This window comes from Chenopodium quinoa, unplaced genomic scaffold (assembly GCF_001683475.1).
Source record: "Chenopodium quinoa cultivar QQ74 unplaced genomic scaffold, ASM168347v1, whole genome shotgun sequence".
In the NCBI taxonomy this organism is placed as follows: Eukaryota; Viridiplantae; Streptophyta; class Magnoliopsida; order Caryophyllales; family Amaranthaceae; genus Chenopodium; species Chenopodium quinoa.
This window is the reverse complement of record NW_018744582.1, coordinates 499379-569950: the sequence shown is the minus strand read 5'-3', so window position 1 is coordinate 569950 and position 70572 is coordinate 499379. Positions and strand designations below refer to the sequence as shown.

General features: G+C 33.6%; 6 protein-coding genes across 6 annotated transcripts; 5 read left to right on the top strand and 1 right to left on the bottom strand.

Annotated features, from left to right (window-relative positions):
* The first annotated feature begins 10154 nt into the window (after nt 1-10154).
* On the top strand, nt 10155-12499 carry LOC110699399. Its single transcript, XM_021876919.1, has 3 exons — nt 10155-11019; nt 11123-12020; nt 12319-12499. The coding sequence occupies exons 1-3, from the start codon at nt 10155-10157 to the stop codon at nt 12497-12499; spliced, it is 1944 nt and encodes a 647-aa protein (XP_021732611.1).
* Nucleotides 12500-12508: 9 nt separating this feature from the next.
* LOC110699397 (ATP-dependent DNA helicase PIF1-like) lies at nt 12509-14536 on the top strand. Its single transcript, XM_021876918.1, has 2 exons — nt 12509-13157; nt 13266-14536. Exons 1-2 carry the CDS (start codon nt 12509-12511, stop codon nt 14534-14536), a joined length of 1920 nt encoding a protein of 639 aa, XP_021732610.1.
* A 3743-nt stretch (nt 14537-18279) lies between these two features.
* On the top strand, nt 18280-20304 carry LOC110699443. Its single transcript, XM_021876952.1, has 2 exons — nt 18280-18821; nt 18950-20304. Exons 1-2 carry the CDS (start codon nt 18306-18308, stop codon nt 19895-19897), a joined length of 1464 nt encoding a protein of 487 aa, XP_021732644.1. The 5' UTR covers nt 18280-18305; the 3' UTR covers nt 19898-20304.
* A 1660-nt stretch (nt 20305-21964) lies between these two features.
* LOC110699396 (trigger factor-like) lies at nt 21965-22479 on the bottom strand. The gene is made up of 2 exons (XM_021876917.1): nt 22390-22479; nt 21965-22300 (listed from the first exon to the last, which is right to left on the bottom strand). Exons 1-2 carry the CDS (start codon nt 22477-22479, stop codon nt 21965-21967), a joined length of 426 nt encoding a protein of 141 aa, XP_021732609.1.
* A 17813-nt stretch (nt 22480-40292) lies between these two features.
* Nucleotides 40293-47563, top strand: LOC110699175. Its single transcript, XM_021876668.1, has 14 exons — nt 40293-40638; nt 40730-40838; nt 41018-41113; nt 42498-42602; nt 43256-43339; nt 43426-43541; nt 44285-44386; nt 44469-44582; nt 44665-44721; nt 45228-45294; nt 45502-45555; nt 45695-45769; nt 46829-46864; nt 47088-47563. Exons 1-14 carry the CDS (start codon nt 40607-40609, stop codon nt 47178-47180), a joined length of 1140 nt encoding a protein of 379 aa, XP_021732360.1. The 5' UTR covers nt 40293-40606; the 3' UTR covers nt 47181-47563.
* A 15404-nt stretch (nt 47564-62967) lies between these two features.
* Nucleotides 62968-67286, top strand: LOC110699174 (glucan endo-1,3-beta-glucosidase 12-like). Its single transcript, XM_021876667.1, has 3 exons — nt 62968-63122; nt 63213-64547; nt 66909-67286. Exons 1-3 carry the CDS (start codon nt 63059-63061, stop codon nt 66941-66943), a joined length of 1434 nt encoding a protein of 477 aa, XP_021732359.1. The 5' UTR covers nt 62968-63058; the 3' UTR covers nt 66944-67286.
* The last annotated feature ends 3286 nt before the right edge of the window (nt 67287-70572 follow it).

Here is a 70572-nt window from a genome sequence, read left to right as displayed (position 1 = left end):
GCAAGTTCGAGTGGACTCCGAAGTGTGAGAAGGCTTTTCAGACGTTAAAAGAAAAGTCGACTATGGCACCTGTGTTAGCCCTGCCTGATGGAAGTGAGCAGTATGAGGTGTATAGTGATGCGTCAAAGTTTGGGTTAGGTTGTGTGTTAATGCAAAATAGAAAGGTGATTGCTTACGCCTCGAGACAGTTGAAGCCTTATGAGGTGAATTACCCAACCCATGACCTGGAGTTAGCTGCAATTGTGTTTGCCTTAAAAATTTGGAGACACTATGTGTACGGAGTGACATGTAGGATCTTCACCGATCACAAGAGTTTGAAGTACATATTCACTCAAAAGGAGTTGAACATGAGACAACGAAGATGGTTGGAGTTGATTAAGGATTACGACTTGGAAATCCAGTATCATGAAGGGAAATCGAATGTTGTAGCTGATGCATTAAGTAGGAAGTAAAATCATACAGTTAACACGATGATTCTCCCAAACCAATTATGTGTGGAATTCCAAAAGATGAATTTGGAGGTATTGGAATAAGGAGAGGTAAAGAGGATTTTAAGTGCCTTGCTGAGTGAGCCGTCGATTTATGACGAGATTCGAGAAAGTCAGCCTAAGGACGAGAAGTTGAACAAGATTAAGGAGAAGATCGAGGAAGGGCAAATTATTGGACTTTTCGATAGCCGATGATGGAAGATGGGGTTTAAAGGCAGATGGTGTGTTCCCCATAACCAAAGTGATCTTAAGCAGAAGTTGATGGAGGAAGCTCATACTTCTCCTTATTCAATGCATCCCGAAGGGGATAAGTTGTATAAGGACATGAAGAAGACATTCTGGTTGCCGAATATGAAAAGGGAAGTGGGAGAATTTGTGGCTAGGTGTTTGACTTGTCAAAAAGTCAAAATTGAGCATAAGAGGCCACAAGGAACAGTTCAATCCTTGGAGGTACCTAGTTGGAAGTAAGACTCGATATCTATGGATTTCGTGGGAGCTTTACCAAAGACGCGATCAGGAAATGATATAATTTGATTCATAGTGGATCGATTAACTAAGTCTGCAACGTTCATACCCATGAGGTATACATGGTTAATGGATCAATTGGGAAGAGCGTATGTGAAATTTGTAGTGAAATATCATGGTGTGCCAAAGGACATCATATCGGATAGGGATCAAGGTTCTTATCCAACTTCTGGCAAAGTTTACAAAAGGCTATGGGGACTAAGTTATTGATGAGCACTGCATTCCACCCCGCAACCGATGGTCAAACAGAGAGAACAATGCAAACATTAGAGGATATGTTGAGATCATGTGTTATAGAGTATCAAGGTTCGTGGGAAGATCGTTTGGACTTGATAGAGTTTTCCTACAACAACAGTTATCATGTAAGCATTGGGATGTCGCCATTCGAGGCTTTGTATGGGCGGAAGTGTAGAAGCCCGATATGTTGGAATGACATAAGTGAGACAGTTACACTCGGGCCAAAAATGATCGAAGAGACAGTGAAACATGTAAAGATGATTCAAGAGATAATAAAAGCCGCACAAGATCGTCAAAAGAGCTATGCAGATTTGAAAAGAAGGGATGAAGAATACGAAGTAGGCGAGAAAGTTTTATTGAAAACCTCTCCGATGAAGGGAGTGATGAGGTTCGGAAAAAGAGGAAAGTTAATCCCAAAGTACATTGGACCCTACGAGATCATACAAAAGGTAGGAAAGGTAGCATACAAGTTGGATTTGCCTAACGAGCTAAAAAGAGTTCACAACGTGTTCCATGTGAGCCAAATCCGAAAGTACATACCAAATGTTTCCCATGTCTTACAGCCTGAAACCATCAAGATGGACGAGAACTTGACTTATAAGGAAAGACCCGTGAAGATTTTGGATAGTAAAGTGAGAAGCACTAGAAACAAGGATGTTAAGATAGTCAAGGTGTTATGGTCAAACCATTAAACTGAGGAAGCTACTTGGGAAGCCAAAGAAGATTTGAGGAAAAGATACCCAAAGTTGTTTTTTGAGGTTAGTGATCGAGTTACGGAGGCGTAACTCCTTTCAAGGGGGGTAGAATGCGATAGAGTTTCGCGCTTTTGCCCTTTTTAGCTAGTTTTTAAGTCATTTTGAGTTGTTATAGACTGTGCATGAGTCATAGTGTGAGCCATTCCGAGTCGTTATAGGTTGTGCATGAGTCAATTTGTAATAACATGGATTATTTAACCAACTTTTTACTCAAGTTTCGAGGTCGAAACTTCTTTTAAGGGGGGTAGATTGTAATACCCCGTACTTTCAAGCCACTTACTTATTATTAACTATGGATTTTTCCGAAATATTTTATTACTATGCAAAAATATTTATATGCTTTTACGAAGATAAATTTATAATTATACTTTGTAAAGGTTTTAATTACACAAGTTAAGTTAAAATTTTGTCGTAACCAAAAATCGGATTTTTAACCTTTAACACTATGACCAAAATCCCAAGTCGAACACTTATTTCCGAGTCAAATTTACCCAACTACCACCCATCTACTTCTTACTCCATACTCAAAGTCCATAGTCAAAGTCCAAGTAATACTACCCAACCACCATCCATCTCCTCCTTCATGGTCAAACTACATTGATGATGGGAGTTGAAATAGTGCCATTTGGAGGCTATAATAGCAATAGAAGTAAGGCATTCTTACTCCATATTCCTTCTCATTCTTTCTTTCCTCTTCATCTCCTTCTTTCTTTCGTTTCCCCTTTTGGTCGTAAGCCACCACGACATCACCACCTTGCCGCCACCTCCCTCCTTGTTGTTGCTGCCGTAAGTACTACTAAATTACTACTACTATTACACCACTTCAACTACTACTACTATCATTATTATTAAGATTATTACTACTACCTTGTCATGTTGCTACTACTACTACTACGTACCACATACTGGCTACTACTACATATCACTACTACTACTATATACTACCCGTACTACATACTACTTTAAGCCACTAAAACTATCATTAGTGGCTTGAATTTCTATTCTTAAGTGGTTTGAATAAATTATGATAGTTAGAGTCGGATCTTTCAAAAGCATGTTTAATTAACTAAATTGATTTTACATGTCTAGCATTTGTACGTGCTTAACATTTTAGCTAATACATATTTCTCTTTTGTTTTGGCTTGGCCCTACTTATCATTGATGATGAGTAGATAGGTGATGGTGATCAGACAACGTGAATTATATGCTACATTGGGAACGATGGACGGTAATCACCTAGTTTAATTTAGTAAACATAGTATCAGTGTTTTAGTTACTTCGGAAGTGTTTCAAAACTATTATTATTATAATTAATAAATAATAAGTACTTTTTTTCTGCTGCAAGTCTCTGTTAAGCCTTACGTAATCACGTGGCGGTAATATTCCTAAGTTACTCTTTAAATCATGTCTTATAATAATTATTATTGGAGAGTAAGTTGGGAGTGTTATAGTGGTGTTACAGTTTTTATGATTTCTAGTATCATGTTAGAATATTTTGTTGATTTCTAGTATCATGTTAGTTTGTTTTTATGATTTTTAGTATCATTTTAGAATATTATATTGATCCCTAGTATCATGTTTAGGATAAAGTTTTGATCTTTATCTAGTGACATGCTAGGATTTGTTATTAATCTGTTAGTATCATGCCTAGGATCTTGCTAATATTATTTTGAGGATATTAGTATGATGATAATTGTTGTGTCAATAATTATATGTTGCTTGATTATTCATGATATTATTGTTATTGTTCGATGACGCCCTCTCTTGCAGGTTTAAGGGGAATTTGTACTTGAAATCACGCCTAATAAGATAATTAATAAATTGATTTAGGCTTAATATGATTTTAATTCAAGTGATTACCAATAATAGAATTATTTGTGCATTAAAGATCAACCAACGTAGATTAAATATGCTTAGGATTACTTTACTGATTGTATGTTGATCGAAAAGCGCACATGAATATCAGAAGAATAAAGTAGAGGCCTACTTAGGGCGGGTTCAACATCTTGTAGGTTGGAATCGTACCATCATCCCCGAATATCCAGTCATGGTTCCGGACCACTATGGAGTTAGCGATCTCTGTGATCGTGAATGGGGTGTAACCTTCACACCCGTGGACGGTTTACAAGTTCCTAAAACTTGTTGGCAACTCTTTTGCTCTAGCTTTCTTCCCTTTGGACGCCACCATGCTTGAATGCATGATCACAATGGGGCTCAAAGTTGATGTTTGAAATATTCCCTACACACACCAACAATATTAATTCTCATTAGTGTGCACCCGCCTTAATGAAGACTTTGTAGTACGTAGAAAAGATAAACAACGAATCGATCCTTGCTTTAGAAGACATGGTTATTGTCAAATGTAGATGATGATGATTATTGGACGAAATTAAAATAATAGCCATTTAGTAGAGGGTATAGCATCTTTATTATCCGCCATTTTTGTTAATTCAATTTTCCCTCTCCTCATCATTCCAGTTGCGCGGTTGTTTATCGAGCATTGGTGTAAGAAAATTTCTCTCCCCCATTCTCTTTTTAAAAAGGTCCAAATGACAATACAAATTCAAAGACGCATTTAGCAAAATCCAAGTTATTGAACCCTATGATCAAATCCATCAATACTAAAAAAGAAAAGCAATATACATCAATAAGTTTTTCACATTTTTCAAAATTAAGAAATTATAATTTTGATTAGTGCAAAATTTTATTACTAATTGACTCGTCTTGATTTGATTTATGAGACTTGATCACTATCCCAAATAAAATTTAAGTTATAAATGTTATTAAGTGAACTTATTACACTTGGAATAAGTGAAAATAAAGTAAGGAGAATAAAGGTAATTCTTTTTTGAAAAATTGTTGCATACATAAATTTTCATTATTCATTCAAGTTGAAATAGATTTTTATTTTTGTATTTATATGCTTTAAAAGATAAAATTTGGTGAGATATTGTTAAATTTCCCTTGATAAATTCTTTTAAAATATTAATTTTATTTAATTTTTTACTAATTAAGAATTGAAAATATTAATAGTCAAAGTTGTGCATGAGAAACATAAATTCATATATGCAACAATCTTTTAAGAACATGTATTAGTATAAAAATATCACTGAAGTTAATTTGACAACTTTTTACTAGGTAACACTTGATTTCAATCAATTAGTAAGAAAATAGGCTGGTGGTTTTCGTTAACTACAACTACACGAGCAATTACATACCTCATGAAATCTGTTCAACAAGTTCTGATTAAGGTTCCCATTTTGAGGAATCTGTTGCAATATATTTCGATTTTGTAATACTCACTTGTTATCGTCTCCCTGATGGCTAATATACGTCTTGCCAAAGTAAAACAAATTAATAGGAATTTTTCACTGTTGCTACAACCCAAATATCCCTATTTCACTTTTGCTACCCATCTAAAATTTTATTTTATTTTTCTACCACCCAAAAGCAAAAAACATATGTTTTGCTACCACTTAATAGAATTGGTTACTATTTTAGGTAGTGGGGCCCAGCCACCTTCTAACCACTCTTCCCTGCCGCTGCCTCACTGTCAGTCACCCCCCCTCCCCATGCCGGCTGCCGGCGGCCAAACGATCCTCCAGCGTCGGCGACCCCACCCCCCTCAAACCACGCCAACACCACCTTTCATAGAAACTCTAGTCGTACCTCAAACCACCAGGCCACCAGCCAACCAACAAAGCAGTGCAAGAGCAGCGACCAGCCAAACCACGCCAACACCACCACTCAAACCACGGCAACACCACCTTTCATAGCACACAACCAACAACGTAATAGCTGCCCCAACCACCGTCGTTCACAACACCTCAAGCCACCACCATCCAATACCACCTTTCATAGCAGCCCGCTCAATCAGTTATCCCCAGCCACCTCACGCAAAAAGCAAGTAATTACAAAGAAAGAAAGGGAGAAGGGGTGGTGTCGGGGGCAGCCAAGAGTGGGAAAGGGGAGGGAGATCGGCACCATGGGTGGGGGAAAAGGAGGGGGTGAGTTTGTCGGCGCCGGGGGATCAGTTGGCCGCCGGCAGCCGGAACTGGGAGGGGTGGCTGACAGCGAGGCAGTGTAGCTGTTTTTTTTTTTTTAAGTTTTTTCTTTTTTCTTAAATAAATTAAATCATTATTTGATAAAATTATGGGCCCCACTTAACGGAACCCAAACGATTTTTGTTAAGTGGTAGCAAAAATTATATGTTGTAACTTTTGCTAGCAAAAGTGAATTAGGGGTGTTTGAGTGGTAGCAAAAGTGAAAATTTTCAAACAAAAAACAATACATAAAAACCCTTCTTAAAAAAAAAAAAGTGTTTGCTCATAATAGCAAGTTGTATGTCAATTTTGTAGGTGGAGCAACTTTTTTAAAAAAAAAAATTCATTAATCTACAACTCTTAAAATGTAAGAGATTCACCGTTAGACCTATTATGAACAGTAGCACATTCCAATTTTCAATTTTGAACAGTGGCAACTTTGGACACTAGCAATGTGAACGGCACCAATTCCGAACATTTGCTTTTCCCTTTCGGCATTTCGCCGACGCAGTTTCCTTCCTATATATTTATATAGTATATATAGGAAGCAGCAATGTGAACCGCACCAATTCCGAACATTTGCTTTTCCTTTCGGACTTCCGCCGAATCATTTACCTTCGTATATATAGGCGGTTTTTTTTTGTGTTTTCTCTTGGTTATTTCTTTTCCATTTACCGTGTCTCTCTTCTTCATTTTTTTTTTCTATTCCTTCTTTTCATTTGAGAACAGCACCAATTCCGAACATTTGCTTTCCCCTTTCGGCCTTCCGCCGAAGCATTTTTCTTCCTATATATAGGCGGTTCTTTTGGTGTTTTCTCTTGGTTATTTTCCATTTACTGTCTCTCTCTTCTTCATTCCTTTTTTTTTCCTATTCCTTCTTTTCGTTTGAGTTATATACAGGTTTGTTTTGTGATTTATTTTTGTTTACATATTTTGATTTCAAATTGTTTGTTTTTTCTTTGTATTGTTTACGGTCTTTACGTTTGCGTTGTTTTTGTTTGTTTGATGTTGGGGTTTGTCTTTGTATTGTTTACGGTCTTTGCGTTTGCTTTGTTTTTGTTTCTTTGATGTTGAGGTTTATTTCTTTGTTTTTATATTCTCTCTGTTTCCTGTTTGTCTATATTTTCCAGTTCCGTGTTTTCGTTTTTCTTTTGTGCTACGGCTCGAGTTGTCTTTATTTTTTTTTTGGTTTTTTTCTGGTTCTGTGGATTTATAATTTGTGTTGTGTTTTTGTTTCAAATTCTGAATTGGTTTTGTCGTTTTTAATATTTTTTCTTTTCATTTGAGTTATATACAGGTTTGTTTTGTGATTTATTTTTGTTTACGGATTTTGATTTCATTGTTTTATATTTTTTTCTGTTTGTTTGAGTCTTGTGGGATTGGAGGTTTTGGTGATTTGTATTTTTTCCTTTGCATTCAGCTGGACTGAATTTGTTTGTTTTTTTGTATTGTTTGCGTTGTTTTTGTTTGTTTGATGTTGGGGTTTATTTCCTTTTCTTTATGTTCTCTCTGTTTCCTGTTTGTCTATATTTTCCAGTTCCGTGTTTTCGTTTTTCTTTTGTGCTGTGGCTGGAGTTGTCTTTTTTTTTTTTGGTGGTGACTTTTTCTGTATATCAAATGTGATTTGCAATTTCATTAATTTTTTCCTTTTTTAAGGATACTTTGTAGATCTTTGATTAGTCAGGGAAATTGTAGATGTTTGGTTTGTTCTACCATGCAATTACATATTTTAGTTAATTATGGGTCTGCCTGTTTAGTTATGTGTTTTGCACGTCTACAGATTGTCGGTGTTTTATTTTGATATCGTGTTTATACGTGCTTTATTAGTCTTTACCTGGTTGTGGGATTATGCTGAAACACGAATTGAGGAAATTATGCGTCAATTTATATTCTGATTGAAATTTGTTTTCGTGGAATGTTTTATCTGGTTGTGGGATTATGCTGAAACACGAATTTCCTGAATTATGCGTAAATTTATATTCTGATTAAAATTTGTTTTCGTGGAATGTTGTACAGATGGTGAGAAAAATACAATCTAGAGCTGTTGTTAATCCAGGGCAATTTCCTGAAAGTCAGTCAGTTCGATCGTTGACAGAGCAAAGGCGAGATGTAACACCTTCCGTTTCAGTGACGGGGATAAATGTTGACTTGGGACTGAGTACGGATAGTAATGACCAACCGAATGTTGGAGTTTCTAGCACATCTGGTGAGGATAATGTTCGAATTGTTACAAATGTCGAAAATCTAAATGAAGAGTTTATTCAAACTCAATCGACAAATTTGCCTCCTCTGGGAAATATGGGACGCATGGGATCTAAAAAAAGGAGTAGACCTGTCATTGACTTACGCCCGCTTTCGTCCGAGGAGTTATCCATTCCGCCGAAAAACAAACAAGTTGTGAGAACGAGTGGTTTCGGCGGCGGGGGCATTTCGGATCCGTTAAATGGTCATGGCCAAGGAGATGAAATTAAACGTAATGTCGTACAAATTTCGGGAGGCAGTGTTACCGGTACAAGGCAAATTGAAGAACGGTGGAAACTTATTGCAGGTGCCGAGAATATGATTGATAATATTCTGGAAGCACCTTCGGCCATAACATTGCCTGTGCAAACTGTGGAACAGAAAGGGTCGAAAAAAAGAAGAATACAATCTAGAGCTGTTGTTAATCCAGGGCAATTTATGGAACGGAAAGGGTCGAAGAAAAGTAAGGTCAGGCCTGCCGTCGATTTACGTGCACTTACGACAGAAACGGTGACGCCGTTGGCGATAAATTTTCGGCCTCCCAGTCGACCGGTTGGATTCAGAGGTGGGCGAACTTCAGTTTCCTTCGATGGTCGTAAGGATGGGGGAGAAGTTATATGTAATGGTCCTCGACTTCCGGTAGACGATGTCGCAACAAAAGGTCAACCGGGTATAGATGTATTGGTTATGCCTGCTGAGAAAAACGTTGTGTCTATTATGGAAGTTAATCCGATAAATATAAATCCCCCTTCAGTTAGTTGTTTTGAAGTGCCTATTGAAGACTGTGAAGAGGTGTAAGTCTTCATGTTTGTCACCGGAATTCTGGATATACTCTGTTCTAGATTATGATTGTAGTATTTATTTATATTTATTGGTATTTTTTTTTTTTAGAAAAAAAACTAGAAGTGGTTGGAAATCGTGTACTGCAGGTATTATTGTTTAATATCGTGTCTATCACTATTTCGGATAACTTTGTGTTATGAACGTGTTCATATGATGTATGGAATTTATATCGCATTCTATTTTTTTTATTTTTCTATTACGAGCACAATCTTTTTCGGCACCGTTATATTCTGGCGCGACATGGCATACTATACCAGTAGAAGTCTGTGAGGCGCCGTAAGTTTTTGGTGTTTTATCATTTTATGTTGTATATTTTTTGAAATTCATATATATTATTGCTTTTTTTTGTAGACATGCATCCAAAAAACGGAAAAAATCGTGGTACTGTAGGTAATATTCTATAATATTAACGCTCACTTCGTGCAGATTTAATAGTTCATTTTCATACCTATAGTGATTTTAGTAAGTTCATCGTCCATTAACTGAAATAAAAATGTTGTAAAACTATATAGTATTTTAAAATGTTTGATTATTTTATATTATGTAAGATGTGATTTCCACTGGAAATAATTATGTTTTTAATTAAAATTGTTGATACCCTGATATTAAGTTGTGAAGGGTACAATGGTTTCATTCTTGGTTTCGGCTATTTTGAATATTTTATTTAATGGTTTCCCAAGAAGTCGTGTCACAATATGTAATCATAAACTATCTTTTGTTGTTATCGTCGGTACCTTTGTTTATTTATTATTATTCTGGAAAACGTTTATTGTGATTGCTAGGTAATTTGGGGAGTCTTTCAGAAATATGAGCACAACGTAAAAGTAAAAGATCTCTGTTTTTTGCACAATCTTCATCTTCTAAAGACATCGGCTCGGAAGGTACTGTATTGGTTAGTTTTACGTTGTAAAAAAAACTATTATATGTGTTATTTGTAATGTACCATAATTTATTTTGTTTTTTATTTTTTTTTCCCCTAAAAATGTTTGTCGCATGTTTCGGCAGTGAGGCCGCTTGCAACGATGGGCGAAAATCTTCCAGTTAGCCCTCTGGTGCTCGAGAGTGTTCCATCTTGTTTGTATTGTAATGCGAAGAAATTCATGTATGAAACTCCGGGTTTCTGTTGTTGTAGTGGGCAGGTTGTGATTGCAGCTAATCAATTTCCTGATGAGTTATGCCGGTTGTATTTATCAGAGGAGGAAGATGCTAAACATTTCAAACAATACAGTCGAATGTATAACAATCTGTTTGCTTATAGTTCTATTCGCGGCAAAACGGAGTCGACAACGTATAAGGGGATATATGTGTTTAAAATGCATGGCCAGGTATATCATTCTGTTCCGGATCTTCTGCCTGATGATGGTAGTCCTAAATTTTTGCAGCTCTATTTTTATGATGGCCAGCACGAAGTTCAGAATAGAGTAAATTGTTTTCCTGAAGTACGGGAGGATATTATTCGTCTGTTAATGAAGATTACTGAACTGAATCCATATGCAAGATTTTTCAGATCGTTGAGGGAGATAGAGATAGATGAAAACACGCAAGTAGTATTATCTCAGAATACTGTTTTGGACCAACGTGTTTATAACGTGCCTGTTTCTGATGAAGTTGCCGTAGTATGGCCAGATGCTGGGCCTTCAAGTCAAATAACCACTCCACATATTATTGTGCACGAAAAGTCTGCCCAAACTCTTCGAATTTGTCATTATTATGGGTGTTATGATCCATTACAATACCCGTTGTTGTTTCCTTTTGGTGAATGTGGATGGACTCAGAATCTTCAGAAGCGAAATGTTGGTGGGAAAAATCGTATCAAGCTGGTTCCAGATCCTATTAATTCCTGTGCAGTTCATACTGTGCAAAATTTTTTAGATGAAGAAGAATCACGTAAGTGTTTGCTGTTTATGCATAATAGTCTATATTCATTTTACATTATTTATTGTGCTTGGTTGTTTATTGTGTTATTCTATTTATTTGTGCCATACTATAGGGACCGTTAAACATAGGACAAGAGCTGATAGGTATATTTCTCCGAGAGAATATTATGCTTACAAATTTCAAATTAGGCTTACAAATATGCTCCTTAGAAGTGGAAGAAGTTTTCAACAATTTGTTGTGGACATGTATGTGAAGATTGAGAATTCAAGGCTTGATTATTTGCGGAACAATCAAGACATCATTAGGGCTGATCTTTACCAGGGTATTCTTGATAGTCTGACAGATGGGGAGACAGATGCTTCGAAGATTGGACATCTTGTTGTTTTACCTCCGTCGTTCATTGGGTGTCCAAGAGATCTAAAACGTCGGTATTTAAATGCAATGGCATTAGTTCAGAGATATGGGAAACTGGATTTGTTTAAAACTGTGACATGTAACGCAAATTGGCCCGAGATAAAGTGTGAATTACAACCTGGAGAAAAGGCTCAGGATAGGCCAGACATTGTGACCCGTATCTTTCGTGCAAAATTGTTGACGTTGAAAAAACAAATTAAAAAAGAAAGAATATTTGGGGAAGTGGTAGCTATGATTTATGTCGTTGAATTTCAGAAAAGGGGATTACCACATGCGCATTTGTTAATAATACTGAAACATGATTTCAAGATAAGAGGGCCATCGAAGTATGATAAGTTTGTTTGTGCTGAAATTCCATCGTCCGATAATCCTCGTCTTCGTAAAGTTGTTTTGACTCATATGATGCATGGGCCTTGCGGGAGGCTAAATCCTAAGTGTCCTTGTATGAAAATGGATGGGAAAAAAATGGTCTGCAAAAGTGGATATCCAAAAGATTACAATTCAGAAACGGCAAATAACAAAGATGGGTATCCTGTATATAGGAGAAGACAAACGGGTGACAAAGTAAAGGTTCGAAGGGCTAAGTTAGATAATCGGTGGGTAGTACCTTATAATCCATATTTATTGCTTCTATTTGATTGTCATATAAATGTTGAAGTTTGTTCAACTATCAAAGCTGTGAAATATTTATATAAATACGTTTATAAAGGGCATGACCGAATATCATTCAAGATATCTGCTACAAATGATAAAAAAAAATTGATGAAATTGAACAATTTCAATCTGGCAGGTTAGTATTCAGTGTCTTATTTTCGTATTTGATTTAAATTTCTTTACATTATAGTTATATTAGTTACAAATATTACAGTTCACTTGTGTGATTTGAAATTGTAGATGGGTTTCTCCGTGTGAAGGAATATGGCGAATATTTGGTTTTGATTTGTATGAAATTTTTCCTCCTGTTATGCCATTACTAGTGCATCTTCCAAACATGCAATCTATTACTGTGAGACCGTATGAAAATCTTACACGAGTTGTTAGAGATCCTAGGTGCGCACGTACACCTTTGACATAATTCTTTACAATGAATGCGGTAATCGACGGTGGTGTTAATCTTTTATACAGCGATTTCCCAGAACACTACACGTGGGATTCGAGAGTGAAAGAATGGAAGGGCCGAAAAAACACACTTATTGTTGTTGGTAGGATATCGTTTGTTTTGCCTGCCGAAGGTGAACGTTATTATCTTCGGCTATTACTGCTTAATGTACGAAACTCAACTTCGTTCACAGAATTACGTACAGTTGATAATTATGTTTGTGCTACGTTTCAAGAGACTGCTAAACGGCTTGGTCTTTTGGAAGATGATGATGCTGCATCTATTTGCTTAACTGAAGCTGCAGAGATACAGTTACCATGTGCTTTGAGACGACTGTTTGCAACAATATTGATATTTTGCCAGCCGAGTGATCCATCTTCTTTATGGGAAAAATATTACACATCATTCTCGGAAGATTACAGGTATCAATTTCAAGATTGTCCCGGAAAAGTAAAACAGTTAACTGTTAGTTTATTAGAGCAACATCTTGAATCAATGGGTAAATCACTGAAGACATTTGGGTTGGATCATCTGAGTTATGATGTCAGTGATGAGTTTAGGAAGACGAGAGATATAGCAGATGCTTTAAATGTGCCTATTCCTGAAGAGTATGTTAACTCAAGAGCACGACTGAGTATTTGATGTCATAATGAATCACGTTATTGAGGGGAAAGGAGGTGCTTTTTTTATTGATGGACCAGGTGGTACGGTAAGACTTTTTTATACAATTGTTTATATGTAGAAATTCGAATGATGAATAAAATTGTGCTGCCCACTGCGTCATCTAGAATAGCCGCGTCGAATCTACCTTCTGGCAGAACAACTCATTCAAGGTTTAAAATTCCTGTTGATCATGAGAGTTGTTTTACGTGTGATGTTCCAAAACAAGGTAGTTTAGCACAGTTATTAAAAGAGACGACCTTGATTATTTGGGATGAGGCTTCTACGGCGAATAAGGCAAATTTACAGGCACTTGATTTGCTGCTGCAGAATATATGTGAAAATACAACACTTTTTGGTGGTAAGCTTATTATCTTCGGCGGTGATTTTTGGCAGGTTCTACCAGTTATACCTCAGAAGTCCTTAAGACAGGCTGTTGAATCCAGTATTGTTGCTTCATATATATGGCCATCTTTGAAAAGGTTCAAGTTAACGGAAAATCAACGAGCTCGTGAAGATACAACATTTTGTGCGTTTTTGTTGTTTCTTGGTAATAGTGAATTACAGACGACTGAGTGTGGATATGTACAACTCCCTGATGGAATGATACATCATTTGGAGGTTGAAAAGGACCCCATTTTGGAGATTGTACGAGCTACTTTTCCAGAAGTTGAGAAAGGAACGATTACGTCAGATATCTTTGCAGATAGAGCAATTTTAACTCCGATGAATGATGATGTGGATATGGTAAATTCAGTTTTGATTGACCAGTTCCCAGGAAATAAAGTGATTTACAAGAGTTTTGATACGATGCTCAATGATAGTTGCAATATCTATCCATCAGAGTTTATTAATAAGCTTTGTCCAGGGGGGATGAGTCCCCATGAGCTTGTTCTTAAAGAAGATTGTCCTGTTATTTTGTTACGTAATATAATGCCTTCGGATGGTCTCTGTAACGGGACGAGATTGATTTGCAAGCTTTTCCAGCCGAACGTTATTGTTTGTGAAATATCTGCTGGGCAATATAAAGGGAATACTGTTTTTTTGCATCGGGCAACTTTACGTCCTCCAACAAATGGTAGATATCCATTTATCTTTGAAAGGAAACAGTTCCCAATTAAATTGTGTTTTGCTATGACGATTAATAAGTCACAAGGACAAACACTGAATCAGGTTTCAGTTTATCTTCCTCGACCGTGTTTTTCACATGGTCAATTATATGTGGCTTTATCTCGAGCAACAAAGGCTAAGAATGTTGTTGTTTATACAATGAAACCGCCTGATGGGTATCACATCAACTCGGTTAGAAATGTTGTGTCTTTTGATATTTTGAAGTATTCAAAAGTTGTTTAACAGTAAACATGTTTGTTGCTGTATGGTAAAATTGTTATAATTATTATGATCTTTTTTTTTTACTGAAAAAATATTATAATGATTACAACAACCTTTTATATGTTATAAAAAAAAATATAGTTACAAACATTGCTATACAGTTGTATTTTTTTGGTACAATGGTTAACAAGATATGTTTCATTTAAAGCATTTTTTATGTTAATATCGTTCATATTGATTTGGTTAAATTAATATTGAAAATATTTTATACTGTGATCCATAAATTATGTACATTTATCACAGATCGACATTTAATGTTTCGGAAATTATGTACACTTTTTGGAAATGAATTTGTAAAAATATCTTTATTTCCTGTATATATTTAACTCTTTTTTTTCCTTTTTTTTTATTAGTTGGTGATCAAAATATTATTTGTGTGACTAACAAATATTATAGATGATTACAAGTTTAAATTAGTGAAATGTAGATATACTAATAGCAATTTTGTATTTGTTTAGTAGTATCTATGGTGTATATAATATCTATTATTATTATTTTAAGTATTTAACAACTTGAACGTGAATTGATCTAAGGAAAGATATTTGTAATATGATGGATATTTTAATTTGTATGAATTATTTTTAGAAATTGTTTATTAAACAAAAAAATCTTTCTGTAATTTACAGGCATTGTGTAATAAATGATTGCATTTCAAAATTGGTGAAATTTGGATAATCTAAATGGTTATTATAACTACCATTAGTGAGTATAATTAAAATGTTGTGATGTTTTGTCGGTACTCGAATTTTAAATAATATAGTTTATTAATAGTATAATGGGAGATGTGACAATACAGTTAACTGAAATTTGGATAATTTAAATGGTTATTGTAACTACCATTAGTGAGTATAATTAAAACGTTGTGACGTTTAGTCGGTACTGAAATTTTAGATAATATAGTTTATTAATAGTATAATGGGAGATATGACAATACGGTTAACTATTAAACTTCTGTAGATTTAAATATAAAAGCCTTTAAATTTTAAAGTTCCAGTTACATTCTATCTTCGTCGTTCACTAATCAATTTTCTGCGAACGGAACCCTAGAAATACCAAATTTCTTTTGAAACACTTAATTTTCATTCCAAATATTTATTCGTCTTATTTGTACTCCAAATTCCGGTGTGTCGGCGTGCAAGTCCGCCGATTTTCGACTCAGGAACAGGTAATTATTTCCGATTTCGTTTGAATTTATTTGCATTTTTTAAATTTCCATTGCCGTATATTTGTTTTTCAAATTATTATGGTTAGACCTCGGAATTTGGGTAAAGCGCCTGTTGTTGGCGAAGGAGAAGAGGCTGAAAGGCAACAGGTTGTGTCGTCGGGTCCTCGGCGTAGACAACCACTTGGACGGATGCCACCTCTTAGTCACGCTACTAATTGTTCTGATATGGCGGAAAGAGAACTTACGGCTAATGTTCCGATACCGGCAGTACCATTAGTTTCTGCTAGATCATTTTCCCCTGTGACATTCAGGGAGTGGGAAGAACCCACTTCATCTGACAGCGGTGCTGTTCACGGGCCTCACTGTTTGCCAGAAGGTGTTGAAGAATGGTACAATCCAACTGAAAATTCGGGCCTTAGAACTGCTGCTCCGTACAGATGGTGGGTTACACAGAATGCTCAATACCGTTTCGCTGAGCAGATTGAAATCTTTTACGGTATTTATGAACGGGATGGATACTGGTGTCGAATGCCAGTTATAGAGGATAGAATCCACAGACCGCCGCCTGGGTATATTGGAGTATATACTAGGCAATTACAATCAGGGCTGAGGTTTCCTCTTCATCCCTTTGTAATTAAAGTGTTGAATGGGTATAACATTGCGTTATGCCAGTTGACTCCGGCCAGTATTCGAAGAGTTATGACGTTCTTATGGGTATCCCTTTTTCTAGGGTTTGATCCCAGTGTCAACGTTTTCCGACAATTACATACTTTGGTACCGAATAAACAATCTTCTGAACCAAATGGTCTTGGATGGTGGCGTATTGAAGCAAAACGGGGTTATTTGACTACTTGGCCTCACGATACTTCAGACAAAGAATGGAGGGGTCAATGGATCTGGATCAGGGCTCCGCCCGAAGAGGAACATTTAAACTACTTTGGAGCGCCGAGATATCTAAGGATGCCTGATCCGAAAATGTCAGCTGTTGGTCCTGATGAATTTTCTGCTGAAGATAAACAGTTGCTGACGCTCTTCGGAAAGGTGGCTTCCGGAAAAGGGGGACGCGAGAAACATACTCCAGCCACTTGGCTGCCTTGTTATCACTATATTTTCCAAGAGAAGATATTAGCTGCTGTAGGCCTCAGCCGAAAGTATCAAGAGGATAAGCTACTCGGTTGGGGCCGAAGGCTCGTTTTTTTTTTTTTTTTCACTGTCGATATTATTGTTATTTGTTTCGGGTTTATTGAATCGTTTTCATTTTCTGTTAATTTCAGTGTTGCATGAATCGAATTGCGGTTTGAATTATGAACGACTTGGAATCAACGTCAAAAGAAAAGTGATCAAAAAAGACCCTGCGATTACTCCTACTTCCAAAAGAGCCCCTGCATTGCGAGCAAATTGCCTTGAGATAGTCAGTTCGTCTCAATATTCTAAGCAGAAGCCGTGGTACCTGAAACGTGATCCATTATTTCGTTTAGGTCCTGAAGAGGAAATTCTAGCTACTGCTGCCGCTGTAGAAGCTGGTGTTTCTGGGTCTAATCCTGTAACTGAGAACGAAGACAGTTATGAGGACGAATTGCTGGATAATTTGGTCAGTATAGATTTGATTTTTACTTTGTTTTGCTTAAATGTTTTCGGAAGTACGAAATGTTAATGCACATATTCTATATAGTATGCAGTCTATGTTTCAATTTTAGGTTTCTTAACATATGTTGCATGTCATTCTGTTAATTGAATAGGATATTATTGAGAACACTGTTTCGAGTATAGTTTAGTTATTGGATGTTATGTTTTTGAAAAGTTCAATAAATACAAAATTTGGTTAGTCTTTTTACTATTAATTGGTTGATTTATATAATTTTAATATAATTTCTTGTTTCAGTGTAAAATTACAGTTTCCTCTGTTTCCCATATGTACGTGGAGTAATTCGTTTGGAATACATACTGCATTTAGTACTGTTTGTTTTACGTATATTTCGGCTACTATATGCATTCGACATGAATTACTGCTATAGAACTTCATTATTTATAATGTTTCACAACATATTGTTTGTTAACTGCTAAATATATTTCTACTTAATCAACTATAGAATTCCTGTTGCTTTTCTTTTGTGGTTCCCTTAGTTTGCTTATGGAATTTCAATGAAAATGTTCTTTAAATTTAGCATTTCAAAATGTAACATGATAAATGTATATTGTTATTATCTGCTCAACTTATGGGAGCTGAATTAAGTATGAAGTATTAGTTTCTTTTCTCTTATTCATTAGTTGATTTTGCATAATTTAAATAGTATTATTATTTATATGTTTGCAGTTTATTTCCAATAACTCGAATTCTGTTGATACTTATTTCTGCAGCCTCTTAATCATTTTTTGCGGAGGAGGAAAACAGCAGTAGCAGCTCAGCCGAAAAATATTTCGGCAGATATCTCTTTATCGGATCAAGAAATTCAAGATATGGGTAGAAAAAGAAAGTGTAGGGCTGTTTTTAATCCAGCTCAGTTCCCTTTAGAATGTGTCACTCCATTGTCTAAAAAAACAAAGGCAAACGATGGTCCAAAAGAAATGTCTAAGGAGAGAGATCCTGAACCTTTAACTTCTAAAAAACAAATTGAAAACGATCAGCAGGAAGTTCTTTCTGGAGCGGCTCTTCTTTCTGGACTTGCGGCAAATCCTTTTGCTGAAGAAAGTCAAAGACAAGCTGATGTCTTTATTACACATATAGAGGATATTGATGTGATAGTTGGAGACGACAGGCGTTTACATTTCAATGAAATCGACGAACATGTTGATGAACCTCGACAGGATGATGTTCCATCGGTTTCTGGTGTAGATTCAATCAGAACTTTCCGGTCAAATGAGATGGGGTACGAGTCTACCCCACATGTGATACTTCCTGATGTTGTGCGGGATAAATTGAAGGAAAACCAGGACGCCGCTGTTGAGACCTATGGGGATTTATCTGGCTTCTCCGAAGTGGAGAAAGCTAAAATATGTTTAACACAAGCTGTTGCAAGAGCGTCTGAAATTTTGTTCAGAGTACCAGACCCCATTACAGAGAACTTCAAATTGTTGTTGCAGGTAATTTGTCTATATAAGTTTCGTCTGAATTGTTTTTTTTGTTCTATCATTTCAACTATTTTTTATTTATAAAATGTAATTTTTTTTACTTATTTGTTTTAATTGTTTTTTATACTCTAAATGTGCAGGTTGTTCAAAATCATGTGATTACTGCTGGTTTAAATGACGAGTTGAAGAGAACTGCTGACACAGCAGAGCATCAGATTCGGATAGCAAAGGCTGCGCAGAAGCGAGCTGAAGATGCTGCTTCAGACAGCAAATTTCAAATGGAAGATATGATAGAAAAATTCCACACATTCTTACGCGAAATGGAACATTCAATCACTCCTTATGTTGAACAAGGTCAGGATTTGACTTGCTCTGATGAAGTTGTGGACATTCCATCGTTTAAAGTTCGTATTCAGAAGAAAATGGATCAGGCAATAACTTCTAGAGATCAGATGATCAAGGATCTTGATGAGCAGAATTCTCTTTTCAGGATAGAAGCCGGAAAGAGGCAGACTGGACTTGAGACCGAAATTAAGCGTCTGAAGGAGTTAGTTTCATCTACAGAAATAAGTTTATCAGAAGCTCAAAAACAAATTACTTTGATCAAAGAACAAAATGATCTGAAACGGTCTGAATTTGAGACAGAGATCAATAACCTGAAGCACACAATCTCTTCTGATAACTTACGATTGATGGAGGTTCAAAAACAACTTCAAACTGAGAAAGATCATTTGGAAAATGCCAGAGAATTGCTGAAAACTCGCATCTATACACAGGAACAATACAATGAGGGTTACGAGAATGGTTACAAAGTTGCTCGTCGCCTTGCGATTCATCTTGAACCAAATATTAATTGGGAATTGGCAGAGGAATGGTCTATGGACCTTAATCATCCAAATATGCAGCGTCCTCATGCTAATGAACTTGCTTTACTTGCTCGGCTATCTGAAAAGGATGATTTTGAGGAAGATGATGACGATGAGGTAGAGAAAATTAAGCCTCAGATTCAAGATGTTAGGACTGCTGCGTCCTCTGTTGCTGACACTAAAAAGGTTCCTGATGCTAATATAGTTGATGCTGGTGCATAGGAAATCGGGCAGTCGTCTGCAGAATCTTGCGGTTCTACAAGTGTTTGATTGTACAACGCTGTTTCTGCTCTTTTGCCTTTTTTCCAGCTTGCCAATTGTACAAATTACTCTGTTTAAATTACACCTGAGTTTGTACTAAATTCGGCAGCTGTGTATCCGCGTGTAGGCGGCTGCCGATTTAGGTTTCTCTTTGTTCTTTTCTTATCCAGACTATATCTTTTTTGTTGCTACAATTATCTCTAAAACCGTTTCCAGGTTTAGGGATTATGTTTAAATAAATTAACCTGCTATGTTGACTTTATATTTAGTTTTCGTGCTATTGTTTTATTTTATGTTTCTTTGTTCTTTTGTTGTGATTTATCTGCTATGTTAACATAGCAATAACTACGGTTGCATGTAGAACTATTTGCTTTTGTGTTGTTAACTTTGCCATAGTTTACAAATTCGAATTTCGGCGAATCTTGCTCATATGCACGGCATTTGAACCGTATTCAATCGCGATTTTGGCTACAAGTTCCTACATCGTGAACTTCGTAAAGAAATTAAGATTAGAAAAACGAACATCTCAACATGTCGTACCGTTCAATATTGTTGAATCAATTTGTTCAATTTGGATTATTGAGTTCAGTGTTATTATATGTTGGTTATGCCATGAATGATTTCGACCAATGATAATTTGTAAATTAGCTGGCATATAATGACATAGTATTACATAAAATAGGGTACGCACCATCTTTAATTACATAAAACATTCATCAGTGATAATTGTTTTAAGTTTTCATCAATAACTAATGAAGATAGTATTAAATTTAAACATAAATAACATAGTTAGAACAGAGTAAACAAAAAAATTTACCAATCTAACATATGGTTCCGGAAATGTTATAAGGCCCTCCATATTGGCATTATAACTTTCATCAATTTAGCGTTAAACGTTTAAACAAAAATGGTCAAATGTAAAATTCTTTACCTCTGTATTGTTAACTCCGACATAATTTATAAATTCAAATTTCGGCGATTCTTGTTCATATGCAAGACACCCGAACCCTGTTATATAATGTTTTAGGCTAAAGTTTTTTACATGATGAACTTTGCGAAAAAGGTTATTTTGAAGAAACATCATTTCTACATGTCGTAGCCTTGAACATTGTTACACGAATTTGTTCGATTTAGATCATTAAGCTTAGTGTTAAATCAGGTAGCTTATGCCATGATAAATTTTGACCAGTGATAACTCGAAAAAATGGACGGCATATTAAACATTAGAATGACTATGGTTGGGTGTAGAGCCGTTTGCCTATGTATTGTTACTTCCGGCATATGTTACAAACCCGGATTTCGGCAATACTAGATCATATGCAAAACCCTCAAACCCTATCGAAGAATGGTTTCGGCTCTAAGTTTCTACACGGTGAACTTTACGGAGATACTTAGATTGGAAAAACATCATCTTGATATGTCGTAGCATTCAACATTGTTGAACCAATTTGTTCAATTTGGATTATTACCCTACCATTGTTGTATGTCGCATATGCCACCAATAATTTTGGCCAACGAGAACTCAATAAAGTAGATGGCATATAATGTTAAAAATGGATAATTATGATTATTATAAATTTTTAATCACATAATATTTTTATTGGTGATTATTACTTTCAGTTTTCATCAATAACTGATGAATATTATGTGTCTCCTTCAAATTATATACTGTATCAGATAAAATCTCAAATAACATAAATAGAACTAAGTGAGCATAGATATTTTAAAACTTTAGAGAAGCTCGGATTCATTAATCGACCACGAAATTACTCCGGTGAGTACTTCAAAACACCCATTTTATATTCGAATATACATAATAACACTGAAAAGGTTTACATTAGTGAACATATAAAACAGAATCCCAATAACATAAAATTTTAGAAACATTTGTTTCACGATACCGTTCCAGTAACTTCAACAAAGTATGAATTCCGAAAAGCCGAAACAAGTCTCCAGACTTTAGATTCATCATTACATATTTTAATCACGCCTCTTTCTTTTAAACAGATCGGAGCCGACACTTGAAGCTTACTTCTTTGAATTGCAATTATCATAATTACAATCAGACCTAAAATTACTATTATCATCGTCGTCGTCATCATCATCATCTTCATCATCTTCATCGTTATTATTATGAGACTTACCAGTATTGTCGTCGTCGATGACATCATCATCTGTGTCGCTATTCTTATCAGTATCGTTAACATCAGTTTTCATTCTGTGCTTGTGCTCTTGAGACTGAAGTTCTAAGTTGAAAACTTTATCGCTGGTATCCGATTCAATAACAACCACTTTTGAATGACTGATAATAACATTATTATCACATTTTCTCTTACTGCTTGATTCTCCCTTCTCATATTTATACTTCACGTTGAAGTATTTTGAAGCAGAAATTCCAGATGACTATTCATCTTCTTTGTGATATCAGTGAAATACAATAGGAAACTTATTACTTTTTCCTTATTAGAGTCACCTGTAATTGGTTTCCATGAAGGGGGATTAAAAATTTCCCCAGAAGTTGCAGTACTATCGGTACTCACCATATTTCATTTGTTTCTTTGTTAGGGTCGTAGGAATCAGTTGAATAGAGGAGGTTAAGTGCAAATGAAAATGAAGGGTATATAAAAGGTGATTATAGAATAGTGTATTAAAAAAGCCAGCTACAGATATATATAATAACTAACTAAATACCAACTCAACAAACTATTAATATACAAAATACAGACGTTTAATAAATCCTAAAACAAAGAGAATAAAAATATATATTTATTAATATTAATAGTATGACACGTATTTAAACGTACATATTAATATTAGAAAGATTTAAATACGTTAAAATTTCGGTGGTTGTAGTTTTTCTACAATATGATTTAATTAGTAATATACCTTATATATCATTTTATAGGCTAATTTAATACATAAAAGATGAAATGAATTGTTAATGATGCATTCGTTACTAACATATTTGAAATGAATTGTTAATGATGCATTCGTTACTAACATCTTTTAAATTGCACATGCAATTATATTAATTTACAAATGATTAGTAGAAACATGACGTTTGAGGAGCAAAAAAAAAAATGTTGGGTAAATCAATGAGATTTGACAACTCAACAAGTTTATACAACAATGACAAGTGTTGATATGCATGTAAACGGCAAAAAGGATTGCGTGGATCAGTCTTAATATCATCTATATTTCGTTAATGATTCCCCAACGTAACAACTTTATTTTGTTTTATAATATATTACAAGATCTAATTCATTATTAGTTATACTCTTTTCTATTTCTTTTAATTTAATAGATTATCAACTTCAATTAAATTTAAACTTATTATTATACATACATATATCTAATTTACTATGGTAACTATTCTTGTACACAAATCCGTGTTTTTAATATTTAATTACGCATAATAAGAAACAATACTATAAAGGATAAATATCAAAAAGAAAATATTACATATTAAAAAAATATATAAAAAAAAAATATAAAAAAAAAATAAAAAAAATGATAATATTCTTATCTAATAATTCAACATATTAAAAAATAAATATAAAAAAAATTGATAAATTTATTAAAAATAAATATATTTACATATATATATCACTTATCCACTACCTTTATGTACATATATATACAGAAATATACTTCAATATCAACTTCACTCTTCATTCTACAGAAACCTACTTCATTTCAGATACCCTAAAAACACTAAAAAAATCCTTTGCATTCCTACGCCAAACTTAACCGTGATCATACAAAAAACATTGATAAGGTAAGATTAACTAAGAAAAATAAATAAAATAATTGTTTCTATTTCTTTGTTTAATCTGTGTATGTTTCATACAAATTTTACGTACATTAGGTTTATATATTTCATGTAAAGTATATATGTTTAATGTATTTGAATATAACCGCATTATAACATTTATAGTTATATTATAATATCCAAGAAGAATGTAGAAATTTTTGCATACATAATATACAGATGTTATACATCTAACATTAATTTCTGTTTTTGTAATGATCAGGATGAAAACAGAACGAGTACATCTTGATGAACTAAATCCGAATTCAATCAACTTCACTGTTAAGGTGAAAGTAGTTGAAAAATCTAGACAGAAAATGTCCTCCAATACCAGAGCAACAATCTTTCAAACATTATATCTACAGGATGAGAAGGTATATTCGAATTTTGACAAATAAATTATCAACGTACAACTTAGAAATATTATTATTTGCATGTTCTGTCTATGATGACGTCTGAATTTTATAAAAAGGCCTTTATTGAAGAAATATGTAATTCATAAAACATACAACGTTAAACAGAGAAGACATATAATTACTTAGTTAAAGTATTTATCAGAATAGTATTTAAATAAAAGAAGAAAAGATAAAAATTACTAATCAAATAATACAAATTTCCTTCTAAATCGAACGAATTTATATATTATCACAGAAAAATGTTACATGGATCGTTAAACATGTCATAACAATCTGTTATTGCTTTGAAAAATGGATAACTATTTTTTGACAAACGCAAAAAATTATTTTAAATTATTTAACAGATTTGTGGTAACAAAATCGTTTAGTAATTTATTTCATCAAAATTGTATTATAATCTATATCATTTTTAATACGTAAATATTGAAAATTTAATGATCAATTATATTGTTCCTAGAAATCTTAATATTGACACCATGCAAATGTATATTTGTTACTGTTATACGAAGACTCCTTCTTTCGGCTGTCATTGTGTTATACGGTGCATGTGTTTACATATGGTGTATGGTGCTTTCGGCTGTTTCAGCAGAGCTTCGGCGACTTGTGTTTTACGGTCGCCGAAATAACCGCGGTTGATTCAGGGTAATAATATATTTAGAGATTCGCTTTTTCTGTACATTTTTTTTTACTACTACTGGTACTATATATATTGTTGTTTTTACTGTTGGTAGAATGTTATAATTGATTTATTTGACTAATGCTGTCACGTCTTACATTATAAACATTACAATTTAAATTTATAACGATATTTATGCTTTTATATATATATTAGTAAAAACACAATTATGATTGTTATTGCTTCCCGATGTAAATAGTTTTTCCAATTGATAAAACATTCGTCACAATGCTCTGATAATTTCAAATCGTTTAGACATTAGGGATTAGGATTCATACTGTAACCTATATTACTGTCAGTACTAAAAATTAAAAATTTCCTTGGTTATGCATGTAAATAAAATGAAAAAGTGAAAACAAAAATATCATAGTTATTTTTTTTCCAGAATAACAAGATGCGCGCTACTCTCTTTGGAGATCAAATCAAAGCATATGATGAGGCTATTGCATACAATGGGGAATACGAAATATCCAATGCAACTATAAAGCCAATGGATGATCAATATCGGACTACTAACGACCAGCTGCCTTATCAACTACATTTCAATCATCGAACCATTGTCCAACCTGTCTGCATTGAAACTGGTTATGTGGTACCACAATATCAGTCAATAGCTTCAATCCCAAAACTACAAGTTGCTGATGAAAGATATGGTATTCTCCTATACTTAATCCACTGTTTCTATAGTAATATCAATGTTAGTGACAATAATTAAGTACTTAATTACTAACACAATCCTACAACTAAGTAGGCAAATTACTCCGAAACATAAATATGAATAACATAAATTTAGCATTTAATTAGTAACACAACTCTTATGAATAAGTGAGATAATTACTTTGGAATTTTAATTTATTTTTTTATGTTTGTACGTATATCTAATTAAATGATACGCCTATTGTTACAGATAATCTTTTAGTATTATGTGTTTTTAATGATGATAATTGTACAGATGTGTTGGGTGAGATATAATATGTAGAAGAAGCAGCACGACAGATCAGCTCCAAATATAGTGCCGAAAGCTATGTCCGAGAAATTGTTATTACAGATCAAACGTAATTAAAACAATCCGACAAATTACTTTTAAATTAATTTATGTAGTTTGTTGAAGACCATGGCTAATAAGATCTTTCTCTGTCATAGGCATAACCAAACACTAACTATCACCGCATGGAATGACCTCTCAGGAACTGCAAGTGATGCGTTAAATGTTTGGGCCGAAAAATTTATCGTTGTTGGGTTTACAGCGCTAAAACATAATCCTCGCAGAGGTAAAATATCTATAACAGAAGAACAAAAAATCAAAATAATTATTTGTTTGAATCATATAAAATGAAAAAAATGACATTTGTTCTCTTTTTCAGCATTTGCCTTATCAACTACTATGTCTACAAGAATAATTCATATCCTAAAGGAGATAGGGTCAACATGTTACGAGAATGGTAACTACCACAAACAACAGATATTACTGAATAAAAATTAGATATTATAGTTTAAAATCAATTTCCACGTATATATTCAGGGTAGTTGCACAGAAACAACTGTTACAGGATAGACAAGCGAGAGTTCTGGAAATAAGAGATTCAGCACAAGAACCATCCATGAAAACGATTGAGGAATTGAAAGAAAAAAAGGTACATACGTTGGCTAAATGCCCACATAAATAAAAAATATACAACTTAAATATTATTCCTACTGTATTCTCAGGCGGCAAATTTGTTAATGGAAGAAAGACATTGGATACAGGCAACCGTCCCAAATGCTTCTTTGGACAATGTATTCGTCTATACAGGTTGTTCTAGGTGTGGGAACAAATGCAAAATACCGGAAGGAAGGCAGTTTACATGTATTTTTTGTGATAACAAAAATTGTGTTTCGGCTCCAAGGTTTGTTAAGTATCTTATGTAATAGTCTCAAGCAACTATATAATTTAAATAAGTTCCCATCTAATTAGGCATCATATATAGTTACATATTTCATCCCTACATCCGGTAATGAAATTATTTATTTCTTATTCCATAATTTAAACCCTAGCACTGACTATGTACTTTCCGCTTTGTACAGGGTCGCTTTCAAAATTGAAGTGGTCGATGTGACAGGATCAATGACATTGACATCGTTCAACAATGATACTGAGAAAATGTTTGGTAAAACCGCAGCAGACATCAAAACTATGAAAGATTGTGTATGATTCCTTGCAATAATATTTTTACACAGATTTACAATATAGTTAGGTCAATTTTAACATCTATTTACAACATTTATTATGAATAAGATACTTATACAAGGACTTGAATTATATTATACAGGGCGATGTATTTGGTTTCCAAGCAATTGAAGAGAAACTCCGCAAAAAAAACACTTTCTTCAAGCTTGGTCCATCTAATTCCCTTGGTTCAAGCAATATGTTGGAATGGTCGCTCAAAACTATTGAAACTTCTGATGATACATTCAAAAAAGAAGAGAGAAAAGTATCTGTTGCACAAAATGCTGAATCCGAATATACAGACCTGAATGATAGTGAAACATTTACGCCAACGAAGCACATACGAAGAACTATAGTTGATACAGCAGAAGACAGTGCTGAAATAACAAATGAAGAAACACCAGATTCAAAAGCAAAGGACAAAGGAAAAGAAACATTTTCTGAAATGCCAATACCAAATATCCCATTCCCATCAAAAGTTTTTTAATTTTTCTCATATTTAATATATAAGTTCATAATCTCTTTGAATACAGAAAATCCTTTGTGACAATTAGTATATAAATATTCCAACTTATAGGTATTATCATTGCCGATGAAGGAGAACGTGGTGTTACAAATTCAACTACACTGACAGTTGAACCTATCAAGACTCCGAAACTATCAACAGCTGAATGGACAGAACTCTGTCGCAGTCGTAGGAGTGGAACCAAGCATTCTCCAATGACACCAGCACCCATAGGAGATACAAAGAGCAGCTTAGATTATGGTAAAAGTACGGCAGCAAAAAAAATCCGCTTCACAACACCAGAGAAGATTGAAAGAAAAAGCGATGAAGTTGCCGAAAAGGATCCAGAAGAATGATATAATCAGAGTTCAGGGTATAATCCAATCTTCGTCCACAAAGTTCTTTTCTTTTGTCAGTTATCTTTCCCATTAGTTATAAAGCTCGATAACTTTTAAATAATTAGTGATTGTAGATATGTTTAACTCCAGCTGTATAATACTGGAAAATGGAACTTTCAAGTAGCGCTTTAAGAACGTATACAACAATGAATGTTTTTAGAAAACACTATAGGTAAGTCGGATGTATGTGCTACAATTTTCCTTTTGTGAAGACAAGTAAAGATTCATAATAATGACTACGCTTATGTTTAGTTATATGTTATAGGAATCTTTTTATACGTATATTATACAACGATGAAGATAGAAGAAGAACTCGAATTATCAACTGAAGAATATAAAGGCTAATCAAGGGGATTTGAGAAATATCGAACCGAAATGGTGTAATTTAACCTACAACGGCGAGTTATATTCACAAATAACCAATACCAAAATTTATAATTACTAATTTTATTACCAATGCTCTTATTATTTAATATCATTTGAAGTAACTGTCTAGGTACCTTAGCAAACAACATGTTACAAATATAACGCAAAACTTTATTGGTGTTATCCAATTCAATAACAATTACTTTACAACGACTGATAATAACATTACAATCACATTTTGTTTTACTACTAGATTCTCCTTTTTCACACTTATACTACATGGTTAAAGTATCTTTAAGTAAAAATTCCAAAAGAAAAATTATTACATATGCCGAAAATTTAAACGAAGAGTTTATTCACAAATTATTTATGAAAGAAGTCAAAAATTAATCAAAGAAGTTTGACAATTATCGGACCAAAATGATGTAATTAAACCTATAACGGTAAGTTATATTCACAAATAACCAATACCAAAATTTATAATTAGTAATCTTATTACCAATGCTCTTATTATTTAATATCATTTGAAGTAACTGCCTAGGTATTTTAGCAAACAATATGTTACAGAAACGGCGGAAAAGTTTATTATTTCGGATACAGGTGACATAACTTTTTTAGTTGGAAGGTACTAATTAAGTACAGCATAATTACTGTTGCGTTATATGAGCGATGATTCTGATTTTTATTATGTGAATTTATCATCCAATTCTGTTTGTAATTACTTACTGTTCTATCGTGATTAATCTCTAAGTTAACAACAGAATCATCCTCAAGAGGATCCATGCGTGTATTTTACTTTTTATAATACTTTCTTTCTCATTTTCTGTGTGTACTGTTGAAACAGAAGTTATAAGCTGGAAACTTAATCGTTGTTATCCGATTCAACAACAATTACTTTACAACGACTGATAATAACATTACCATCATATTTTCTCTTATTGCTTGGACCTCCCTTTTCACATATATTCTTCATAGTTAAATATTTTGAAGTACAAATTCCACAAGGAAAATCGTTAAAAATGCCGAAAATCTAAATGAAGAGTTCGTTCAAACTCATTCGACAATTTAGTCAGAACGAGTTATATTATTAATTAAGAGTTATCCATTCCGAAGAAAAACAAACGAGTTATCAGAAGGAGATGTTTCGGCAGTGTTTTTCAAGGGATATTTAACAATTTAAAGGGCGGTTATTAAATCATGTTTCTTAAGTTTTTGCTTATAATTTTGTTTTGGTTATATTTTTTAGGACAATTTAAACTGATGCACAATCAATTTGTCAAATCCTTGTGCGTGAACCTATATTTGTTTTCTGTTTACAGAGATGAATTAATAATAATGTCTTTAGGTATTGGTTTAGCAATTATCTCTGGTTGACTAAAGTAGTACTTCATATATGTTTATAAGCTCAGTTAATTTAGAAATTCAGTTATAACTCAGCAATAAAAAATCACTACAAATTAACAAACGAGGACGATGATCCTGGTTTTCTGCTTTGAACAATTTATTTCTGATTTTCTGATCACCTTCATTTTACATGCATACTTTAAACAATTATAAAATAAAGATAAGGTTGAACCATGGATCATACTTTTTTCGATTTCCTGACAATTCTTTTTTATCAAAGTGTTCCCCTTAATAATAAATACCGTTTTTTATTTAGGGTGTTTTCATTCTACTACTTATGTAGAAAATATTTCGGCAAAAAGCCACATGTAAGAAAGAAGGACAGATCCGAAAAGCAAATGCTGAAGCAAATGTCATTCTGTTAAATTACTACCGTTCCATGTGACGAAGACGACGTGAAAGTATACTATTTCAGATACATATCATACAACTTTATCAATTGGAGGGTGCTAATAAGATGTAGCATAACTATTATTATGTTAAATAAGCGATGTTTCTGGTTTTCATTGTGTAAATTTCATCATCCAGTTCTATCTGTGATTACTTACTGTTCTATCATGATTAATCACGAGATTAGTAACAAAAACATCCCCGAGAAGATCCATGTTCGTATTGAGCACATCCAAAGTTCACGTTGCCAAAAAGACCTTAAGCACGGGATAAAAAAGAGTGATGAGCTAAAAAAACGCAAAATCCACATCGGGAAGGTAATTTGACACGAATATTGTAATAAAAATGTAAATATATAAACTTTTCGCAATTAAATAAACCAGATATATATGACAAGGAAAAAATCAAAATCATACTGAGATATTTATATTTGAATTTTGAATATATAAAAAGTTAATAATAATTATGTAACACGTTATCTATGTTTATTAAATTTTGAAAATCACACTTCTTCGTTACATCATCACATTAATCCACGGTCCTCAAACTAATTACTCCGTTCTCTATTATAAGCAAGTGTTATTCACTATCTACAAGTCAACATTACAATCTCTACAGAACCCAAAATTCATTACCTCTAAACAATTGATAAAGAACTTTTAATCACGTTTTATAAAAAAAAAAATGTAATTTTTCAATATTATCTTTAAAAAATTTGGTGACCTATATAACTAACATCTAAAATGAGAACAATCAAAATTAGCTTATCAACATCCAAAAGTAGTCAAACAAACGTGATATTCAAATATAAAAAGTTAAACTTCTTTTTAGAGATTCCAAATGCAATAATTTGTTATCAACAACAATTATCCACCTCATTCTCATTCCATAGCGGAACCTACTTTTTATTTCACATACATAATATTAACTCAGAGTAATATTAATATTAACATAGGTCGTTACAAAAAAAGATCACTGCTAAAAAAACAAGTACATCTTCCAAGGTCATTACTGTATTTCTTTCACCTGTATTTTTTTTTTCTACAACTTCAGTGTAACTTTACGTAATCTAGATTAACTAAGTACGTGCTTCGGCGCATAAAATAAACAAAAGTACAACATAAATAAGTATAAATGAAATCAACTAATATAGACGACATACGAGAATATGTAATTCAATAATGAATTCACATAATTCTCGCTGGATTAACTATATAGGTACTTCGGCACATACAATAAACGGAAATACAATAAACGAGAGTATGTAATTTAATAATGGATCAACATAATCATCGGTAAATTATGTACCATGTAACATAATACCACCGCTTCTAAACAGAATACATAGTACCGAGGTTTCAAAAACTAATTGAAGCGATGTTACAGTCAATAAAATAACCCAAAAAAGAAACAAATACCAATCCAAATTAAGAATATTAACTAAGACGCAAACTAACAAATGAAACGGCGGGAAAAGAAAAACAAAAAAAAAGGGCCACAAGATATTTGGTACAGAACTCATTTATATTCCTCTATCTTTGAAGACTTAAAGAATGAATTTGCATAAATAAATAAACACATTTATGAGACTCTTTACTTTATATGTACAACGGTTTTACTTGCCTATATACATAAAACAGTACCTGCAATGATAATTTATATGTCAAAGTCAAAACAATAGTTATGAAAGTATTTCGGCTATCCTTTAACGGCAAACGGTAAAACAATAAGATACATCTTATGGAAATGTATAGAAAAAGGCGCAGTTTAGTCTTATAATAACATATTATAATACTATCTAACCACTGTACATTTAGGCCAGCAAATCAATTAATACGAACTTTAAATTTGTAGTTATTCTGCGGAAAACAATAATTGTAACGAATTGATAGAAATACTAATTATATTTCACAAATGTAAAATCCTTTGAAAGTTAGTCATATTTATTTTTTAACAATAAAAAGGAATTAATTAACAACTTACACTTCGATCGACACGACAATACATAGGAAATCTAAAAGTCGGTTCTAAAACAATTTAAACCCTTTCATAATAATTAGATTCATTCTAATATCCAAATTTTATATCCAATTACATTCCATTATTACGCCTAACAGTTTCGAATTCTTATCTATATTATTTTTTTCGATAAATGTGTTGGTAACTGAAAAGTTTTTAGAACAAATTATTATACTCCTCTTTCTCTCCTTCCTTTATTTATAACAACACAACCATCAAATATTCCATTTATAGAAACCGCCCTCATCTACCCAAAATATTCATCACTATTATCTTTCCATTTAAATCTCTTACAATTATAATTCAAAGTATGAGTGACATCAGTTATCCCGTAGGAGAAACGGATTACATTAGTAGTTTACATGATACAATATTGTGTCATATACTTTCTTTTCTACCAACAAAGTCTGCCGTAAAGACCTGTGTATTGTCAAGAAGATGGAAAAAAGTGTGGAATCAAGTACCCGTACTTGATTTCACGGAGATACCAGATGATATTATCCATTACGGAATGATGCAAAAATTTCGTACAATAAATTTGTAAACAAAGTATTAACTGAGAACAATGCGTTCTGTTTGAGGCGTTTTTGTTATGAATTTTCATGTGATGATGATTGTGATTACTACGAATCTTGGTTAAATGCTGCAAAACAACGTGAATGCTATGAAATTGATCTGAATTTCGAATTAAGTGGAAGCCGAAGTTACAAATTTGTAGAGATGATGTATGGAAAGGGAGTGAAGATATTGAAGCTAACGGGTGTGAAGATGAATGATACACCAGAGTCTTTTCATCTGCCATCCCTTGAAATTGTCCACTTTGTTAAAGTCGAATTTGATGGTAGCGAATATATGAAAAAGTTTACATCAAATTGTACAGCACTCAAAACAATTACTATCAAGGAGTGCACCGGCTTCGCCGATATGCTGTTTGTAGAGTCCCTGACACTCAAATCATTAGAAATTTGTGATATCGTGAGTCAGGCTTGGGGCAGATCTTTGATTATTACCATTAAAACACCGGTTCTAGAGTACCTTAGCATAGACGATGAAATAACATATTATATGGTTGATAATTTAGCTTTGCTTAGCGAGGCAAATCTAAATTTCAGGGAAAATTTCCCAGTTATGATCGATGAACATGGAGGTAATTATGATATTTATCAAAATATCAATTCTCTTATATACAAGGCTTCCAGAATCAGATCTTTAAGACTCAAGACTTCTGGGTAAGTATATGTTTCTACAATATTTCTATTTAACTTATAATGGCGACATATTGATATAATACTTTACGCTGTTTTGAATTAATAATATTTATCTTAATTGAACGTAGCTTTTTCTTAATGGAAGACAACTACCAACTTTTGGAAACCTGACTCATTTGGCGGTGAAAGCCGAAAGTTGCACCTACGAGTTACTAAGAAAAAATCCCAACCTGAAATTATTAACATTCGAAGAGGTAAGTACATAAGAATGATATCATTATTTATTTTCCTTTCGTAACCAGAATGAAATGAATTTAAATCTAATTATATCAATATACTTGTTTCTTTATTTTACAGGTCGAGTGGATTGATACCTCTTTAAGTTATATAGCCGAATAAGGTTGTCTATCAAATCTTATGTACGTGACGATCTTCTTGGACAACGTATGTCAAGTACATATTGTAACGTGCATATTAAAAGCTGCACCAAAATTGGAGAAATTGACCATTAATTTATGCTGTCCAAAAATATCCGAGAACAGAATACGGCAAGAACTTTCGGCTATATTAACACCTACACCGTCCATGAGAATAGAGGAAAAAACTATTACATTATGTAAGCCGACATTCTCCGAAAGACGTACTCAACAATTTCCGGTTATACTAACGCCATTACCGTTCTCAAGCATTACAGTTGTTTTCACAAAGTCAACAATGGATACTTAAACGAGTTCCAGAATGAATAGAAGGTCAATTTAGTCCTTAACCTTTTGTTTAGCAATTATTATATTATTTAATATCCAAATGTAAACACTTTGAATATCACAATCTTTGTTGTTACTTTTATCTAAAACACTTTCAATGTATAGTCATTAAATATTACAATCTTCGTTCTTGCTTTTGTTCCAATTACTTTAACTGGAATTTATTATTTCATCCATATCCGAAATAACAATTAGTCAGTTTTGATTTACCATAAATTAAAAAAAAAACAATAATAACCAACAATAAAACCAGTTAAAATAGAAACTGACGCTGAATTTTTTTTGAAAACATGAAAAAAAAACAAAAGCATGAAAAATAGATAAATAAAGAAATGATAAGTTATTTCAGCTTTAATCACCACTAATTCAATATAAAAAGCCGAAATTATCAACAATGCATAACTTCGGTAAAATTATTACCATAACATCTTCACATCTATACGTATCAAGATTATTTACTTTACATATATAGTAGACAGTTTATTAAAAAAAAAAAACCAAAACGCGATTACCCAATCATCAAAAATACTTTTACTCAGATAGTACTAAAATAAACAGTAAATTATCACAAAAAGGGTCCACCGAGAGATTGGCAAATGCCGAAACATAAAACCTTGAGATTACATGATGTAGTACTATCTATTCAACTAATTTAACAGCCGAAATATATGTCTGATTTAACCCGCAGAAATACAACGTCCTTATTCATTCTAAAATGTCTTCATCTATTATATCATGATCTACAATTTCATAAACCTAAACGCGATTACCTATTCATCAAAAATACTTTTACTCAGATAGTACTAAAATAAACAGTAAATTATCACAAGAAGGGTCCACCGAGAGATTGGCAAATGCCGAAACATAAAACCTTGAGATTACATGATGTAGTAGTGTCTATTCAACTAATTTAACGGCCGAAATATATGCCTGATTTAACCCGCAAAAATACAACGTCCTTATTCATTCTAAAATGTCTTCATCTATTATATCATGATCTACAATTTCATATTCCATACATTTTATAACAAAATAATTATTCACAATTTACCGATCATTATATTAACAGTCGAAAATATGAACCTTTTAATCAGGAGTCATAGTTACAAACTAACAACGTAATAGTAGCCAAAACAATGTCATAAACTATGAATATTATTCAGAACATGCCTTCTAAAATCGTCATTAATGTTCTCGGTAACTGTTCGTAATTGTCCCAATATTATGTTAAAATACATGTCGTATATCGGTATCTGACAACTTTATTCTACACAGGCTAAAATGTCAAAATTAACTACACCGTAAATTATATTTGTTCAACTACAATTAAAATACGGTTTAATTATTTCATCTAACTTGCTATACATATATCCACTTGCCCACATAAATTCAAATGTCAAATCACAACATCTCATTCGACTCTTAGCATTCTCATTCCTCTTCAGAAATTAATTCGTCCATTACTTACACCAATGTTTACTTTTTTCGCTTTGTGCACCCATTTAATATAAATGAACAAATATATTTATTAAATATATTTCATCCAACACCAAAAAAAAGAAACTAACAATTGTACATCGTAAATAAGGAAAAAAAAAACATTGAAAATAGAAATTCACATTAAAATTACGAGAAAGAATATAGATAAATTAATACAACTATTAAAAAAATCTCACAAAAAATGACGTCATTGAACTTATATCCTATATTTATTGAATTATTAATTATTATTGTGTCAATCACGCTTGTTCACTCCATCATCACACCTATTCACTACCCTTACTATTTTCATTTCACTACACTCCTCAAATAATCTACTTATATATATATGTAACTCTTCCATACTTACCTTTTTTATTCTATCCTGACCTTTCCTCTTTCTATTCAAACCTCTTCATCATTTATTTCAGTTTTTGTACGTTTATTTCGCCGTAGCAACTTCTTGATACATATCTATTTAATCTTCACTACTTCCGTCGAATCTAAATTGCATTCTTTATTTCGGTGAGTTTTCTATACTATCGTTTAAGTTGTCTTTATTTCGTTTGTGGTGATCAAGTTTCCTCCACCTATATTCCGTTCTTTGTTTTTATTCTATATTTTAAAAAGACTAATAAGATTGAATTATAAACAATTTATTTATGTTTTGGATTATACATTTCATACTCTGATTTATTTGTTCAACTTTATTTTCAATACTTTACCTTCTACTTATGTCAATTTATTTGGTTTTTTCTATTCATATCCTAATTCCAATTCTTTTCAGTTTCCCAACGACGTTTTACCAATTATAAATATCAGATTTCAGATTAAGTTTCTCTACGTGATTAAAATTTGCATACAAATATGTCAACTTAAAGTTTAAGAAAAAAAAAAGTAGAATTTCACAATAATGCTGAAACTTATATTTTGCTATACATTGTAGGAATCTTTTTATATATACATTACACACCAATGGAGATTGAAGAAGAAGTTGAGTTAGCGATTAAAGAATACAACAGATTCTGTCAAATACACAAACGTATTTTGGAGGTTTTAAAATCAAACGCTATGGAAATGCAGAAAGAAGTTCTACGTAGACAGACTGAGGTTGATAAGATATTAAAGGACGCTGGTGAAGGTTCAGAAAATGCAATTAGAGAAGCACCAACTTTCGTAATCAATTTTATTACGTTTCTAAATCAGTTAGAGGCAGTTACAGTCGATGGTATAGCACAAATTAACAGGCTCAAAGAAGATAAGCAGAAGGAAAGGGAGAAACTCGAATCGGTGGGAATGAAATGTAATAGACAAATAATTTATAAGCACCCATAAAATATTCATAATGTAAACATATTAAATTGCAATTAATAAAATAATATAGTTATAATAAAATGTCAAATATATAAACATATCGTTTTCTTTCTGTTTTAGTTTATATTTACAACCTTTCATTCCAAAGCACAACTTCTCGCACAACCTTATATCATTTGATAATACAACGCTACTTTCTGCAAAATGATTCTCCAGAAGCTCCTAAATGATCAATTTATCATGTAAACTAGAACATTATACACTCATTCCCCTGTTTTATAATTTGCATAAGTGCAACGAAGACATGTCAAACTTCATCTGAACATCAACGACATCAATCTCAGATATAAAGTTCAACAATTCAACATTGGCAATTATTTTATTTTCATATGACTATATATCTTTCAACAAATAAAATTGACCAATTGGATCAACCAAACAACGATAATAAAAGATTTCGGCCGACAAAAGGAGGAGAAAGACATAATTCACAATTGATATCGGTAAAGCAATTGTTCAAAATTGGCACTGTTCAAATTCGAAAATTTCACAATACTTTACTGTTCAAAATTGGCAATTGATTTCGATACTGTCCATAATTAACAGTTGATTTTGATAAGATACATTATCAACAGTACTCACCGATTGTTTTTCGGATTTCTCCTTGTCTCTTACATTAATTTCTTTTCAGATGACCAAGTACAATGGAAAGGGAAAAAGCACAATACTCGCAAGTGAACTGTCCAATACTGTCAGTAATCAGTCTACTATTGAGACAACCGCTGGATACTCACACGCTGAACATCAGCGAAATGAATTGCTAATTATTAACAACAGCAAAATCAATAGTCAATTATGAAAAGTAGTGTCTTATATCTTACCCCTTTACTCTATTGTTATAATCCTTTCTTCGGCATCCAGCCGAAGTCCTCACAATCCATTACTAAATCTAAAGTTAAGAGTTAACAGGATAATAACCATTTTAGATAAACGAACAACTACCCTAAACAATGAAACCATGCAAGGAAAAATTGTAAATAAAGGAGAATAATGTGCCATAATAATATTCTATTTATAAAATTCAAAAACAAAATTACATGAACTTATATATCCTCATCTGTTTCGAGAGGTTCAACAGTAGCAAATCTTTCAATCATACTCGAAGAAAACACCCTGACATAAAATGTTTTATTACCGGCATAATAAATAATCATTAATTCACCATCAACCAAGTGATTTTCGTTAACAAAATTTTCCCAACCAATACCAAAACACATATTGCTTCTGGTATTTTCAACAACCTTCACTAACTCCACAGGCCATATACGACTGTTAGGACCTCGAAGAACTTCCACAGGACTATGGATTCCGGCTAACAAGGCAGTCCAAACCATCGGAAATACCTAGAAGATCCACACAATTATTTATAAACAAAACAAAAACACATTATAAATAATATATGAAAAAAATAAACGAAAAAACAAAATTACCAACTTATTTCTACATGTATCTCCGAACGTAATATCATGACGTGGTAAGTTACTATACATCTCTATAATACAGAGAATATGTTGAATATACAATCAGTAAGAAAATGTATTTATATACAATAAAATTTCACTATATTTTAGACTAAATACGAATAGAACTACAGTTTCATAATATTCTTCGACCTATGTTGACTATAACAGCTGAATCTTTAATTAACCCTCGAAAAATATGAAATAAATAAATGTATTTGATTTGATTAATAACAACAATTGACTAATTTTAATACTCAAATTGAAATGCAATTAATCTACAACTCTTAATATGTAAGGGGTTCACCGTTACACCTATTATGAACGGTCCTCTTCTTTACTCATTCTAAAGTATTTTTCTATGCTTTTTCTCCTTTTCTCTGTCTTCTTTAAAAATCGTAAAACACCCTTATTACCAATACTCTTACCATTTAATAACATCTAAAGCAACAGTCAAAGTACCTAGACAAATAGTATGTTACGGAAACGGTACACCAGTATATTATTCCGGCTACATATCACACAGAATCAATATGTTGAACGAAACTGTTAACAGTCTACAAATTCAGCTATAACTCAACAACAACACCACATGCACCCCTTTCTGCAACCGTGGAAACAACTCCAAAAAAGAAAAGTCTGGTCTGAATTTAGGCCCTGTATATTGCAAAAAACTGATATCACTTTGTATAGTCTACACAAACCTAATTGCCATAAGATTAAAAAAACCAAAACAATAACTATCTAAGCGTATTCACCACCATTGAGATGCCGCGCGCGTAGCGCGTGGAACCACAACTAGTGCATTAAAATGTCACATTTTCTATGTTGCAAACTCTTAAATAAAGTCATTCTAGGATGACTTATCACCATCTCTTACCAAATTTCAGCGTCTCAAAGTCTAAATCAAAAAAACTTAGCATTTCACAATTTAAAGCTATCTCCAAATTTCTTTCTCCCTAAAAGTGCTACTCCAAGCCAGAACAATCAATTATACTGTAGTAAAAATTGAATGAGATAATAACTCTACCACTTATTACTCTAATAAGTCACGTAATTAAATGTCAATCATCACAAAATGAAAAGTATTTGCAATTAATGGTTATAATTTAGTATCCTCAAACCAAACATAAACATTGCTTTAACTAATTTTTCTCAAACCTAAATAATTTAAAATTTCGAATCTCGTTTACATATTTACATCTCCACCATTTTGTAACACTTTCTTGTTTCTATTAAACTTTGACTACATTTCTATTCTTATACCCAAAATGCTCGAATCAAATCTCGTACTATTTGTAACACTTTCTTATTTCCATTACTAACTTTGATTCTCCATACAGCCAAATATCTCGAATCAAATCTTATCTATATCATTAACGACTGTCGCCCATTTTGCCCATCTTGTACGGACTAGTATTGTTGTTGCGGAGAATTGAACTTGCGGTTCTCCTTACCAAGTGCAGTCCCGATCACCACTGCACCAACAGTCAATTAATTCCATTAGAAACTTTGATTAAGCAAAACCCCGAATACAATAAAGAAAGTGACTAAGAGAAAGAGGGTGCAAAGACCCAAAAATCCGACAGGTCAATAAAATGTTGCACTCATGTGGGTGGGGGTTAGTTCAACAACGTAGTGCCACGTACGTGCATACCACTTTCACATGCCTTCTTATGTGCCATATCTTGGTTGGCCGACACCAATCATAAAAATTCTCAATTTTTTTTATTATTTTTCACAAATTTAAAAAATAAATAAAACACAAATATTAAAAAAAATAACCCAGAAATTTACAACTTTTTTTTTGTTTTTGTATTTATTTATTTTTCACCCAAAAACCTTAGTTAAATCATATCAGATTCTCAACACTGTTAATATTTCTTTTCTTTTTTTTTTTTTTTTTTTTTTTTGACAAGATCTAGGTTGATATAACCTATTTCATCAACACTAATCTTTTCCACTTCGATTAATTTTCACTAATTTTCCCAATTCAATTTCAATTGAATTTTTCCCAATTGGAAAGATTTAGGGTTTTTGCCGCTTTTTCAATTTGAAATTTTGTCAATTGAACGCCTTGAGTTTGAGTACTAGATCGCCGATTACAGCGATTTGGTACTCCGGCGAACGGCGGACGTCTTGATTTTCTTGTTGAATGTGCTCGAATTTTAGTTTTTGATTCTGGGGAAGATTAATGCATAATAAAATGGGCCCACCTCTTCGCAGGTTTGAAATTTTTCTGGGAAATTTCTGGGTTTTTTTTGTAGTGATTAATCAGCTATTTTTGTTGATCTTGTTCGTTTGATTATGTTTTCAGTGGGGTTTCAAAACGATCGAATGATAGCGCAAGGCTTGTAATGACTACTATTCTAGGTGTTGTTGTTGGGTTTTTCATTGGAGTTTCATTTCCTTCAGTTTCTGATAAGGTACATTGATTTATTTTGTAATTAATTTTTCAATTTTCCATGATTTGGGGTCCAAATAATTAAAAAAATGTTAGTATTTAGTTTAATTTAATCATTTCGATCGGAATTTTGAATTATGCTGTTTTTTTTTTTTTTTTTTTTTTTAATAATTTATGATTGTGCTATGATCTGGGTTTCAGATTAAATTATCTTCAAGACTTATTTCCTCTTTTGATGGAATTTCTAAAAGTTCCGCGAAGTCTCTTGAAGATCTAGCATCATTGACAATCCCAAAGGTATGTCATTAATCGTTTTTCGTGTTTCGAATCGCGTGTTTTTTTTTCATTGTTTTCTTACCTTTGCTAGCTATCTTAGAAACTTGAATGAATTCTATTGATGGTTTTTACAAGTCGCCACTTAAGTGTTTTTGAGATATTTTACATTGCTTTAAATGAACTTCCTATTTTGCCTTTGACCTTATGTTGTGTTGAAATAAGGGCTTTCTAGTTGATCTAGCATCATTGACAATCCCAAATTTCTAGTTGATTAAAAGGGCCAATGAGGTCGGATAAGGGTCAATGAGTTTTAATGAGTTCAGGCTGTAAAAGAGAAATTCAAGTGAAAATTAAATAATATGATAATGTTTTTATATTGTTTTGTGCCTTAAATTTGGGTTGCTTGGGTGTTTGTTAAGTTATTATAGTTTCAAACATATAATCTAGCCTGGCATTGTTTAAATTCTGCATCATTGTATGAGTTACACGAAATGACTGACTAGAAGCCTTTGTTGTCCAATTATATGCTGTATCATGATTGCATAACTACATGAAAATATGATATCTTTATTGTTGATCAACAAGAAGAATGTATATAGCCTGCATAAAGGTTTTCTGGGAGTTCTGTTTTTCGACCCACCGTCATTTATACCAAACAAAAAACTGGTTACTCTCTTCGTTGATTTATGTTTGTCCTAGTTGCTTTTTGCATAGTTTAAATGCAATATTGTAATTTAAATATCTTTCAAAGTTCTTGTGAAATTGCATTTTTGAATAATAGAAATAAAGACGAACCTAACAAGATTCCATATGGTTATATTTTGAGGTACTGAAAAACCGTTGAAGTGTTAGATTCCATTTCCATTGGAATCTCTCAAAAAGTTCCAAATGAGAAACAAAAGGAAACAGAGGGAGTACATTTTCCCAGTAATAAACAGAATCAAATTTTGATAACAAAAACAATCAGGACTTAAGTGTCAAATTTTTATTGCAATTTTTATGCTTTATTCTTACTGCAGTGCTGCTATATCTTGAGACCATGACAGTTGATCAACATATTATCTTCACTGTTCTGCCCTTTATAGTAGCTTTGCCTATGTCATAGACATAGGTATTTGGTATTTGTTATGACTTTGATGGAAATGTTGTAGAGTTTATTTATTTTTATTTTACTAAGGGCTTTTTATTGAAGGAGTTCCAGATCTGTTGTAGACTTGTAGCCTCATCAAACATCATATCGTGCCTGAATTAAAGTATGATTATCATTGCTGTGAAACTTGCTTTAATATTGACCCTCTTCCTGACCCCTGTAAATGCAGAATTAATGTGGTTTGTGGCTATTTTGTTGCTTGATAGATATTCCATTTATTATTTGGCTGGTAATAATTTACTGGTATTTTTTCAGATATATGTACCAACCAACCCGCGTGGTGCTGAGATGTTACCTCCAGGAATTGTAGTAGGAGAAAGTGATTTTTTTCTTCGAAGATTGTGGGGTGAACCGAGTGAGGTACACTTCTGTTGACCCAACCAATACTTATTTTAGTGCTGTTGACTGTTTCTGTTCAAGTATCTGACTGATACTCCTTCAATTATGATGCTGAAACATTGCACAAGTTCATAATAAAGGAACCTTGCTAAATTTCCATATATTTCCCATTGAATCAAATTTCTCTGTCTGAGGGCAAAGCTGCAGAAAACCTTGAGACAGAAAAGCTACTGAAATTTAAATAAGTTGATTTAACTTCTCAGGATCCCAAATTTTTTTCAAATAGTTCTCAACTCTCATAGTCTGTTATCTACTTTTTTTGCATTAATGACTTAGTCTCATTGATGTAATGTATACTTTATTTAAAGGAAAAAAGGCAGACTGTTGGTTTGAAGGATTTTCTTGCAATTTCTATGTGCACTTTTCACTCAAATTGTTTCTTAGTGTATAGACTTTCATTTTTTTTTGCTCTTTACTAATAGCATACAAACTTATGCATTAGGAATTGTTGTTATGTCTTAATTTGATAACCCCCCCCCCCCCCCAACCCTTTTCTCTTTTTTTGAGATATGTTGATTGATTTTGAAGAAAATATTGAAACTACCCTTTCCTTTCCCCTCTTTTTTGCTCAAAAATCTTCTTTTTTTTCATTACCGTATCACTTTTACCTGCAGGATTTGAAAAAGAAGCCAAAATACTTGGTAACTTTCACTGTTGGATTAGCTCAGAGGGACAACATTAATAAAGCTGTAAAGAAGGTATTGAAATGTTAGCTTCTTCTAGAATACCACTGAGTCTTAAATTATATTCAAGGACATGATATGAGTTTGACACCGTGTTGCAGTTCTCTGACGATTTCCAAATTTTGCTCTTCCACTATGATGGCAAAGTTACTGAATGGGATGAGTTTGAATGGTCCAAAAAAGCTATCCATGTCAGTGCTCCAAAGCAAACAAAATGGTTTGAATCCTTCTTACAACTCTTGCTATTCATAGATAATAGCCTAGTTCTGTAGAAACAGATAATGGTAAATGGAGTGATAGAATAAAAAATGATGTTTATATACGGAGTACTAGTTTTGTCATTTTTTTGTGAACACAACAGCCCATCTATTGTCCTTTAGTCAATCTGATTTCTCTTACAAATTCTTCAGCTGTATGAAATCTATTGGAAACATTGCTGAAAGTTGATAACTGTTGATACTCATAGATTCATGCATGGTTAAAATGACTACGTAGTCCTGAATTTTGATTGCCTTAAGTGCACACTTTGTTACATAATTAGAACAATGAAGTAAATTTTCTTCTCTTTATATATTCTGTTTTACTCTAGGTTTTGTGCTCCTTTTTGTATCATCTTTCCATCTTGCTTGATCTTAATTTGTATTCTGTTCCATAAAAAATTAGCTTTAGCTTTGTTGAGCTTGTGACATGCAAGGCATGATTTTTGTAAAGACTTGGGGTTCAATGGTTCTTATCCATCTAATTTGTCAAGACTTGTCTCCAAATTGGCAGGCATTTCTGACCTTTTTCTTTTTCCAATGGTTTTAGGGAATATTAGTTAGCATTAGGTGCAAAGAATATGTAATTTCTGTCGTATGCTTGTAACATAATGATGTGAACATGATTTAGACATACAGCTTATTGTGCTGCTTATATATGACATGGTCACCTAGTTCTGTCTCTCACTTAAATAATCTGCAGGTGGTATGCGAAGAGATTTCTCCACCCTGATGTTGTTGCTGCTTACGACTATATCTTTATTTGGGATGAAGATCTTGGTGTTGAACATTTCAATGCTGAGAAGTAAGTTGAAATTTTTCAAATGATTTGATTTTGTTATGATTTTAATTTCTAAGACAACTTTTTCTTGCTCAAATTTTACTAGGTATATTCAATTGGTGAAGAAGTATGGCCTGGAGATTTCCCAACCTGGTCTTGAGCCTAATAATGGTTTGACATGGGAGATGACTAAGAGGAGAGGGGATAGAGAAGTACACAAGTATGCCTTCTATTTTAAGTTATGCAGTCGACATCAGCAATCCTTTACCTCTCATGTGACCAAATTGTTTTTTGTGCACCAGGGATACTGAGGAGAAACCAGGCTGGTGCTCCAACCCACACTTGCCTCCTTGTGCTGCGTATGTTCCTCTGTTCCTCGCGCGCTTATGACATTTGCATGACCAACGAAACAAAATAGTGGGAAAAGGAGGCTGAAGTAGAATAGAAAGAAAAAAAGAAAAGAAATAATCCTTATATCATGTTATGGGTTGTTTTTTAGGACCTTAATAGCTCGATTTAATGCTGGGTCACATAATCTGAAGCAAAACTCCGTGTCACTCTACTTTTGTTAACATGCACATACTTCAGTATGCAGTGCATGTTTAATAGCTGCTTGATTGATATCTAATGCAAATGAGACTCTGTTTTTCTGATTAATTACAGTTACTTTTCATGATAGGAAATGTTATGGATCTCTGAAATTTGAATATTGTGTGAATAATACAATAATCCAAAGCATATCTAGTTAAAGAAATTACTCGAAGTCTATTACTGATCTCGTGAAAGATTGAAGGGATTAGTAAACCATTCACACACATTCTTTCTCTTCCTACTTAACTGTATTTTTGCCCTGGGGTTGCTGCAGATTTGTGGAAATCATGGCCCCTGTTTTTTCTCGGGATGCTTGGCGCTGTGTGTGGCATATGATTCAGGTATTTGGCTTACATTTTAAAAATAAAAAAAAATAATTGATTGGGTATTGCAAATTTTTATCTATGGTTTTAATGTGCATAATCCTGTATGAATATTTATGCGAAGAATATAAGTTTTTGTGTTATGTACCACTGTTGAAGTTCGATGTTGGAGTAATTTGATGCTCTTATATTTCTAATTGATTGTCATTCTTATCTTGCTTTCAGAATGATTTGGTTCATGGGTGGGGACTGGATTTTGCTCTGAGAAGATGTGTAGAAGTAAGTCTTTTTTTTTTTTTTTTTTTTTTTTTTTGGCCAAGTGGCCCTATCTCTATTCTGGCTAAAAGTTTTAATGATTTGCATCTTTCATTTCGAATAATGTACTCCGTCCTTAACTTTTTTGTTGTTTGTTCTGTAGCCTGCGCATGAGAAAATTGGTGTTGTAGATCAGCAATGGATAGTTCATCAAGTAATTCCTTCTCTTGGGAACCAGGTAAATCAATCTTTTAAATAGCATATTTAATTCTAAAGTGCTACTCCCCTCTCTTCTCTCTCTCTCTCTCTCTCTCTCTCTCTCTCTCTCTCTCTCTCTCTCTCTCTCTCTCTCTCTCTCTCTCTCTCTCTCTCTCTCTCCAAACAATTACACCCAATTGTGAGGGGGAAAATGAGGTTTCTAGGGTAGAGGCAAAGTTATCTATCAAGTATTCAAGGATCACTTGGGACCTGAGGTGGTTCTTAGTCCTCACAGAATGTATATAAAATTATATCCCTTGGTTTGGAGTTGTCAATTTTGAAGTCTATCTGTACCCTTGTACTATTAGTTAGTAGAGATAGGGCATCCTTTAATGTTTTAAGAAATGTCTTGGGTCTGAGTATTTTTTTGTGTAGTTGGAAATCATTGTGTCCTGCAGAAACAATTTTGACAGCTTTTAAAGATTATCAGATGGTTTTGCATTCTTTTTTTATGTTAAAAATGTCAACGCATTGTCATTTTCAACAATGAAACTGCTAGCAGAGATGCCTAACCCCATTGTGTCCTGCATTATCATGGACTATGTTTTGTGAATTGCAAAATCAACTTGCTTCAGTGTCTGTGAAGGAGATGAAGATACACTTACTTTGAGTCCTCTTAGTGTTGGTCACATAGATTACATTGCTTAATTTTCTTATTTGATGAAAAGGCTGTACACAATTATGAGATTTAACTTAATTTTTACATTTTCAAAACTTGGATAAGTAACGTGTAGTGGCTTTGGACATGTATAGACTTCATAGGTTTTTGAGGTCCTAAAAGTGAAACTTCACATAAAGTGTTTTTTAGAGAATAATTTTTTTTTAATAATAAAGCATGAGTGGCTTTAAATCTTTGGAGACAGTGCTTCCCTATTAAATCGTTAACGATCTCCCCTCATTTGCAGTGTGTTCTTTATCTCACAAACTCGTATATATACTTTCATCCCACAGACAAGACATGCTATTCTGCAGCTTTCTTTGAATTCAATGTTATATCATTTTGTGATTCTTTTTAACTAGTGCATCTATCCATTTTCAGGGTCAGGCTGAGAATGGCAAGGCTCCATGGCAAGGGGTAGGGACTTGTACTTTAATATCTTTAAACTGCTTGTGAAATTCTCTCTTCTTTTGTTTCTTTTTGCTCACATTGATCATGTAGTCATGCTTTCTCGCATATGGAATGTAGTAGATGTAATATTAATCTTTTAACTACTACTGTCATGCTATACTTTGACTGCTTCTTTTCCCCTAGAAGTTCCGAACTGATTTCTTTTGTTTATGTATGATCTTATATCAAGGTCCGTGAGAGATGCAAGAAAGAGTGGTCTCTGTTCCAAAATCGACTTGCAAATGCTGACAAGGAATACCTCGCACAACTCGGGAAGGGCTAATGACTATTCTATGTGTAGCGTAGCCGCATGCTAATGCTGATCACTTTTGATCCTCTCTTCTGTACCAGCATCGTGATGGAGGATTAGTTCAGTTCTTACTAATGATGTGCTTTCTGGTTTGGTAATGGGTATTCCTTTGGCCTCTAAGGATATAGGGAAGAAATAACTACACATTGTGCATAGAATACTACATTAATGCTAGGTAACCTGTGTAGATTATTATTCTTCCCCACACTTTGCGTCCAATATTGCTGTTATATTGGATTTACCCTAGTGATTGTGTTGCAGATATGCGTAGATTTTAGAGGTCATCCTTGTATTAAATTGTTGTACAAATTTTGAACAGCTGAGGCAAACTGTTAGATGAGACTTAGTCCCCATTCCTTTGTTTTTGCGGAGGCGAGGGATTGTTTTTGCGATCCTGTAGGCTGTAGCATGCATATTTGGCAAACTTAGATGCTTCTTGATTGGGTTGCATTAAAAAATGAAAAATAAAATAAAATCTAATTTGCCTTTTTTAAAAAAAGAACAGTAATTTGTAGGTTGTGGAAATAGAGGGCTACATACATCTGCATTCTCAAAATATAATTTAAACTCTTTATCTTGACCAATTTGAGACCATGTGTAATAAGTGTAAAGCAAGCGACTTCGTCTAAAGCCTTGATTTTTTTTCCCTTTTCCTCAAATCCAACCACTATCTTTTTACAAACTTGCTAAACACCATGCATTAATAGAAAATTGGTTTTAAACCGTATTTTGACCTTGTTGGAAAGAGGTTTTAGAAGGGAAAGCAAGGAATAGAATTATAGAAGAGACGGTGTGCGTGAGTGTGTTTTGGGGGGAGGGGCAAGGCGAGGCTGCGCTGGGATGGCTGGTGGCCAACTATGAGGAGGATGAAGAATGAGGCTGATACGGTGATAGGTAGCAAGGGGGATTTACAGTGGTCTGCAGGGCCGAGGGGTGATGTTTGCCTGCAAGCAGCAGTGTATATTCTTGGAAAATTCTACATTATAACCCTCTAATATTGCGTTTTTCATGTTGTATACCCTCTTTTTAAAAGTTACACATTATAACCCTCTGGTATAATTAATAACCATACAGTGACCTTGTCGTTATCTTGTTGTTAACAAAATTTTTTTATTGATTTACGTGTTGGAAAATGTTCCGTTATAGGTTTCGGGGTCATTTTGGCTCCTAGAAATCCAAATTGAGCTCAGATTTGACAAAAAATAACGTAGATGTCTCGTTTAGCGTAATAAAAAATGTCCCAATTTGCGTGTCATTATTTTTTAGTGGTGGAAATTGCTTGGGTAAGATTTTGAGATTGATTTTATAGTTCCAAATTAAGTTCATAGTTAGCAAATAAATAACGTAATGTCTCATTTGGTGATTTAAGAAATAATGCAATTGACACGTATAACAAGACAATTACATTATTTTTTGTCGATTTTGAGCTCAATTTGGTTCCTTAAGAACTACAATTATCTTAAACCTTACTTGAACAATTTCTGTGGCTAAAAATAATAAAGAAACGCATTTCGTGACATTTTCTAATATGCAAAACGAGGCATTAACATTTTTTTTTCTAAATTTGAGCTAAAATTGTTTCGATAAGAACCAAATAACCCCCAAAACCTTTAACGGAAGATTTTCTAACACGTAAGTCGATTAAAAAAAATGTTAGTAAGTGGACAGTGGCCTCGCTAACGATGATTGAGTCAATATAACGAAATTCGTTAACGACAGGATAACAGCAAGGTTACTGTATGGTTACTAATTATACCCGAGGGTTATAATGTGTAACTTTCAAAATGAGAAGGCACAACCTGGTAAACACAATATCAAAAGGTTATAATGTAGAATTTCCTTAATTTCTTTGTGTGGGTTATGCTTTTTCTATATTTAAACAATTTTAATTTCCCTACTTTATAAAAAGTACAAGATTACTCTTATTAATAGTATGCTACCAATCATACCCTTTAATATGTGTATTTACATACATACCCTCTTAATATGTACAAGTTTGTTTTAATCAATAGTATTTGGACAATTATACCATCTAAAATGTTTATTTACTTATTTGACCTCATTAATGATAATTATACCTTCATTAATTATACTCTCTAAAACGTTTTTTTAAATAATGTGTGGATAACTGGATATTTATACCCCTAAACATATTTGCTTTCATATTTTCGCTCAATAATACTGCTAATAACTAAATTTGTGATGTAATGCTAAATCGAAAGAGTTTCGGATATGGCTAGCTATGACGCGCGCATCGCGCGTTTGCTGCCCTAGTGTCATAAAAAAAACTAAAAATGTATTTGTATACCAAGTATAAATTAATTGTAGGTAATGCTACTACTCACTAGATACCAAATAAATGACACAATCAAATTAGACATACATGTCAATATGAGTTTGATAACTAATATATACTGTAACAGAAACAGTTATCTGGTTCAGTGGTAGTTAACTAAAATAATTTTTCTTTAAGGTAATTATTTTCAAAATAGAGCTTTTTAAAGGTAGTAAATGACAAAATTTCCTATATATAACTACATCCTTACTTTTTAGAAAGTTTGAGATAACTCTTATTAATAGTTTCTGGACAATTATATTTAAAATGTTTATTTACCTATTTGCCCTCAAATTTAGAATATATTTAGGGAACTATATGTAGGGATAGGAGGAATAGTAAAAATGTATAGTTAAATTTAGAATATAAATAGTGAAAAATGTCAAAATATATCTATCAATTATTCTGAAATAAGGTTAATTGAATCTAAGCAAGCATTATTATCATATTAGCAACTTTTTAGTATGACCGGTCACATCGTGTGGCAAAGGTTACTTGTAAGGGTTACTTATTCAGGGGTTACTTGTATGAGCTACTTATTTAGGGGTTACTAATTCATGGGTTACTTGTAGGGGTTACTTACTCAGGGGTTACTTATTTAGGGGTTACTTGTATGAGTTACTTAGGGCCTGTTCTCTTCAGCTTAATTTCAGTTCACTTCAGCTCCAATCAGTTCAGTTTAATTCAGTTCCTAATTTCCTTCTCTCATAAACAACTTAGTTCAATTCAGCTCCAATCAGTTCAGTTCAGTTCAGTTCAATGAATCAGAACAGGCCTTATTTAGGGATTACTTGTAGGGGTTACTTATTCAGAGGTTACTTGTAGGGGTTACTAATTAAGGGGTTACTTACTCGGTCGCTAAGCGCGAATTCTATTTGAAAGTAACCTCTCACGGATCGAGTAACCCTTGAATAAATAACCCTGAATAAATAATCCCTATCATTTACCCCTGACCAAACGAGTAATCTCTGACCAAACAAGTAACCCATAATTAAACGAATAACCACCTACTAGTAATCACTGACCAAACGAGTAACCCCCTACAAGTAACCCCTGACCAAACGAGTAACCCCCTACAAGTAACCCAAGCCACACGATATGGCCAGCCACGTATAAAAAATTGTGTTATCATATTATGTTCAAGTGTAGGAAATTTAAAGCAAGCATTATATTCAAGTGTAGGAAATCTATGCATCTTCCTTGTTTCTCATTGGAACGAGTACTCTGATATTACTAGTAGGGGTGTCAATCGGTTTTACGGTATGGTTTTGGGTTCGGTTTATTGGTTTTCGGTTTGTAACGGGTTGGAATCATTATCAGGTCAGTTCGGGTTAGTTTTAAATAATTTCGGGTCGGTTTGCTTTGGTATTTTTTATTACGGTTTCTTTTCAGGTCGGTTTTAATCGGGTCAGGTTGTAATTGGTTCGGGTCATAATTGGTTCGGGTTGAACTCGGCCGGTTTAAAAACAGGTTTTGTCAGTTTAAGGCGGGTTTTGGGTCAAAACATATCAGGTCCTAATCGGGTCGGGTTGTAATCGGTTCAGGTCGTAATCGGTTCGAGTTGAACTCAGTCGGTTTGAAAACAGATTTTGCCAGTTTATAGCTGGTTTTAGGAAAAAATAGATCGGATCCTAATAGGGTTGGGTTGTAATCGTTTCATATCATAATCGATTCAGATAGAACTCGATCGATTTAAAAACGAGTTTGGTTCAAAACAAATCAGGTAAAATCAGCTCATGTCATAGATATAAAGAGTTAAACAAGTTACATTGATCAAGCAATGAATTAGACGAGTCGAGTTGTAAACTTGTAATTGGTCGGGTCATAAACACGTTATAGTAATAATTATCACTTTATTAATTGTATACTTAAATTTATATTTTGTTTTAACTAGCAAGTTACTAATAAATAGTAATTACTTAGTTGTAAACGGGTTATAAATGGTTCGATCCTAACACTACTAGAAATAGGGTTATTTCCGAGGGAATGGTTCCGACGGAATGTAATTCCCTCAGAAAATTCAAAACTTCCGGCGAAAATTGACTTTGTAGGAATAATCCGTCGGAATAATTCGCTACCGACGGAATATTCCCTCGGAAACGTTCAGACGGATTTTATTTCCCTCGGAATGTTTCTATTCCGACGGAATATTCCCTCATTCCGTCGGAACCTGACATTTCCGAGGGAATAATTTCCGTCGGAAGCTGATAACAATTAAAAAAAACGCGTGTTTCTGCCTCTGTTGCAACCCAGAACCAAAAAAAAAAAACGACAAAGAGGAAGAGAGAGAAAGGGAGGGTGATTCAGGAAGAGGAAGAGATAGAAAGGGACAAGGAGAAAGAGGAAGACAAGGAGGACGCATCTGCCGCCCCTCCGCCGCTGCACCGCCGCCGATAAGTTTGCAATTTGTGGTTTATTTTTTTATTTTTTTTTTTTTTTTGTCCGAAAAACCCTAACCACCACCTTTCACCTAGGGCTTACCGGAGTAATTACTAACAACCACCAACCCCAAAGCCTCACTCACCGGCGGTTCTGCAACCTCCACGCCCACCAGCCGCCGCCGCCAGCAGGTAGTTTCCGTTTTCCCTCTTTTTTTTTCTTTTTTTTTTGGTTTTTTTTTTTTTCTAATAAGTTCACATATATTATTATTTTTGAACTTATACAAAATGCAAGCATAAACTAAAAAGATTAAATCATAAATGTAGTTTATACTTTTATTTTTTGTTAATTTTTTGTTTAGAATTTGAATATTTGTAGGTTTTGTAGATTGAATTGGTTCTTTGGCAATAACAAACTCAGATCTACAGGTTAGAAAGTATTTTAAAGCTAAATTTATAAATTTAGTTTATACTTGGCATAGATCCTAATGGTGTGTAGATATATGTTAGTTTATTATTGTTTTTAGTTATTGTATTTAAAAGTTGTTGTATTTATATTATAGTTTGTTGAAATATTTGAAATGAATGTGTTTGTGTTATTATATGTTAGATTAGTTTAGTTTAATTAAGTTTACTTTTTAATTACTGTATTATAACACGTTAGTTTAGGGTAATAATGTATGTTAGTTTAGTCTATTTTAGTTTAGTATAGTTAAGTTTATTTTAATTTAGTTTAGTTTATTTAAATAAGGTTTAGTTTTGGTTAATAAAGTGTATGTTAGTGTATTTAGTTTAACATTTATGTTTGATATAATGTTTAACATAATATTTAATAAGCGTGCTTATTTATTTGGTTAGTTTAGTTTAATTATGATATGTCTCTGTTTAGTTTAATGCATGTGTTCTTCACTTTATATATATATAATAATTGAATCATTTGCATAATCATATGCCTAGATACCCGTTCATTTGGTCGAAAACGTAGTAAATGGGTAAATAATAGGTCATATACGTCATAGTTGGTTCAATTTGGCTCCAAATGCGTCCCAAAACGTAGGGACTTGTACTGTTTTGTGATTTCAAGTCATGAACCCCTTAGAATACCTATAATAGACATGTTATGAGAAAGAAATAGGTCATTTGGTCGAAAACGTAGTAAATGGGTAAATAATAGGTCATATACGTCATAGTTGGTTCAATTTGGCTCCAAATGCGTCCCAAAACGTAGGGACTTGTACTGTTTTGTGATTTCAAGTCATGAACCCCTTAGAATACCTATAATAGACATGTTATGAGAAAGAAATAGGTCATTTGGTCGAAAACGTAGTAAATGGGTAAATAATAGGTCATATACGTCATAGTTGGTTCAATTTGGCTCCAAATGCGTCCCAAAATGTAGGGACTTGTTGTTTTTTTGTGATTTCAAGTCATGAACCCCTTAGAATACCTATAATAGACATGTTATGAGAAAGAAATAGGTCATTTGGTCGAAAACGTAGTAAATGGGTAAATAATAGATCATATAGGACATAGTTGGTTCAATTTGGCTCCAAATGCGTCCCAAAACGTAGGGACTTGTAGTTTTTTGTGATTTCAAGTCATGAACCCCTTAGAATACCTATAATAGACATGTTATGAGAAAGAAATAGGTCATTTGGTCGAAAACGTAGTAAATGGGTAAATAATAGGTCATATACGTCATAGTTGGTTCAATTTGGCTCCAAATGCGTCCCAAAACGTAGGGAGTTGTTGTTATTTGTGATTTCAAGTTATGTACCCCTTAGAATACCTATAATAGACATGAGAAAGAAATAGGTCGTTTGGTCGAAAACGTAGTAAATGGGTAAATAATAGGTCATATACTTCATAGTTGGTTCAATTTGGCTCCAAATGCGTCCCAAAACGTAGGGACTTGTAGTTTTTTGTGATTTCAAGTAATGAATCCCTTAGAATACCTATAATAGACATGTTATGAGAAAGAAATAGTTCATTTGGTCGAAAACGTAGTAAATGGGTAAATAATAGGTCATAGTTGGTTCAATTTGGCTCCAAATGCGTCCCAAAACGTAGGGACTTGTAGTTTTTTGTGATTTTAAGTCATGAATCCCCTAGAATACCTATAATAGACATGTTATGAGAAAGAAATAGTTCATTTGGTCGAAAACGTAGTAAATGGGTAAATAATAGGTCATAGTTGGTTCAATTTGGCTCCAAATGCGTCCCAAAACGTAGGGACTTGTAGTTTTTTGTGATTTCAAGTCATGAACCCCTTAGAATACCTATAATAGACATTTTATGAGAAAGAAATAGGTCATTTGGTCGAAAACGTAGTAAATGGGTAAATAATAGGTCATAGTTGGTTCAATTTGGCTCCAAATGCGTCCCAAACCTAAGGGAGTTGTATTTTTTTGGCATTTCAATGCATGTACCCCTTAGACTACCTGTAATAGAGATGTTTAGAGAAAAAAAATAGTTCATTTGGTCAAAAACATAGAAAATGGGCAAAGAATAGGTCATACAGGCCTTAGTTGGTTCATTTTGGCTCCAAAATGCGTCCCAAACCTTAGGAAGTTGTATTTTTTTGGCATTTCAAGGCATTTACCCCTTAGACTACCTGTAATATAGATGTTTAGAGAAAAAAATAGTTCATTTGGTCAAAAACATAGAAAATGGGCAAATAATAGGTCATTTAGGCCATAGTTGGCTCAATTTGGCTCCAAAATGCGTCCCAAACCTTAGGGAGTTTTATTTTTTTGGCATTTCAAGGCATGTACCCCTTAGACTACCTGTAATAGATATGTTTAGAGAAAAAAATAGTTAATTTGGTCAAAAACATAGAAAATGGGCAAATAATAGGTCATACAGGCCATAGTTGGCTCAATTTGGCTCAAAATGCGTCCCAAACCTTAGGGACTTGTAGTTTTTTGTGATTTCAAGGCCTGTACCCCTTATACTACCTGTAATAAAGATGTTTAGAGAAAAAAATAGTTCATTTGGTCAAATACATAGAAAATGGGCAAATAATAGGTCATATAGGTCATAGTTGGCTCAATTTGGCTCCAAAATGCGTCCCAAACCTTAGGGAGTTGTATTTTTTTGGAATTTCAAGGCATGTACCCCTTAGACTACCTGTAATAGAGATGTTTAGAGAAAAAAAAAATAGTTCATTTGGTCAAAAACATAGAAAATGGGCAAAGAATAGGTCATACAGGCCATAGTTGGCTCCATTTGGCTCAAAATGCATCCCAAACCTTAGGGACTTGTAGTTTTTTGTGATTTCAAGGCTTGTACCCCTTACAATACCTAAAATATGCATGTTTAGATAAAGAAATTGTTCATTTGGTCAAAAACATAGAAAATGGGCAAAGAATAGGTCATATAGGCCATAGTTGGCTCAATTTGGTTTAGCTTATTTGTATAACTTACTACCTCGTTTGTTCCCTTTTATATGTTTATCTTTTAGGAGGCCTACCAAAAGAGGGTTAAGGCGACTAGCACTAAAAGGACTCAGAAGAATCCGAATGAGCTGTACTGGGTGACAGTGGGTGGTCGGAACAAAAAAGGACGTGTGAAGGGACTAGGCGAAAGTGCTGACATGTACTATGGCAGCCAGATAGGTCGCCGACTTTCCACCTCTTCCATGCAGTACACGCCCTCCTTTGTTTCTCAGATGCAGGATCAGATGGAATCCAGGATCCAGGCTCTTCGGGAACAAATGGAAGCCGACATGGAAGCCCGAGTTCAAGCCCAAGTTCAAGCCCAACTACAAGCCCAAATGGAAGAAATGGAGCAGAGGCTGGAAGAAAGGATGATGGGTCGTTACGCCAATGACCCATGTTCCAACGTGCGACCTCCATTTCGAGATCCCAGGGACGACGACCCGGGTTTTGGTGGAGCTGGCCAGGGCTCTCGCGCTGGTGTATAGCATTGATGAACTTAGTGTTTGTTAGTTCTAATTTTATATTAACTTAGTGTTTATTGTAAACATTGGAATTATATATATATATATATATATATATATATATATATATATATATATATATATATATATATATATATTTGCACAAATTATTCAGTGAGTAATATAATATAAAAAGCAGGAATTACAGGTTTGTCCCGGAGGAAAATATATAGCCAAAATAGAAATTTATTCCGTCGCAAAAAAGAAGAAAAGTTCCGACGGAATTATAATCCCCAGGAAAAGGGGACCTTCCGACGGAATTATAATCCCTCGGAAAAGGGGACCTTCCGACGGAATTATAATCCCTCGGAAAAGGGGACCTTCCGACGGAATTATAATCCCTCGGAAAAGGGGATCTTCCAACGGAATTATAATCCCTCGGAAAAGTGGATCTTCTGATGGAATAAATCCCTCGTAACATTCCCCTATTCCGACGGAAAATTCCCTCGGAAAGGTGGGGCCTTTCGACGGAAATTTCTGTCGGAACAGGGGAATATTCTGAGGGATTTTATTCCGTCGACAGGTTGCGACAGACCTCCAATTCTGGTCAAACTAAGGTTCCGAGAAACTAAAATCCGTTGGAAATTCCGTCGGTAAGGAAGTTTCCGACGAAAAATCCCTCGGTATAACCCAAATTTCCTACAAAGGGATCCCCGACAGTAGTGGACTTTCCGACGGATTTTTAAGGTTTACCGACGGAATATTTCCCTCGTAAATCAGCTGTTTTCTAGTAGTGTAACCAGTTACGGGTTGTAAACGAATTGGGTTTATCGGGTTTTTGTAGGGTTTAAACGGTTTCGATTTACAATGGGTCGGGTTGCTATTGGGTTCAAAAGTACTTCGATTCGGGTTGTTCTCGGTTTCGGGTTGTATCGGTTCGGCTTGATAACGGGTACGGTTCATTAACGGTTCTTAAACATTCGGATCGGTTCAGTTTCAGGTTTTAAAAAATTGGGTCGGGTCGGTTTGAAAATAACAGGTTCTTAGCGGTTCGGTTCCTTTTCAGAACAGTTCGAAACAATTCAGATTCACCAGTTTGGGTTGGTTTGTGACAGCTCTAGATATTGGTGATAATTTGTACTTTTTAACACATAAATATCGTAGATTGTGAAACACTAATGTACAACTAATTTTATTTTATTTTTAAGGTAAGGAGAAAGATCCTGACCGTACCTCAACCCTCACAAGTTTTTTGGTCCGGTATTTGCGGGTTAGACACTTTGAGAGTGAGGGGGAAGGGTAAGGAATCCCACCCTCAAAGTGTCTCTAGTGGGGATTGAACCCCCAACCTCAAGGTTGGTAGGTGACAATCTTACCACTAGACCAAGCGTACTAATGAACAACTAATTATGTCAACAATATAGTACTAGTTCACTACGTACTGTTGTATACTCATACTACGTATTATAGAGGTGATCATTAGGCGGGCCGGGCCGAAGCTAAAAAATTATGCCCACTTCTCGTGTCGGGTCGGGTCAAGCTTCGGGCAGGAATTTTTGTGCCCAAACCCCCCCAAAATGGTCGGGCCATGCGTGCTTTCGGGCCATTTTCGGGTTGGGCCTAAAAAATCAACTAAATATGCATAAAAACGCATTCTCAAACCCGTCAAAAAAAAAATATTCGGGCCGAGACGGGCCCAACCCGATTTCGAGCCAAAAATTCTGCCCAAAATCGGGTCGGGTTAACTTTGATCACCTCTAACGTATTATTGTATTAACTATTAACTAATTAAATCATAATTAGATCGCTACAAGCCTACAACTGTACTGGATCTACTAATCTTCAAATTTTGGCTATGTTCATTCATTTTGTTTGATATGATTTGAATATCTCTAATTAATTTGATTTGATTTTACAATTTAACTAAATTATAACCTTATTTACACATTATTCCTTTATATAAACATAAATCAAATGAGATGTTAGATTTGTATTCATGTGTAGTTTTCAAACATGAAATATTAATATCTATTTCAATGGTAAAGATATTTAGCAATAAATTTCAGGTCTCCATGTATGATTCAAGTCCATTTAAAAACTGGTTTTGAATTGGACCGATAGCTATTTAAACTTATGCATAAAATCCTTGAAAATAATTAATTATTTTATTTTATATCCATTAATTTATTAGAAAGATGTGTATAATATGAGTTATTTTATATGAAGTATTAGTTTAGGTCATAAAAAAATGGCATCAAACAACTAGGCCCTGTTCTTTTGGACTTATTTTAAGTTCAATTCAGTTCAGTTCAACTTAGTTTAGCTTAGTTCATTTTTCTACTTCGTTTCAATTTAGTTTAGCTTTAAAGACAAAGCATTAGTCATCTTTTGCCTTTTTCCATCTTATTATATAAAAAAAAATATTTTTAAATATGAAAACAAATATTTAAATATGAAAACAAATGTTTCAATTTAGTTTAGCTCGAAAGAACAAGGCATTAGTCATCTTTTGCCTTTTTCCATCTTATTATTAAAAGAAAAAATTAAATATGAAAGCAAATATTTTAAAATCGGTTTAAATAGCCCGGTTCATGTTTGGATCGACACTATAGGTACGGGGTCCATCCCAACATAAACTATCCAATCTCTTGATCTCCATTTATTTTTAAATTTTTGGTTTTCACTTAGGTTCTGAAGAAGATGATACTATTACTTGTCTGAAGGCATTTGGTTAATGTAAAAGTTAAAACTGAAATATTACGTATAAGTGATATTATTAGCTGCCTGAAGATGATATTATTAGAATAATATGTACATCTTTGACTCTTTGTTTTAATGTAAAAGTTAAATTTAAATATTGATTGTAACAAAGCAATACACAAGATAGATCTAATCAAATGTACATAAATCACATTTAAAATTGTTCATGGCATAAGATCTATCTCATCGTTATATTGGTAGACACATCGTGCCTAGTTACTCTTAATAAATTTAACAATAATTAATACACATTTAAAGTCCATATAATAAGATGAAAAAACAAGGAACAAGTGCATAAATGTGAGATATAATGAAGTGTAAGACTAAAATGTCATAATGGAAACCAACTTGGAGAGAGAAAACGAAGAAATAATTGACCAAATAATCACCCTATAATAAATAATCCCTTAATAATAGTGATAATACAAACAAATTCACACACTCATCTTTTTAACTGCTTCCCTTCGTCCATATTTTGGGCACTAGCACAGCATACTTGCGTACTCTACTCACTTTCACTGTCCTCTACACCACTCTTTGATTCTCTCTCCTCACATTGGGTCCCACATTACCACCTCGATCTCCCCACTCCCCCTTCACCACTCACCACCACCTGTCGCCGGTCCACCCTAAAAATAAAAAATATGGAATAACTATACTCCCTCTTTTCAGTACTTTCTTCAATTTTTTTTTAAGACATCATTTTACTTTTGCACTATTTGTATATCATGGTTGACTTAATTTTTTTACCTCTATAAAATAAATAAATATTATTTTATACTAATATATTATTAGATTAGTCATAATATCTAATTTCATGATACTATAATTTTTCTAAAGTTTTTACTAATAGACAATTAAAGATATTAATGGTCAAAGTTGCGTCTCAACAAATGTATCGGTCAAAATGATACATTAAGAAAAACAGTGGGAGAATATTTGAAGTTAAAGTTGGGATTGCACAGAGTTTTAAGAGGTTTAATAAAATAAGATGTTAGTGAGGTAGATAATATAATAAAAAAAAAATTATAATAAAAGATAGAGAATTATTATTTTATGGAAAAGTAGAGTGGTGTGAAAAGGGGTAAAGACTATTAAAAAAGTGAGAATGATTATAATTAAGAGTGAGTAGGGATCATAAGTGGGTATATATATTTACTCTATATTAAATTTTAAAGATTTTATTAAAAAAGGAAGCATAGCTTTTAAAAAAGGGTAATAATATATGTAGCCCTTGGGTTTATGTATACGCATTAAATAAACTTTTTAAAATAGAATTAAGTTGGGAATTCATGATAAAAACACACGCAGATCGGTGTTATTAATGTTAAGTTATCCTCAATATCTTCTTTTTAAGCTTCTTATACATAGCTTTTATCATTTTCCTTTAAAAAATAGCAAGTGCAGCTTTAAAAAAAAAGGAAAGTATTTCACAGTAATGGCATCATTAGGTATTTTAAAAAATTTAAAGAAATTATACGGTGGAAAATTGGAGACTAGATGGGGAATTTTATTATATTTTCATCGTTTAATAAAATTTGCAACATTTTACTCAAAAACCTCTCGTATTTTTTATTAAAGTGTTATGAACACAATTTTATGTTCAAATAGAGGAAATATAAAGTATTGTTAGCAAAGTTATCAAAATCAGGATTTTACTTTGAACTAGAAGGGGCTCTCAAAATTGAATCATAAAATCGAATTGTATAATTTTAAGATTTTATGGACATGCATAATCAAAACGCCATATCCTGATTTAATTAAATATATTTAAATTATGTGTTTGAAACCAAATTATTGATAAAAATTAGTTGTTTGCACATCATAACCAATAATTAAAAATTTAAATATTTATAAATAATTTTATAGACATGTTTTATACATGTAAGGATTTCGCTAATTAAGAAAAATATGCAAAATCGGATGTTATAAAACGGTTTGAAGTAAATAACACCGAAAAACCCTACTCAATTTTTTTTTTGCTTTCCTCCCGTTAAAAAAATATAATATTGTCACCGTAAAGCCGTTATACAGTTATACAAGTTGTAACGCACTATTTTTTTTCAAGTTCTAAAAAATTGTCATAAAAATATTTCCAAAATGGGTTAAAAAAGTTCCCAAGCTGTTTTCTAGAGATTTCCCAGTTCATAGACCGATAGACGTTGTAGAGTTTGTACTCCCGTAACTCATAAGTCATATTCTCTATTCTCTATTCTCTAATAGCCTTAAGCCCTTAAACTTTTTTTACTCCAAAATAGTCTATAGTGATTACTGATTAGGGAGCATAGTCTACAGTTCATAGTGGGTCTATGAGCTTGTCCTATTGGAATTTCGTTATATATATAGGAATGTAGACAAAGGGTAAGGGTGTAATTACACGTAAATGCATATTATGAATTTAGACTAGTACCATTGGATGATTAATACTATCATTGGATGATCAAAGAGTATCATTGAGCATTCAGTGGTATAGTGTATGCATGTAATGGTACTATATATCCATTCAGTGGTACTTACTACGTGTAGAAATAGTATCAATAAATACACAATGGTATTAGATAAGTTTTCAGTAGTACATTTAAAAATGGTCCCACTTACTTATCTCTCTCCTCCTTTCTCTTTCTTTCATGTACTTTTTAATATTTTTATATGCATAACAAAACTACATTATTACTTCCTCGTGGGTCTATGGGGAAGTAGTAATTGAGGAATGTTATGCAGGTAGAAATGCATAATAAGGGGCATTCATGTAATTACATTTATGTAGGAGAGTGGTATCATTGGATGATCAAATAATACCACTGAACATACGATGATATTATATATGCATATAGTGGTATTATATGTGCATTCAGTTGTACTAAATTTATGCATAAATAGTACTCATGTCAATGGTACTATATAAGCTTACAAAGTTATAGTGAAACAATCAGCACGTGGTCCCCTATCACGTGAGACAATCTGACTGGAAAATAAGTAAGGTCCACCTACAGACTTTTCTCTTTCTATCTCTCTCACATTTTCTTTTTATCATGTGTTTTTGGAATATTTTAATCATTGTTATGTAATCCCTCTGTCCTCTAATTCAAAGCCTCATTTCCTTTCGGGGTAAACCAAAAATACAATGTCTCTTTCTATTTAAAGATGATATTTTTCTTCATTATTACCCTCTTTTTGATGAGTTGTCATTTTTTTATTTACTTTTTGTACTTTTAACATCAATTTTCAACACTTTCTCTCTTTATCTCGTCAATTATTCCCAACTATTTTTTCTTTCTCTCTATCTCTCTCTAACCCCATATGCACATATGTTCTTTTAATCATTAGTTTTAAAGAACTTACAACTTTCTTAATTCCCACTAAAAAACCAAAAGAGCTTTGTATTAGGGGACGGATGGAGTATTTACAAATACATAACATTCCTTCCTTAAAAATGCCTCACGGGTCTATAGATTTTAGAGATTAGTAATACTTCCTTCGTTTCTATTTAGTTGACACGTTCAATTTAGGCACTCATATTAAGGAGATGAAAGAAAATGAGAGAAGATAATAAAACAAGTGGGGTACACTAAAAAAATAAGGTATAAAAATTACTAAAAAAGAAAACGTGTTAACTAAAAAAAAACTTTCTAGTGGACCATGTGCTTCTAAAAAAAGTAAAAATATAATTGGCCAATTAACCAAATTGTTAAATAAAAAAGACCTCAAGCAACAATTTGGTAAATATTATAACTCTGTCGACAATTTGGTAAAAAAAAAAAAAAAACCTAACCTAATACGACAATTTGGCAAAAAAATAAAAAATAAAATAAAAAGATTCATTTCAGGCGACAATTAACCCAAAATATACAAAAAAATTCCGACAAACTACTCGCAAATGCTTAATTTAGTTTGTTTTTCGAGGTTTTCTTACTTAAATCTCCAACCCCATCTTCGGGGTTAACAATTTGAAGAAAAAATATTATTTAAATATTAATGTTCACGTACTTTTCTTATCTCTTATTATCAAAAATTTTTAAAAACGGGGTTGGAAATAAATTTGATATTGGGTATAGCAAAATAAAAGGAGATGACATATTAATTTAAATTTTAAAATGGAAAAAATAATTTTAAAAAATACAATAGCGAATTGAATTAGGAAATTTGAAAATTTTGTTAGGAAAAAAATGAGATATTTTGGTTTACATATTGCCCGAGATTAAATTTTTTATCGAATTATCGCTTAGAATTAACTTTTTTAACTATATTGTCGCCGGAGTTATTTATTTACCAAATTATCACTAGAAGTTTTTTTTATTTACCAATCTGGTCAATTAGCCTAATACAATTTTCACTAGCAGTGTACAGTAAAAGAATCTTATTTTAATCCACTTCGCCCACTTGTGTAGTCACTCTCACAGTCTCCCCTCCATTTAACTCAACTCCCTCTCTATTTCCCCACTTCCCCTCACTCTCTGAAAAAAACAGAGCATCACCAATGGACCGCTTCACCATTTTCTCTCTCCTCCTCCTTCTCCCCCTTTCATTCTTCTCTCTTTCAGGTACATTCTTCTTCTCCCAATTAAACCCCCAATTTAGATCTAATTTATTCACTCATTAACTTGCTCATTATTTGTTTGTTTGTGCAACAGAAGGTGGAACCATTGGAGTAAACTACGGCAGAATAGCAAACGACTTACCCTCCGCTTCTAAAGTCGTCAACCTCCTCAAATCCAACGGCATTGATCGTATCAAAGTCTACGACTCCGACCCTGCCGTCCTCCGCGCACTCGCCAACTCTAACATTAAGGTCACCATCGACCTCCCCAATGAGCAGCTCCGCTCTGCCGCTACTCGTACCTCGTACGCCAGCGTGTGGGTTCTTCGCAACGTAGTTGCATACTACCCGCGTACCCTCATTGAGGGTATTGCCGTCGGTAATGAGGTCTTCGTCGACCCACAAAACACCACCACTTACCTCGTACCCGCCATGAAAAACATCCATTTAGCGCTTGTCAAATACGGGTTAGACTCCAAAATCAAGGTTTCTTCTCCTATTGCGTTGAGCGCATTGGGAAATTCTTACCCTTCTTCATCCGGGTCGTTCCGGCCCGAGTTGGTTGACCCGGTTTTTAAACCGATGTTGGAGTTTCTTCGGAAAACTGGGTCTGCTTTAATGGTGAATGCTTACCCCATTTTTGCTTATCAAGGTAACAGTGACGTCATCTCGTTGGATTACGCGCTTTTTAGGGAGAACCCAGGTGTGGTGGATGCCGGAAACGGGTTTCGATACTTGAACCTTTTCGACGCTCAGATTGACGCTGTTTTCGCCGCAATGTCGGCGCTTAAATACGACGATATCCCCATCGTTGTGACGGAAACTGGTTGGCCGTCGAAAGGTGATCCGATGGAAATCGGCGCTTCCGTCGAAAACGCCGCCGCTTATAACGGTAACTTAGTTCGCCGGATTCTCACCGGCGGTGGGACTCCGTTGAGACCCAAGGCGGAGCTGACGGTGTTCTTGTTTGCTTTGTTTAACGAGAATAAGAAACCCGGGCCGACATCGGAGAGAAACTACGGTCTATTTTACCCGACCCAGAAGAAGGTTTACGACATTCCGTTGACGGTTGAGGAGGTGAAGAGCTGGAAAGACGTGAAAGGGAGTTCGCCGGCGCCGGAGGTGGTGACGCCGGCGGTGAGTCCGGCGACGGGAAATGGTGGGGGGGCAGGGAAGGTGACGGTGAAGGAGACGTGGTGTGTAGCGAATGGAGAGATGAGTGAATCGAAGTTGCAGGCGGCTTTAGATTACGCTTGTGGTGAAGGGCAAGCGGATTGTCATCCGATTCAACCTGGTTCTCCGTGTTTTGATCCTAATACTCTTGAGGCTCATGCTTCGTATGCGTTTAATAGTTTTTATCAGAAGAATGGTCGGAAATTTGGTTCTTGTGACTTTGAAGGGGCTGCCTTTGTTGTGTCTAAGCCACCAAGTACGTTTCTCTTAACCAATTCTATCTTTGTTTTATGTTTTTTATGGTTTTGTTTAAGATTTGAGACTGAATCCTGTTTACGTAGAGTTATCGAGTCTTTTGTCTGAGTTGCTCAAGTTGTCCTAGATAGACGGAGAAAGCGAATATAGCTAGCATAGTTATTTGTAAGATTAGAGATTGAATCCCGGCTACGTTATCTCGTTGGTATATTTCATAGAGATGGACCAATTAACAGTAGATATTGAACTAATTTAAGTGCAATGACTAATGAGCCTAAAATCAAGCTTAAAGTGAGAAAAGGGACACTAATGTTGACTGTTGTCTCATCTAATATTAAAGATGAATGTCTTTTTTATAGGGTAAAGTTGATGATATGCATTGTTTTCATATGACTTATGGGTAAGATATGAGATTGAATCCCGTATAACAACATTCGAGTCTCTCAGGTCATCCTAGGTATGTCTAACACATACTTATGACTTGTGGGTAAGATCTGAAGTTCTACTGATAGACCAATTAATAATGGATATTGAACTAACTTAAAGGGTAAAATCAAGCTTAGAGTGGGAAAACGGACGCTAATGTTGACTGTTTAGTGTTGTCTCATCTGATGATAAAGATGAATGTCTTTTTTAAAGGGTAAAGTTGATGTTATTCCATTTTTTTTGTAATCAATGAATAGTCTGGCAGACTGGCTAAATCAAGTTGGCATTTGTTTAATTTGATGAGAAAACATTTACTTCGTAATTCAATTGTTCTGTGATGATACAATGATTGAGTGCTTAATACTCCGTACTTAGGACGATTGTTATTTATTGGGGATCGGAAGATACTCTGTATTTGATGAATTAGTGTGTAATTTACTCCATCTAAACCTAGATGATTTTAGTGTGTAATTTTTTTTAGTTTTCTCTGCTTTCAAGTTAGAAAAAACTAATGTCTTAAAAGATAATGATAGCTTAGAAGCACATTCAGTTGTTCAATTCATACATTTTACAACTATAAATTGTCTCTTGATTGTGCTAGTCATTAAAAACACAAATCATATTCGGAACAAATAGAATTAGACAAGAGAACAATGCATCACAAAATTCAATCAACACTAGACTAAACTTGATTTAAAGTTGTTTTTTTTTAAAAAAAAAATAAAAATAAAAATAATGATTTAAAGTTGTCCTGATTCGACCCGACCCTATCCTGAACCAAATAACTCATCACCACTGAATATGACCCAAATTAGATCAACTCAATGGGGACGACCCCAACACATGAATAGTCCATACTCGTGAAAAATTTGTTACAATAACACAAACTTGCTAAGGCCTAAGAGTAGTGGTCCTATAGAGTTGTCATGTTTTGACGTCCATTATTATTGCTGACACTCTTTTGAACTAAACTAAGGGTAAAAACTAAAAACTTTAAAAAAATGAAGGGTGATGATGTTAGTATAATGGTGACCTCGTGCTCTGTCAATCTGCATTTGAGACCGTAGATTTTGCTATCTTTTACTCTTTTTTTTTTTTTTTTTTTTTCCTTGGTTGTATTGTGAATGCAAATGCGTGCAAATGTGCGGCATTGGACCCAGTTAGCCATGTGGTAGATGTTGTATAAAAAAAGGTTTCATAGCTGCTGGAATTTTGTCAGTGAGAATCGACAATTTAGTCAAATTTCCTGCACAGTTGTTAACACTAACGATCAAATTTTAGTGCCACATTATTACTTTTTTGATAAAAGTGTTCATTTTTTATGTTTATTTCTTTTTGTTTTTATTTTGGTAACATGTGATTAACATATTGTAATGTTTGTTCTTGCATATTCTCGACCAATGTTGGAAGCATTGAAATTTGAGTCGTCTTTATTCAAAGTGTCTTGCAACGTTAGATACTTTTGGAACTTTGGATCTCATACTTGTTTTGTCTTAATTAACTTGATTATTTTATAATCACTAAAGAAAATCTTCTCCCTCTTCCATCATTAGAATTAGGTAAAAATCATGAGAGTTTGTATAAAAATAGCTTGTGGTGAATAGTGTACATAACGATGATGTGTTTCGTAATTGTGGCTAGAGTTACAGAGTACGTATCATCGTCCTCTTCATTTTACTCTTGAGTTATTTTATTAAGTCGGTAACACTAACCCGAATGCTTTAGCCCGGAATCTTAAACCAACCTAAAAAAAACTGTACTCAAAGTTATTAGAATCCTACACGGCCCTACTAATCTCTAGGAAATGAAGGGAGTACCAAAATTTAATTATTGTGTAACAGACTACCATAGTACACTCACTCCTTCCTTTAATGAATGAAACTTTATCTAATTTCATTCTAGTCTACTGATAAAACCAACTTGTACAAATGTGCAGGATATGGAAAATGCGACTTTCCAACGGGATACTAATTTCAAAGGGTGACGTTATGAAGCGTGTGAAAGAATAGTAATTGAGTTATAATTATGTAAGCTACAGTACAATTATTATTATTATTATTATTATTATTATTATTATTATTATTATTATAGTCGTTTAGTTAAATTTGGGGGGTGTTGTTTTTGTATTTACTTGAATAGTTGGGAGGGGGGCAGTTAATTAATATTAATTGGGGAACTGCCAGTAGTAGTAGAAAGCGGGTTAAAGTAGTTTTGTATCATTGGTATGTAATTAACTACGAACCAACTCTAACTTGCTTCTTTTACGGATTATTCTATAAATTGATGCATCTATTTATTACGGAGTACTATTCAATTCGTTGTTGGCTTTTAAAGAGCCGTTTGATTATATGCTTCTTCTCTAATTTTGTTATTACTCCCTCCGTCCTTTAATTAAGAACCCGTATAAGGCACCCATTGCGGTTTCTCAAAAAGAAAAAAAAAAGAACCCGTATTTTTGGGGGTCTAACATTAAGAGTATATTTCTATTTAAAGGTTGTATTTTTTGATAATGTTCCCCTTTTTTTTGATGAGTTGTCATTATTATTATTATTATTACTTTTTTTATATAAATGATGACTTTTTAATTTACATCAATCCTCAATACTTTCTCCATCTCTTCAATAATACCTAAACACTTTTAAGGGCCGTTTGGTTGGGTTAATAATCAAAGGGAAATGGAATGAACATGCCTCATTCCCTTTATTGCTGTTTGTTCGTCACTTTTAATCATTTCCTTTACTCATTTTTATTTTTGAGTTCATCTTAAAATTATTCTATATTGATTACCCATCCCCCAAGCCTTTTCCATAGCCACCATTACACCACCATATCCACACCAGCCACCACCCTTCTACCTTACCCCAACTGCATAGCCACCACCCAGCCACATCGTTGCCCCTCCCTCGCCACTTGCCTACCCTAGATAAGCTCGCACCTCCCTCGAAAACCTTCCCCCACCCCTCGTCGGAAGTGGCTGCCCCTAGTCGCACCCCCAACCCTCGTCGGAGGTTGTCGCACATTACCCACTGCACCCCTCGCCGAAGGTCGTTGCACATCCCCCACCCTTATTACCCAAATAAAATTACTGGTCACCGCCGAAGCTCATCGCATCTTCAAATTAATAGCAATAGAAACAACAATGGCAAGCTGATTAGGTCCATTGATAAAACCCTAGAAATTTGGGGGAATTGGAGGAGAAAGAATTGGGGTGAGGTTGAAGCTTGGAAACCCTAACAATGGCGGTTGAGGAGAGAGAAAGAGGAGAAATGGCGGTTGCTAGTGCGGGGAAGGTTTTCCGGGGAGGGGTGGGGGAGGTGTGACGAGCTCCGACGAGGTGGTGGCTTGCCGGCGGGGTGGCTGGAGTAGTGGGAAAGTGAAGAAAAAGGGGGTTGTGTGGTGGTGTTGGTGATTCCTTTTTTTTATTTTTTTTTAAACAAACAACATACTACATGGAATGATTTTTCATTCTATTATCTTTCAATCCCTTTGTTCATTCCATTCCGTTTTCCCCGAGCGAACCAAACGACCCTTTATTTTCTCTATATCTCTCTTGAACCTCACATGCACATATGTACTTCCAATCAACTTTCTTAATTTCTGTAAAAAAAATCCAAATAGGCTCTTAATTAAGGGACGGAGGGAGTACAACTTTACAGTAATTCCAGATTCATATGAAAATTGTTGAGTAAACTCCTTTAGCTTTCTAAACAATGATGGTAGTTATTGCAATAAATAAAATCTCAGTTGTTCATTTATATATGGCTGCTTGTTGAAATGACTTGATACCAAAAAAAAAAAAAAAAACCCATTCAGTTTCCTTTCTTCTAGGATGATATATGCCCTGTTCTTTTGAGCTTCTGAGCAGAGCAGAGCAGCTTTCAACAGAGCAGGTGTCAGTAGATTGTTAATACTAAGTAGAGCAGAGGAGACAACATCATCTTAAAAGAACAGTGCATACTTTGTAGTTTGCTATTTTGCTCACCCTCTTCTCCTTTGCAATTCCTTCTTATTTTATTGAAATTCAAGTTTTGATCCCTTGTCCTTCATTAGGTTGAACTTAGGGTTCTTTTTCTCAACAACAACAACAAACTGAGAAGGAAGCTGATATATAGTACTCCCTCTGTCCTTTTATTAAGAGCCTATTTGGGTTTATTCATGGAAATTAAGAAAGTTATAGACACCTTAAAACTAATGATTGAGAGTACAAATATGCATGCAGGGTTAGAGGGAGATGGAGAGAGAAAAAGTGGTTGAGAATTACTGATGAAAGGGAGAGTAAAAGTATTGAGAATTGATGTCAAAAGTACAAAAAAGAAAATAAAACAAGGATGACAAATCATCAAAAAGAGAATAATGTTGTCAAAAAGTACAATCTATAGGACGGAGAGAGTAGCTTTTAAGGAGTAATTCTTATTTTAATGTACTACATATTTTTTAAATAATTTACCAACTCATCTCAACAAAAGGTTTTAAATAAATAAAAAAAAACCTTATTAATCAAATACGATTATAAAAGAAAGACTGAGATTTTAACTATTGCAATGGCTTTGTAGCCATTCATCAAATAGCCTTCATTCGTTGAATTGGCACCTAAAAGTAGAGGTGTCAAAACCCAACCTTAAATCGATCCTGAAAAAAAAAAATAAAAAAAATAAATAAAAACCAAATTCAAATTTTGACTTGTATTGACATAACAATTTAATATAACTCAAATTTAAAATAGATCAAATCGAGACACCCTAATCGACACCTCTACCTAAAAGCACTCACCCCTCCCCCACCCCACCCCCACCATAAATGATACTGCCTCTGTGTTCAAATAAATGAAACGTTTTCCCTATGCACGTATGCCAATGTAAAACTTTGGCCGATGATATCTTTAATTATCAATAAGTAAAAATTATAATTATTGAATATTAATATATTATTCATTGAGACGATTCGAACAAGTACCCACAAGACTATATTCATTCTTATGTATGAATCACAAACATTAATCAAAGTAAATTAGATGAATAATGAAAAAATCAAAACGTGTCATTTATTTAAACATGGAAGGAGTAGGTTCATTAGACGGGCAATTTATCAAAGTAAATTGAGGTCCTCCAATGGAAATTGTCTAATTTAGGGGTGTTAATTAACAAAAAGTAAATAAACCTATCTAGTTCACAACCTAAAGACAACAAAGCTTGGCTAGAGAAGCTTGTAAACATACTCATTTTTTGTTTTTTATGACTATTTAATTGGTTGGTCGCTTGTTATTAAAGACTAAAGACTCGTTTGATCTTATGCTTGGTCTTTTGTTTCATAATTTCAATTTATCATATTCTTTTAACAACATTCACTTTTCCAAATATTTTTTTTTGCCTATGCCAAATCAATGAATCATCCCCTATAACTAATCTATAAACTCCCAATATAAACAAAAATAAAGTAATATTACTCATTATAAGAGAAGAAATTATTGCCCAAATGGAAAGCCAATTCTCTATCACAAGCAAGAATATCAATCTTGAATTTTTGATGTAATCCAACTTATTATCTAAAGTTAATTATCTGGATTTTTCACCATATACTCCTGAGTTATTTTTTATTCACCA

Coding starts and splice junctions, on each gene's coding strand:
- LOC110699399 (XM_021876919.1), top strand. CDS start 10,155: ATGGGCGAAAATCTTCCAGTTAGCCCTCTGGTGCTCGAGAGTGTTCCA. Junction 11,020..11,122: donor TTTAGATGAAGAAGAATCAC/GTAAGTGTTTGC, acceptor GCCATACTATAG/GGACCGTTAAACATAGGACA. Junction 12,021..12,318: donor AGGGCTAAGTTAGATAATCG/GTGGGTAGTACC, acceptor TTGAAATTGTAG/ATGGGTTTCTCCGTGTGAAG.
- LOC110699397 (XM_021876918.1), top strand. CDS start 12,509: ATGAATGCGGTAATCGACGGTGGTGTTAATCTTTTATACAGCGATTTC. Junction 13,158..13,265: donor TAACTCAAGAGCACGACTGA/GTATTTGATGTC, acceptor GTTTATATGTAG/AAATTCGAATGATGAATAAA.
- LOC110699443 (XM_021876952.1), top strand. CDS start 18,306: ATGTCTAAGGAGAGAGATCCTGAACCTTTAACTTCTAAAAAACAAATT. Junction 18,822..18,949: donor ACTTCAAATTGTTGTTGCAG/GTAATTTGTCTA, acceptor CTAAATGTGCAG/GTTGTTCAAAATCATGTGAT.
- LOC110699396 (XM_021876917.1), bottom strand. CDS start 22,479: ATGGTGAGTACCGATAGTACTGCAACTTCTGGGGAAATTTTTAATCCC. Junction 22,301..22,389: donor GTGACTCTAATAAGGAAAAA/GTAATAAGTTTC, acceptor TTCAACGTGAAG/TATAAATATGAGAAGGGAGA.
- LOC110699175 (XM_021876668.1), top strand. CDS start 40,607: ATGCATAATAAAATGGGCCCACCTCTTCGCAG. Junction 44,583..44,664: donor GGGGATAGAGAAGTACACAA/GTATGCCTTCTA, acceptor TTTGTGCACCAG/GGATACTGAGGAGAAACCAG. Junction 45,770..46,828: donor TTCCTTCTCTTGGGAACCAG/GTAAATCAATCT, acceptor ATCCATTTTCAG/GGTCAGGCTGAGAATGGCAA.
- LOC110699174 (XM_021876667.1), top strand. CDS start 63,059: ATGGACCGCTTCACCATTTTCTCTCTCCTCCTCCTTCTCCCCCTTTCA. Junction 63,123..63,212: donor TTCATTCTTCTCTCTTTCAG/GTACATTCTTCT, acceptor TTTGTGCAACAG/AAGGTGGAACCATTGGAGTA. Junction 64,548..66,908: donor TGTTGTGTCTAAGCCACCAA/GTACGTTTCTCT, acceptor ACAAATGTGCAG/GATATGGAAAATGCGACTTT.